The 50900-nt window shown below is 32.1% G+C and overlaps 2 protein-coding genes and 1 non-coding gene across 3 annotated transcripts; 2 read left to right on the forward strand and 1 right to left on the reverse strand.

Annotated features, from left to right (window-relative positions):
* Positions 1 to 5084: 5084 nt before the first annotated feature.
* Positions 5085 to 5191, forward strand: LOC148563545 (small nucleolar RNA R71). The gene has a single exon (XR_015884374.1). It is a non-coding gene; the product is annotated as a small nucleolar RNA R71 (small nucleolar RNA).
* A 20070-nt stretch (positions 5192 to 25261) lies between these two features.
* Positions 25262 to 30349, forward strand: KMS1 (SNARE associated Golgi protein family). Its single transcript, XM_016346847.3, has 8 exons — positions 25262 to 25704; positions 26886 to 27097; positions 27364 to 27442; positions 27707 to 28006; positions 28338 to 28474; positions 29051 to 29167; positions 29470 to 29649; positions 29823 to 30349. Exons 1-8 carry the CDS (start codon positions 25647 to 25649, stop codon positions 30000 to 30002), a joined length of 1263 nt encoding a protein of 420 aa, XP_016202333.1. The 5' UTR covers positions 25262 to 25646; the 3' UTR covers positions 30003 to 30349.
* An 8794-nt stretch (positions 30350 to 39143) lies between these two features.
* LOC107640316 (uncharacterized) lies at positions 39144 to 40803 on the reverse strand. Its single transcript, XM_016343848.2, has 4 exons — positions 40690 to 40803; positions 40267 to 40461; positions 39825 to 40054; positions 39144 to 39336 (listed from the first exon to the last, which is right to left on the reverse strand). Exons 1-4 carry the CDS (start codon positions 40801 to 40803, stop codon positions 39144 to 39146), a joined length of 732 nt encoding a protein of 243 aa, XP_016199334.2.
* Positions 40804 to 50900: the final 10097 nt, after the last annotated feature.

The following is a 50900-nucleotide window of genomic DNA, read 5'->3' on the forward strand; positions in this document are numbered from 1 at the left end:
TTGGGGAAGATTCTTCGATCTCAGAGAATTCACTTGCGGATGCAAGTTTATTACTAGGAGAACTTGACTTGAGATTATCATCATCAAGGAAACTTGCTTCTTGGATTATTCCGTCTAGTTCTTCATAAAAGACTTGCTTTGGGAGTTGTGCACTATCCTCCTTAGCATCAATTGTAACGTCCTTGACAGAATTTTCCACAATTCTGGATTCCCATGGAAGTTCAGCTTCTCCTAAGTCTTCAACCAACTCTTCTTTTTTTACAATGATAGCTTCCTCTACTTGTTCCAGTACGAAGGCATGCCCTGTTCTGTCCACTGGAGTTTCTAGTATCTCCTTCATACTACGCTCTTCATTAGATTGTCCACATGGGGCTGTGGAAGGTCCTTGAATGTTCGAACGTCTAGAAGATAATTGACTTACTGCTTGCTCCAGTTGATGAAGGGTTGTTTGAAGTTGATCTACTGTTTCCTTGAGGCGAACCTCTGATTCTCGGGGTGATGGATTTAGACGTGGTATATGGGGAAGTGGTGGTGTTTGGGAGTAATTGGATTGGAATTGGGGTAAATGAGGATCATATGGTAGTGAATGGTGAAAAAAAGCTTGTGAGTATGGTGGTTCGAAGTTATGTTAAGAGGATGGCCTATAAGCACAGGGTGGGGCTTGTTGGTAACTACAAGGTTGTCCACCATGTCTATTGGCTTGGTATGCATTGTAGAATGGTCTTTGTCCATGATATCTTGGAGGGTGTTGTTGCCTAAAAAGTTGATCAGATCCTCTTGGCTCCATCCATCTTTGATTGCTCTGACCTTGATGCATGTTCTTGTTATAACTTTCACTCCTTTCAACAATATTAGAACCTAACTCAAAGCGAGAGGGGTGAGAATTCATAGTAGCTAATAAAAAATAAAAATAAAAAAAGGGAAATAAAGACAAATAAACAAGCAAAAGAAAAGTATTTACAATAACCAATAATAAAGGCACATGATTGCAGTTCCCCGGCAACGGCGTCATTTTGAAGAACTGAAGATTGATGGTTTAGAAGTTATAGTAAACTCTCGTTGCAAGTATAGTTACTAAACCAAGCAATCAACCTTTCTTACAAACGTTTTGGTTGTCACAAGTAACAAACCCCTTAAAAATTGATAATCGAAGTATTTAAACCTCGGGTCGTCTTCTCAAGGAACTGCAAGGAAGTATGTTCTTATTATTGGTTATGAAGATTGTAAATTGGGGTTTTGAAGATGAGGAACAAGTAATTTAAATGGCAAGTAAAATAAATAAATAACTGTAAAATAAACTTTTGGCAAGGTATGAGAAATTGGAAGTCCTATCCTAGTTATCCTTATCAATGATGATGAAAATTGAATCTTAATTCCACTTAGTTAACCTTTACTTAAAGTAAAGGAAGGTCAAGCGACTAATTAGTTTGATCTTCAGATCCTAGTTACTTCCTAAGAAAAGATTAGGATTATTGAAGTTCAATTCAATTAGCAAAGGTAACAATTATCAATCATGTTGAGTTTGATAATGAGTTTCTGATTTCTTAACCAAGACCGAAAGGGAAAAAGTAGATCTATTCGAATAAAAATGTCTTCAGATTGGAAGCAACGGTAACATAAATAAAAGAGAGCAATAATAAACTGAAATACCTCAAATAACATTAATTAAAAGAATCATCTGTAACATAGAAAAGTTCATAAGTCAAATTGAGAAAATAAGTAATTAAAAAAGAATATTGAACCTGATAAAAAGGGGCAATCATGAAAGCAAGAAAAATCCTAAATCCTAATCCTAAGAGAGAGAGGAGAGAACCTCTCCCTAAAAACTACATCTAAATCATGAATAGTGAATAATTGGAGACTCTCCTCGAATGGATGCATTCCCCCACTTCATAACCTCTTATCTATGCCTTCTAGACTTGGATTTGGGCCAAAAAGGGCTTCAGAAATCGCTAGGAGCGTTTTCTGTAATTTCTGGTGCGTGGCCTCTGTCACGCGTCCACGTGGGTCACACGGTTGCGTCATCTGGAGTTTTCCTTATCACACGGTCGCTTCAGTCATGCGTCCGCGTCAATCACGCGGTCGCATCACTGCCAGTTTCTCCAAAAACTCCGTTTTGTGCTTTCCTTCCATTTTTGTATGTTTCCTTTCCATCCTTTAAGTCATTCCTGCCTTAGAAGATCTAAAACTACTCAACATACGAATCACGACATCGAATGGAAATAAAGGGTAATTAAAATAATTATTTTTAAAGCATAGGAAACATGTTTTTTTCACATACATCACATAATAAGGAAGGGAAAGTAAAACCATGAAATTTTCATGAATAAGTGAGTGAATGATTGAATAAATCACCTAAATTGAGCACAAAATATATCATAAAATATGGGTTTATCAACCATCCTGAGAATTATTATTAAAATTCTGTGGCCTTTGAGGTTGCTCTCTCCACCCAAAATTTGGGTGATTTCTCCACCCCTGATTGTAGGTCTGAGAATAGGGATCATTATTGGGGTTTCTAGGAGCACTCCCCATGTAATTGACCTGTTCAGAAGAGGATTGAGCATAACCATAATTATCATTTTGCACAAAATTACCTGTCATATCCAAGGTTCGGAAAACCGGACCGGTCATCAAACCGCTCTAGCTACTGGTTCACTGGTTTACTGGTTCAACCGGTCTAACCAGTGGTTCAACCGGAAAAACTATTTTAAAATAAAATAATAAATAAATTATAAATAAACATCCTAAAATATAATTATAGTATAATATTATAGTATAATATAAATATTAAAATAGTTTTCAAATTTAAAAAACTACATTTAATGTCATCAATCAAATTCATATAATCTTATTAATATACAAATTCAAGTTAAATATTATAAAGAAATATCAAATATTAAATGTCAACATAAAGAGTTATCAATCATCAAAACCTCAAGATGTCTTCTGAGGCATCAATGTCTCCTCATCTAGCCCCTCCAATTTTTTCAGCTAAAGCCATAACAAAAGGAATGGTACGAGAAAATGAGGTAGTTAATAGATCATCAAATGAGAATCTTTTTGTTATTGCAAAGTGAAGATGAACATGCCAATGTAGAAGAATAAGTAAACAGTTAAATTCCTATGCTGAATAAGAAGAATAAGTAGACAACCAAATTGATAGAATCATAAAACTAAAATGAATAATATATAAATTAATTAATGGTTTTTGATTCCTCTGACTCTGAGGATGCAATGTAGTTTCTCTTTCATTCCATGAAGTTAAGAAGGAATAACATTCTGATCACTAAACAACTAGACTAGAATATTCCATTAGCAAGAAAACATAGATAGAAACAGAATAAGATTACCCCAGATAACAAAATCAGTTTTTTTCATCAACTTTGTGTGGAATCAAAAGAGTATCATGCAGAAGTATACAAGTTACACACCAGAAATAGTGAAAAGCAGCATAAGCAGTTTGAAGTATGAGGAATTTTCAAATTCAAAAAGAATGAAAACCAGATAACCCCAATCATAAACACCATTATCAAATCAAATAAAAAATCAACCAAAAATAACCTTGCAAATGAATAAAACATATATAAAATTAAAAACAGCCACAGCAATGAATCCTAACAATTCTGCCTACACAATGAACATTAACAGAAATTTGAGCAGAAATTGAGCAACAAATTTTTGCCTACACAATTCTGCCTACACTATGAACAGCCACACAATTCTGCCTACACAATGAACATTACCAATTCTGCCTACACAATTCTACCTACACAATGAATATTAACAAATTTCAGCTTATTTAGCAAAGGAACGAACAGAAATTGAGCAACAAATTACAGCTTATTTACAAAACAGAGTAACAAATTTGAGCAGAGGAACGAACAGAAATTGAGCAACAAATTACAGCTTATTTACAAAACAGATTATTTATTTCTCATGCTATTGAGCAGAGGAACGAAGAAGGAAGAAGATGAGCAGAGGAAGTTCACAGAGGAAGTTCACAGATACTCGAAGTTCACATAGGAAGTTCACAGAAAATTAAACAGAAATCTAAGTTCAGTAGTTCACAGAGGAAGTTCAGAGTATCAATTTGATGTTTCTTATACTAGAGAAGATGAGCAGAGGCGAAGAACAAAGAAGATGAGCAGAGGACGAGTCACTCACCTGGCGTCGATGGAGGGCTACTGGTGTTGACTGTTGAGGACCGCGCGACGATGAAGACGATGCGAGCTACTGCCTGCTGGTGTTCAGAAGATGAAGACGATGGAGATGGAGGGCTACTGGGCAGGGAACCAGGCGACGATGGAAGGTTACTGGGGCTGAGAACCAGGCGACGGCGGTGGCTGACGACCCGAGACCGCGGCGACGAAGGAGGGCGACTGGGCGGCTAGGGTTCACGGCGGCTAGGGTTCACTGATTCACTCACTGTGAGATGAATCATGAATGAATGCGTGAATGGGGGAAGGGGGGATGGGGTGCTCCGTGCTCCACGAGCGGGTCGGGTCGGGTGAGTTTTTTATTTTTTTTAATTTTTACAATAAAACGGCGTCGTTTAGCAGAATCGGCCGGTCACTGGTTCGGTCCAACCGGCCGGTTTTTGGCCGGTTTGCCGGTTCTTCAGCGATTCTTTCTGGCGCAGTTTTAAGAGGGGGACTGGACCGTTTGCATTACCGGTTCGCGATTAAACCGGTCGAACCGGCCGATCCGGTCCGATTTTCAGAACCTTGGTCATATCATAAGAGACCTCTTGAGGTGGATTTTGGGTGTTGATAGCTGAGACTTGCATGCCACCCATCTGCTGAGTAAGTAAATTTATTTGCTGAGACATAAGCTTGTTCTGAGCAAGAATAGCATTAACAGCTTTCATTTCCAACACACCCTTCTTCTGAGGAGCCTCAGAGTTCACAGGATTCCTATTAGATGAGTATAAATATTGGTTGCTAGCAACCAATTCAATCAGCTCAATAGTCTCCTCCGGTGTCTTCTTCTTGTACAACGAACCACCTGCAAAATTATCTAAGCACATCTTGGACATTTCACCCAAGCCTTCATAAAAGATATCTAGTTGGGTCCATTTGGAGAACATGTCCAGAGGGCATTGCCTAGTCAGTAGCTTGTATCTCTCCCAAGCTTCATAAAGAGTTTCACCATCCTTCTGCCTAAAAGTCTGAACCTCCACCCTAAGCTTAGTCAGCTTCTTTGGTGGGAAAATTTTAGTAAGAAACTCAGTAACAACCTTGTCCCAAGTATCCAAACTCTCCTTGGGTTAGAAATCTAGCTATAGCTTTGCTCTATCCCTCAGAAAAAATGGGAAGAGCATAAGTTTGTACATCTCTGGGTTCACTCCATTCGTCTTTACAGTATCACAAATCTGTAGAAAGTTAGAAATAAATTGATTTGGGTCTTCGTGGGTAAGACCATGATACTGGCAGTTTTGTTGCACCAGGGTGACCAATTGTAGCTTCAACTCAAAGTTGTTCGCAGCTATAGGAGGCACCACAATGCTTTTTCCATAAAGATCTGCAGTAGGAGCAGAGTAAGAGCCAAGCACTCTCCTTTGTTGTTCATCCACATTCAGATTTGCCACATTGGCATTAACAGCATTATTAGGATCCATATTGGACTATGTAGCTTTGTAAAGTCTTGCTTGTTGCAAACGCCGCCTGAGAGTCTTTTCAGGTTCAAGATCAAAGTCTAAGAGAGGTTCCTTGTCTCTGTTCCTCGCATAAACAAACAAAAAAACAAGAAAAAATGGGAATCTCTACGTCATAGTGCAGATAATTCCCAATGAGGTAATCTGTGTAAAATAATAAAATAGAAATAATAAATAAATAAAAAAATTTCAAAAATAGACAGGGAAAATAAACAAGAAAATTAAAATGGAATTAACTAGGTGACACCAAACTTAATTTCAGAAATTAAGGAAAAAATATTAGTGCTATTTATTTATATTTTTTTTCCGAAAATACTAAAGCAAAATTTAAATAAAATTAAAACTAAAGCGCCTAATCTAAGCAATCAAACAACTGATAATTATTAATCACTATCAATCCCCGGCAACGACGCCAAAAACTTGGTGCAGAAATTCTAACCACAAACTAACCGGAAAGTGCACCGGGTCGTACCAAGTAATACCTCAGGTGAGTGAGGTTCGATCCCACGAGAATTGAAGGACTAAGCAACAATGGTTACTTGATTCACTTAGTTAGGCAAATAGAAAGTAATGTTTGAGAGTTCAAAGATGTTAAACAATATAAAGAATATTAAAGAAAGGCAAGTAAATAAGTTGGGAATAAAATATGGAGAAACAATTAAGGTTTCAGAGTTATCTATTTTTTGGATTGATTTTTCTTATTAATTTATTTTAATCATGCAAGATTTAATTCATGGCAAACTATATGTGACTAGACCCTAATTCCTTAGACCTTCCTAGTTTCCTCTAAAATTCATCAACCGCCAATTCCTTGGTCACTTAATTCCAATTAGAGGGTGAAGTTCAATTCTAGTTTATATGCCACATAAACTCTAATTATCCAAATATAAAAGGATTATATGTCACGTATCCCGTTAAATCCATATAATTAAAATTTAGGAGAATTTATTTTCAAGCTGTTGTTCAAGTAAAGAGCTTTTCCAAGTTATATAAGAACTCAATTAAAACATGGGTCATACTTCTGTTCCACCCAAGTTAATAGAATAAAGAACGAAAACAATTCTTGAAATATAAATCAATACATGAATTAAAATAGAAAAGCAATAAAATCAATCCATACAATAAACAAAGCTCCTAACCTTAACAGTGGGGGTTTAGTTGCTCATGGTTCAAAGAGAAAATAAGGATTCTGATAAAATATATTTTGGTAGTCTGGAATGGAATCCTCTCTTCTGGAATAATTCCAATCCCCTTTTATATATAATCCTAATTAATTTAAAAATCTATCTTCTAAAACTAAAATAATATCTTTTCCTATTTTAAAATAAAAATTAAAGTTTAAATTAGAATTAATTAAAGCAATCAGCATGTCTTCAATTGATGGATGGGGACCACTTGCTTCGTAGGGTCCATGCCTAACTTGGAGTGGGCATAACCATTCTTGTGTGAATCTCCATTGAGTCTCTGCTATGCCCTGGCTCTAGTCTGTGTTTCTGGGCTGAAAACTGGATCGAAACTCGGCCTGAAATCCCCCCAGCGTTTTCTGCAAATTCTGCACGTGGCGCATGTCACGCGTACGCGTCTGTCACGCGTACGCGTCTGTCACGCGTACGCATCGATGATCTTCTTCGCATGTCACGCGTACGCTTCAGGTACGCGCACGCGTCGCTCCTCGCTGGTCAGCTCCTTGGTTTCTTCTCTTTCTCTGCAGAAACTCCATCAAATCCAACCAAATTCTACCTAAAATAAATAGAATTGCACAAGACTCAAAGTAGCATCCATAGTGGCTAAAAGATAATTAATTCTTGATAAAACTTAACAAATTAAATGCAAATCCACTAGGAAAAGGTAAGAAAGATGCTCACGCATCAGTTATCTCTAGAACACATTTAAAGTTAAACGGTGGTAACTTAGAGATGAAGAAAGATAACTAATAGTTGGAGAAGATAGTATTTGATTTAATAAGATGAAGAAAGAGAGTAATGTAAGAAATTGAGAATTGATGATATTAATTAGTTAAGAATAATAAAAATGTATGATCAGTGAGTTGAGTGAAATGGAGAATGACGAGATTGAGACATGAATTAGTATTGAGAATGAAAATCATAAATTGTAAGATATGATTGAATAACCTGAGCTTGGGGCGTTGTCTTCCCCATGTCAACCGGGATTTTCCCTTGGTATTTATTGAGAAAGTGCAGTAATGTCGCGAGTATGCCAGAGTTGCATATGTATGCTAATGATTGAACATTATTGAGCTTGGGGTACTATCTTCCCCATGTCAGCTTGGGGTATTCTTTCCCCATGTCAGCTTGGGGTGTTGTCTCTTCTCCCCATGTCAGCTTGGGATTCGTCCCATGGATATTATTGAGCTTGGGGCATTCTTTTCCCCATGTCAGCTTGGGGGTCCTTCCCATGGTGTATTTTGAGCTTGAGAACATGTCGGGATGGCTACGTAACTGACAGTTGATTTCAACAGCCATAGGACAAGATGCATCATGCGCATTTGATTGTTTTGATTGCTATGTATTATCTGAGATTGCCTAACTGAATTTATATCATGCTACCTGCTATACTTGCTACTTGCTCTATTTGTTTCTTCTTGTGTGTGAATTTGTCTGGTTGATTGTCTCTGCATGATTTATGTATGATGGAGGAGCGAAGGAATGGTAAAATGGGTTGGCGTTGATGTTAGGTTTAAAAGTGAGTAAGTCTAGGAGTGTTTTAGATTACCTACCTCTTTTTATGGCTTCTGCTTAGAAATTAAGTTTTATAACTGTATGTTGGAGTTTTATGATTGCCTTTGGCATTTCCAGGACCTTATATATTACATGTGTGGCACCTTTACCATACTGAGAACCTCCGGTTCTCACCCCATACTGTGTTGGTGTTTTCAGATACAGGTCGAGTGGCTCCTCGGTAGGCGTCTGAAAGTTCCGCGGCGAAGTGGTTTACTTTGGGGTCTCCTTTTGTTATTTTGATGTATATATATGTATAGTTTCTCCTCTGTATGTAAGAATACTTTGTTTATGTACCTCTTAGAGGTTTTATGGAGAATTAGGATTTTGAACATATTCTTTTGGGTTATTATTATGTATATATATATGTACGTATATGTTCTCCGGCTAGCCTTGACTTCGCAGGCTGAGTCAGGAGCTAGTTATGCTGTGTTCTTGGCCCTCTACTCGTATCATCTGTACATATATATTATTGAACTTTAGTTTTCTTCTCACCCAAGTAACCACGTTTTCTGAGGGTTGCACTTTTGAATTTTGCGATTTTGTTTTACCCGTTTTTCAAGGCTCCTAGTTAAGTATCTCTTTCTATATATATATATATATTTAGAGGTCGTAATACCTTACTATCTCAGTCTTATGACTTAAGCATAAGATTAAGTATGGTAGGGTGTTACATTATGGTATCAGAGCAGTTTGTTCCTATAGAGCCTGAGGACGGACTGAATATGCCTTTGTGCATTTTCTGTGTATGTGTTTATGTGCTATTAGGATATCTAGCTGATATATGTGGCATAAACGTTCATGAGCACTAGACTTGCGATATTGAGACTGATCAACTTGATATCACTTGTTTGGTGTGTATAGGAACCAAATGTCGACTCGCGGACGTGAGTGAGGTAGAGGCAAACTAGGCAATGCTACGCCTGAAGTGACAGGGAATATTCCTAATCATGTAGATTTCATGGCTGCTCTAGGGAATATGGCCGTGACGATGCAAGCGACAGCCGAAGCCCTGGGAAACCAAATAAATAATGGTAACAATGGCAACAACGGCAATGATGGTCCTATGACGCATTCCTCCTTCCTAAAGGTTCATCCTCCGACCTTCAGAGGAACCTCGAACCCTACTGATGCGGATAACTGGATACAAGCCATTGAGCGAGCATTACAGGCTCAGCAGGTTTCTGAAGAACAGTGGGTTGAGTTTGGGACCTACCAGCTGCAAGGTAAAGCTTAGCATTGGTGGCAGGGCATGAGGCGCATTCTGCAGCCTAATGGGGTTGTGATCTCTTGGGAGTTGTTCCGAGAAGAATTCTATAAGAAATACTTTCCCAATTCAGCCAGAAATGCTAAGGAACTTGAACTGCTTCAGCTGAAACAAGGCCTGATGACCATCACTGAGTACACTAGCATGTTTGAGGAACTGTGCCGTTTCTCACGGATTTGTCAGGGAGCTCCTGAGGATTTTGCTGAGTGGAAGTATATCAAGTATGAGGGAGGCCTTAGAAGCGATATTCTGAGCTTCGTTGCACCGATGGAGATCCGAACCTTCTCTGAATTGGTAAACAAAACCAGAGTTGCTGAAGAATGTCTGAGAAAGGCGGCATTAGACAAGAGTGATCACCAAAGCTCTGTTAGGGAAGATCACGGAAGAAATTTAGCCCCTAGAGGTCAAGATTTCAAGGGAGGCGGCAATACTCCACAACAACATCAAGTCCAGAGTAGCTTCCGGAGGTTCAATAATAACAATAACCAGGGAAAAGGACGTGGAAAACATGCTTAGTTTATGCAGGATGACTTGACTTGCAGAAGGTGTGGAAGGTACCACCCAAACTCTCCGTGTAGGGTCGGTTGAGATGTCTGTTATTACTGTGGAGGAGCTGGGCATATGCCCTGGAATTGCCCAGAAAAGAAGAGTCAGGATGCTAAGAGAGCTCCGCAGGTGGGACGAGCGTACACTATGAGGACGGATGGTGCTGAGGGCACAGATGCTCCAATTAGAGGTAATGATGAACTGGTAATTAAAATTTGGACTGCTTTACATGATGATGATCTGTAACACTTATTATAATCCTCCACCCAGTTGTGAGAATTGTGACTTCCAAGATATTGATCGAAAGATGACTTTTAGTTACTGAAACAAAATGGCATTTGGTTGACTTTGAGGGAGTGACTAGGTTCTTAAAGAATAATAACTAGAGTTATGTAGTAAAAGAGGATTGGGAGAGTAAACATACAACTTGAGTTATAGGTTAGGGATCGAGAGTGTTGAGAATGGTATGATGACACTATTGGAATCGAAGGAACTCAGAAGCTTGAGGGATTATAAAATAGAGGACGAGATCCGTTCAATTAAGTGTTTCCGGTATGAAATACCAATTGGACTGGAGAGCGTATTAATGAATCCTTCCAAGTCGACCTGACCTTCTTTTGTAGCTTACAATAGAATTCTACCCCAAACTTCTTCTTAAATAATAATAAATGGATCAACTCCTAATTCTATCCCTGACTTGCACGAATCTTGCTCCTTCCAAATGAATCCGACTTTGTCTTGTCATAATAATGTAAATTCGTGAATCTTAGGAACTTGCCGCGAATGGAATTGCCCTCTTTCGTAAAATAGGTAATCTGTTGACATCAGCTAAGATTTATTTAATTTGGTGTGCTATATCTTCTCCTCAACCAGCTCGAATCTCAATTATTCTCTGAGAGTGCACCTTAACTCCTTCCTGTATATCTTGTTAATCTCTAGAACTTGTTGTACCCACCATATAGGGCATCTCTATACTCTACAATAAACACCGTTCCAGTAATTCAATTACCTCTGGATTTATTATCTTTACAAGCTTGAATTAGCATCACGTATAACGCCTAACCATAACAATAAAGAAATGGCAGTCCCTTAATATTCTTCTACACATTAGAAAACATTACCGTTTAGACGCTTGAGAGCGAAAATGGTTTTGAACTTCTTCAAGAGAAACTAGTTACGTATTCTTAAATGTTACTTTAACAAAATAAAAATCGGTGCGCAATTAAGGTTAAAGAATTAAACCAGGATGTATTGAACTGTTTATGATATTAGTATGGATTAAGAATCAGAATGAGAAAACACACCTGAGAACTTGAACCCAAGAAGAGAAACGACCAATGTGCCTATCTCAAATTACTAAACTTGAATTTTGGGGGCAAAATTCCTAATTATGTGGGTAGGATGTAAACCCCGCTAAATTAGCAAATAATTAGTCAATAAATTAATTTTAATAAAAGAAAATTAAAAATGCGAGTTTAATAGTAAAATAGTATAGAGCTAATTAAAACGAGAATTTTGACACCAATTTTAAAGGATTTGGCCCAAGATTGGGCCGAAAGGGCTGAACCGATCAAACTGGACCTAGAATGGGCCCAAGCCCAACCCAATGGCCCAAATTCACTTTAGAAGAAGCATTCTTCTTCCTTCCATTCAGCATAAACGCTGAAGTAACACCAAGGAAGGGGAAGAACACATGCAAACTCACAAACCCTCACCACAAATTCATATCCACATAACTTTTGATCCGGAGCTCCGATCACCGCACCATTTGCGGCCACGCGACCGCAGTGACGAACTCTACAAAGTCCAGTACCATTCAAGGTGAGAAAATTAAAATCCTAGCTTTTATTCTCTCTTCTTCAATTCGGGAATAGTAAGATTTTTGGGTGTTAAGATTTTGAATAAATTGATGTTATAGGATCAAATTGAGTTGAGGAATAAGTGGGCTTTGGTTCAATTGAGATACATACAAGGTAAGATTCATAAACCTCAGCTAATTTCAGTTCTAGTATGTTAAATGTGAATTTTGAGTATGTATGGTGATATATATGAAATTAGGTGTATAAGTGTATATGTTGGAGGCTTGGTGGTGATTGGAGCTAAGATTTTGGTGGGTTTCTCTAAGCTTGAGGGGCTGTGTGGTGACTGAGGGGCTGCCTTGGACTAGATATAGTAATCGGCCAAGGTATGATTTAGGTTTCGCGTGTTTAATATGTAAGGCTTTGTGAAAACTTGGGCTAGAGCACTATAGGATAAGTTGAAATGATTAATTGTGTTAAATTATTAGTCTTTATGGTATTGATGGAAAAGTTGATGTGGACATGTGTTGAGTAATTGATAATATGGGTTGAATGCAAATATATATATGTATGTTAGTATAATGATGATGGATGAAGGATTGATGATTATGGCAATTTAATGATATGGTTGAGATTGAGTGGTGTTTATGTGAAATTGTTGGTATGGTTATTTTGATTAATGTTGTGGTGATGAGTTAATAAGATTGTTGTTGTTGCTGAAATTCTGTTAATTGGTTGGTTTATTATTGTTAAAAGAAGTGCAGAATTTTAATGCTTTAAAGTGAGCTTGTGTGATATAAATCATGCTGATTCCTGATAGGCACATGGAACTGAGGTTTCGGGGTAGGGTTGTGATATAATTTAAGTAGATAAGGTGATGAATAAGAGGAATGGTGGATTAGTATAAGTTGGAAACCTAGAGGACTAAATTTGGTTACTGAAATTGAGAAGTCTTGCTGCAGAAATTTCTAAACTGTTTGGACAGCAACTTAAAATGAAAATTGGGAATAATCTGGGCATGATTTTCGAACTAATTCATTTTCCTAACAAATTCCTATAAGTCAAGATTACCCCATAAGAATTTCATGGAATTTGGCCAAATGGTTTGGAAGATAGGAAGTTTTGAAGTTTAGTGGTTGCTGCAGAATTTTTTGATTTTTTGGTTCTGCAGTACCAACTTCCAGACGCTATAACTTTTGATTTAAATGAAATTTTGAGTTTCTTTCAAATGGATTTTGAATATCTGTGAGTCTACGTTAATTGAGTACCAATTTCATGTCCATAGCTACTTTGTAGAGTTAGTTATGTCTCTTGGAAGCTGGGCTGTTCGCAGAAAATTCAAAACCAATTACTAGAAACAGGGCAGCAATTCCAATTGACATTTAATTAACCAAACGAAGTGCTATAAATCTGAAACTTGTTTTTCCTAAAACTTAGGGGTGTAAAGTGTATCCTCACCAAAATCTAGGAGTAACGGATTAGATTTGAATTTGTTATAGATTTTGCAAAAACAGAGCTGCCTGTTGTATTTTTCTGAATCTTCTTAAGTGTAGCAACATAATTTTATTGAATTTGTTATAAAATTCAATTCTAATTCAAAGGCAGTAAAACTTTGATTTAGATCCAAAGGGTATGTCCAAATTTGACTGTATGCATGAACGTAGGTAAATAAAAGTGTGTAAGTTATCTCTAGGACACATTTAAAGTTAAATGGTGGTAACTTAGAGATGAAGAAAGATAACTAATAGTTGGAAAAGATAGTATTTGATTTGATAAGATGAAGGAAGAGAGTAATGTAAGAAATTGAGACTTGATGATATTAATTAGTCAAGAATAATAAAAATGTATGATCAGTGAGTTGAGTGAAATGGAGAATGACGAGATTGAGACATGAATTAGTATTGAGAATGAACATGATAAATTGTAAGATATGATTGAATAACCTGAGTTTGGGGCGTTGTCTTCCCCATGTCAGTCGGGATTTTCCCGTGGTATTTATTGAGAAAGTGCAGTAATGTTGCGAGTATGCCGGAGTTGCATATGTACGCTAATGATTGAACATTATTGAGCTTGGGTTACTATCTTCCACATGTCAGCTTGGGATTCGTCCCATGGATATTATTGAGCTTGGAGCATTTTTTTCCCATGTCAGCTTGGGGGTCCTCCCCATAGTGTATTTTGAGCTTGAGAACATGTCGGGATGGCTATGTAACCGACAGTTGATATCAACAGCCATAGGACAGGCATGCATCATGCGCATTTGATTGTTTTGATTGCTATGTATTATCTGAGATTGTCTAACTGAATATATATCCTGCTACTTGCTATACTTGCTACTTACTCTATCTGCTTCTTCTTGTGTGTGAATTTATCTGGTTGCTTGTCTCTGCATGATTTATGGATGACGGAGGAGCAGATGAAGGATAAAATGGGTTGGCGTTGATGTTAGGTTTAAAAGTGAGTAAGTCTAGGAGTGTTTTAGATTACCTACCTCTTTTTATGGCTTCTGCTTAGAAATTAAGTTTTATAACTGTATGTTGGAGTTCTAGGATTGCCTTTGGCATTTCCAGGACCTTATATATTACATGTGTGGCACCTTTACCATGCTGAGAACCTCCGGTTCTCACTCCATACTGTGTTGTTATTTTCAGATGCAGGTCAAGTGGCTCCTCGGTAGGCGTCTGAAGGTTCCGCGGCGAAGTAGTTTACTTTGGGGTCTCCTTTTATTATTTTGATGTATAAATATGTATAGTTTCTCCTCTTGTATGTAAGAATACTTTGTTTATGTACCTCTTAGAGGTTTTATGGAGAACTAGGGTTTTGAACATGTTCTTTTGGGTTATTATTATGTATATATATGTACGTATATGTTTTCCGGCCTGCCTTGACTTCGCAGGCTGAGTCAGGAGCTAGTTATGTTGTGTTCTTGGTCCTCTACTCGTATCATCTGTACATATATGTTATTGAACTTTAGTTTTCTTCTCACGCAAGTAACCACGTTTTCTGAGGGTTGCGCTTTTGAATTTTGCGATTTTGTTTTACCCGTTTTTTAAGGCTCCTAATTAAGTATCTCTTTCTCTATTATTATTATTATTATATATGTATTTTTTATTTTTAGAGGTCGTAATACCTTACTATCTCAGTCTTATGACTTAAGCATAAGATTAAGTATGGTAGGGTGTTACTCCAATCGATTGAATACACAAAAAACTTTAATCACGTACAAATTTTAATCGATTGTATTATCATACCAATCGATTGGATATGAAAATACCATTAATCACGTACAAAATTCAATCGATTGAATTTTGAGAAAACATGCGATATTCAATCGATAGGGTAACACTAACAATCGATTGAATTTTAAAAAAACATGCGATATTCAATCGATTGAATTACCAAGAAACACGATTTTTCCTGGGTGTAATGGATCAAGGACAAGAAAAACTCGTTGATTCGCATTGTCAAATTATTTATGAAGGTCACTATTAATGGAAGATCTATTTTGTTGTTGTTTTTGTTTCTAATTGTTAATAAACATGATAGATAAATCATAAAATAATAATTTATAATTAAATAAAATTAAATAATTAAATAATATATAAAGGATTAAGTTGTAGTTAAAATTAAATAAGGACTATTTAATAATTATTAAAAAGTTAAAAAAATATGTTTTGTTATTTAATGGTCTAAACGTCTGTGACCGTCAAATCCTATGCCAAAGATTGGGATGGAGAAGATGAAAAAAAAGGGATTAAATTTTTAATGAAATTAATTTTAAATTTAACGATTGGATATTTTTGTCAAATCATACTCATTTCTTATGGGTATAATGTTAGTTTAATTTTTTTTTTTTTTTGTTAGTTTTGTCGGTGCTTAAATTTTTTATAGTAAAAAATGACAATTTACTCATTAATCAAGTATAATATGTAATCATTTCAAATTTTATAAACACATTAATAAACAAAATATAAAATTATTTAAATTAAAATTAAAAATAATAAAATTCATGTTTATTACAAATAACAAAATAACATAATTATTGGTTTATTTCAAGCAAGATTTATATATGAAAAAATAAATGTACTATAATAACAATTAAAATGATTGTCTTAGTGATTCTATAAATTTTTAAAAAAGAGAGTTCAACTTATATTTACTTATATATATATATATATATATATATATATATATATATATATATATATATATATATATATATATGGTAAAGTATTATTTTAATCTCTAACATTTGAGTCGAAATCTGATTTAGCCCCTAACGTTTCAAATATCTTATTTCAGTCCCAAAAATTTTTAAATGTCCTATTTTAATTCCAAAAAAATTTTAAGTGATCACATACATATTAGAGAAAAGATTTTTTTTATTTTTTGACGAAAGAAATGCATTTCATTCATGAAAAAGTCCTTCTGGCACTTACATATGATAAGTTACATATGATAAGAAAAGACAATATCTAAGTCTAAGAAAGAAAGAAAAAAAGCTTTATATTGAACTAAAAATTGAGATATGATAAGTTACATATGATAAGAAAAGACAATATCTAAGTCTAAGAAAGAAAGAAAAAAAGCTTTATGTTGAACTAAAAATTGAGAGTAAGTTCAAAATTCAATTAGAAAGAATCTTAACTCATAGAAATTAAGATAAAACTGAGAATTTTTTTGTTTCTAGATCTACTCATAAAGAGCTGCAATACTGTGAGATACATATTCTTTTTCTTTAAATAAATTTGATCTATTTCTTGATCTAAAAACATATTCATGAACAAAAAATTATCCCCAAAATATTTTTCTTCCGCATTTGAGAGGATATCTAAACTTGCACCAATAAATCAACACCACCTATAAAAATAGAAAATAAATACACCACAAAAGAGAGAAATGACACCACAAAAGAAATTATTTGAAGTCTTAAAACAAAAGTAACAACAAAACAATAAAAATCAGAGGCAGATTGATGAAAAGAAGGAGGCGGTGGAGAAGGAGTCATAGGTAGCAAAGTGTAAAAGAAAGAAAAAAAGACTAACAAATGAAAAGAGAAAGAAGGAGCCATAGGTGGCAGAATGTAGAAGAAAGGAAAAAAGACTAACAAATGAGAAGAAAAAAAGATAGAAGACAAACATAAAAAGAGAAAACAGTAGAAGGTAGGGGAGGAAAAATAGGAGGAAGAGAAGAAGAGAAGGAAAATGAGAGGTTGGAAGGCTACCGCCTTGCAAGGTTAATGGCGGCGCGCGACCCTCTCAACAGCAGCAGCTAAGTTAGGGAACATACGACCATATGATTCAACATCAATGTTGACACTCAATTCTAACCTCCTAGATTTACAATAAATTATTCATCGCATTTATAATTTTTTTTCTTTTATATTTTAGCAATAAATAAGAATAAATGGTCAAATTCGTCCCTAAAAGATCATTCGTTTTTCAAATTAGTTCCCAAAGATTTTTTTAATCATATTCATTCGTCAAAGATTTTAAATTAATATTATTAGTCTTTTTGACATTTTTTTTGTTAATAGTGCCAAAATTTGTTAATGTAACATGTTAAATGATACTATAACACATATATAGGAGTCTTAATTGAATATTAGCATGATAAGTTTATGAAATTAGATCAAATCAAAACCTAATTGAGGAAAAAACTTGAGGCATTGGAATCCCTCAATTTGGGGTTGATTTGATCTAATTTCATAAACTTATCATGTCAACCGTCTATTAAGATTACTAGGTATATGTTGTGGTGTAATTTAACGTGTTACATTAACAAATTTTGTCGCCGATAGCAATGGAAGCAACAGAAAGACTAAAATGACTAATTTAAAATTTTTAAAAGACAAATTTAATTAAGAATAAATTACCATTTCTACCCATAAAAATTGAAAACGCTAACATATCTACTCATAAAAGATTGGCTTTCGCAAGCAAAATTACCCAAACTCTAAATAATTACATAAAATTTCCAAACTACCTTTGGTGAGTGTCATCCTCTTCAATTCTTCGTCTATAGCTCTCTCCCTATGTCATAACTCCCCCTTCTCCCTTCTCTTCTCTCACGCACCCATCCTTTAACTCATTCATTCACTATCTGCAGTACCTCTTTCAGCTGTGATCGTAGCATCATCTCTCTCTCTCTCTCTCTCTCTCTCTCTCTCTATCTCTCTCTCTCTCTCTCTCTCTCTCTCTCTCTCTCCTCTTGAACATCAACATAGTCCAGCCACTATTCCCTTCAAAATCACAAAAAAGAACAAACTCAGATCAAATCGAAGAATAGAACATGTGTAGATTTAAAATAAAACCCTAATTTCTTAGAACCTTCACAAAAAATTGTCAATTTCTTAGATTTCAGATCACCATTTTCGTTGCAAATAACACAGAATACTAATTCGATTTTGACGACAATGGGAGGAGAAGATGACGAAGATGCATTGCTAGGAGGAGAAAAGAGCAGTGACGCCGAGAGAAGGAGAAGACAAAGATACGACGTTTAGAAAAGGAAGGAACTCAACGTTAAAGAAGTTATGGTTGCAGAAAATAGAGGACTTCAAATTGCTACTTCCTGAAGTCAGAAACCTCCCAAAGAAAAAGAAAAAGAAGAGGAGGGGAGGAGAAGATGGAGCTCGCAACGGCAAAAAGAGGAACCACCATTAATGCACAGAAGAGAGAGAAGAACAACAGAGAAAAGAGAAATATCAATAGGGAGAGAAAAAGAAGGAGAAAAGTGTGAAGATGGGGAGAGAGAAAGAGAGAGAGGACGATTGAAGAAGATGAAGGAGAAAGAACATGACTGGTGAGTGAGTGAGAGAAAGAGAGAGTTGAAAGGGGGATGGTGCTGTGGCAGTGGTGGTTCACGGCTATATATGAAGAATTGAAGAGGATGAGACTCACCAAGGATAGTTTGGGAATTTTATGTAATTATTTAGGATTTGGGTAATTTTGCTTGCGAAAGTCAATCTTTTATGGGTATAAATGGTAATTTTTATCTTCTATGAATAGATATGTCAGCGTTTTCAACTTTTATGGGTAGAAATAATAGGTTACTCTTTAAATAAAAAAATCATTCGAGTACTAATTTAAAAAATAAATAATTTTTTGGAGACTAATTTAACTATTTACTCCAATAAATAATTATCTTCAACAACTTCATTTTTTTATATTATTTTATTTAATTTTTTTTTTGTCATACAAATACATTCACACATTCATCCACTCACACACACTAATTTAGTCACGGCTAAGACTCGAATCCAATGGATCCTCTCAATTGTTAAAAAAAATTGAGGGAATAAAGTGTGATCGCTTTTTTTTTATTTACCCAAACGGTATCCTCCAACCCGACAGGTTAAGGACTAATCCGTCGCGGATCTGAACTCCATTTAAGGGTCTGCCGCTGGCCAATGAGTTGCTGCATGCATAAGGCGAGGTTCGAACTCCTAACACTTGCTTAAGCGGACGAGTGAGCTGACCAAAATTAATGATAAAAAATTACACTTTTTTTTATATTTAAACGGGACTAAAGCCCAAAATTACAAGACACTAATCAATCGGGATAAAGAAGCTCTCTACAATCATTAAATAAAATTTATCTCAAAAGTACTGGTGACACATCAATAAAATTAAAGTTTGGGTTATACTTTAGAAAACATTTCAAGTGCACCGGGGAGTATCTATGCACCAATTATTTTAACCGTTGATTTTAATTAATATATATATTATATATTTTTTATAATTCAGATCAACGGTTAAAACAATTGGAACACCAATATTCTCGATGCACTTGAAATATTTCCTATACTTTAATTCTTCTCTAGCTAAAAAATCAATAACTTTATTTTCTTCTCTATAAGTATAACTTATTTTAACTTAAATTAAAATAAAAATTATTTTATTTTTTTTTAATTGTTAAAAAAAATTAAAAGAATTCATGGGCGCGAGAAGCAAACAACTTTGTCATTACATCACAAGCCTCAGTCACTTCCTTTCTTTTCTTTTCTTTTCTTTTTGTTGTTTGGTCAAAACTACGTTTCTTTTCTTAGGAGTGGTATTTGATTTATTGGGCTTGTTGGGTTTACTTAATCTAGACGCTGGTAACAGTGTCTTTTGTTACTTGGCTTTATTGATTAATATTGGCCCAATAACGATTCAATGGATAAACTACTAGGTAATAGCCGAAACTCAGTCAAAAAGAAAAAGTCAAAATAAGGTCAACAAAAGCACACTGCACCAAATTAAGAGAGCATAACAAGTTATTTTATAGGTACCAAAAAAAAGTTTATTCCATGGAGGATCAATGTGAAACAAAATTATTTAAAATTGATAATAGCACGCAACCAAGTTGGGTTGGTCTAGTGGTTAGCTCACTAGTCCGCTTAAGCAAGTGTCGGGGGTTCGAATCCCGCCTTGTGCATGCAGCAACCCATTGGCCAGCGGCAAACCCTTAAATGGAGCTCAGTACCGCGACGGATTAGTCCTTGACCTGCCGGGTTGGGGGATACCGTGGGAAACGTCTGGGCCTCTGGGGCAATGCTTCATGGAGGGGAGTGATGTTGAGTTTATTTTGGTTGAGTATACCAGTGATACCATATAAAACGTGTGAAATAAAATGACGATATAAAAAGAATGCAGACATATTAGAGGATAATTAAAATTTATTATTTTTGATTCGTAATTAGTTATTAATATTTAAAAATATAGATTAAAATATATTATTAGATTATTAAACTAAAACAATTAGATTAATAGTTTAAAGTAATAGTAAAAAATAATAAATTATAATAATTTTGTAATATTTAAAAAAAAAATACGGGTGAAATGTCGAGTTATTGTCTTATTGACAGGACAAGGGTCTCACTCAAGATTCAACAACAACAGTATTCTATCTTGTTGGTTTTACCTGCATAGTGCATTGCACGCCATAGCCCATAAAAGTCATAAAACATTACATTGCATAATGTCTATCTAAAATGAATGGGATTCACATGACTCACCAAAACGCATATTAAAATATTATAACGCCAGTGGTTTTCTTTTGATGAACACAAAACAAAAGAAACACACAAAAGACAATAGATATATTTACAAGAAAAGCAACTTATAAATATCGAAAATTGTTATTTGATAAATGTAACAACGACGGGCAGTGGCATTACTATACTTCCAAATTATAATTAGGGTGGAAACTTGCGTACAACGTTGAATAATTTCATAAATTTAACTAAATTAATTTATATTAAATAATTGTATGTAAATTTTTATTTATAATTAGTGAAATCTGAAAATTGGTGACTGTTAGTTGACACATTTGCCCAATAAACAAAGCGATAAGAGCGACCGAAAAGAATGCTCTTGGTGTCAAAAGACTTGCTTGCAAGGCAAATTATGCTAACCGTTGCTGTGTATCTCTTAATTGATGCCTTGTACGATGCATATGCTTTAGTTAAGGTCTTCGGAAGCATATTCCTCATATTGTTTGGGATCACGAAAGCATATCTTTCTTCTTGCTTGTTCTCTTAACGGACTTGGTTTAATTTTAATAACACGAAATTAAAACCATGGTTAGCAATTATATAGAAACAACTTCAACGTATTCTTTCAATTAACACGTTTAATTTGTATCTATATACGTGCTTTTCGTGTTTACATATGCTTTTGCATTTGTCATTGTTTGCATTTTGGCAAGAAAAATTACTTACTATATTCCATATCTATGGTGGAGGGAAAAAATTGCAATCATCATCGTTACGAAAGTAAACTATTGCATAGAAAAGCTTTGACCGTGAAAGGAGGAAAGTGGAGATAGTGAATAGCTACTTTTTAAAAAGAATCCGGTTAGGAAGTTAATGGAATATTTGTAATACCATGTCATGTCATGAAATTATTCATTCCAAAAATTTAAGTTGATAAAAAAAGATAATACTAATGAATATCCCTAAACCTCTATTGTACACATTATACAGATATTCTATTGGCTCCCTATACTTTCTTTTTTAAAAATATCTTTGTAATACTTAAATTTAAAATTAATAGATAAACATAAATTTACGGTTAAATAAATTAAAATGCATAATTAATTATTATTTCATTATTCCAATTAAATCTTTAATGTACAATTATATTTATATATATTTTTATAAATTTAATTTTAGTATACTGTTAATATAAAATAATTTATACAAATATTTAATTATATCTTATTATATCAATAAAAATAATTATTTTTTTATTAATCATATGAATGATTGTCTAAAAAAATATAATTAAATAATTATATAAAATATTTTATATTATCAATATAACAAAATTAAATTCAATCTTTATTAATAAATTTTTCTTGTAATATATATATACTTCACAAGCATGATATATTAAAAAAAATATTTCATCATCATGTCTTCTTTTTATTTTTATATTAATTATTAACTAATAATTAGTCAATTTTTTTGATAATATTCGTAATTTTATTTTTTTATTTTTATTCAATATCTTAAGTTACATTATTATTAATTTAAATATTTTTGCTATTTTCGTAAAATTTAAATACAACGTATTGTTAGAAATTTTTTCATGGTTTTTTAAATCAAAATTTTAATTTAATTTAATTTGTTAAGTTAAATTATTATATAAATCACCATAAATTTATTTTCAGCGATTGTAAAATTTAAATTCAAAATTTTATTAGAAATTTTATCATGATGTTTAAATCAAAATTTAATTTATTAAGTTAAATTATTAGTTAAATCACCATAAATTTATTATCAGCGTTTCTTAATTTTTTTATTACAAATTTATAAAGTGTTAATATATATATTTCTCTCTCTTTTACGATTTTAAATTATATGTTTTACATGTTAGTTCATAATACAAAACCTATCTACTACATTTTACATACCACATGTAATTTGTTCATTGAATAGTCAATTTTTAGCATGTTTGGCTACTATTCTTTTGACCACCAGAGTCTCACCCTTATTAAAATGTCTCCTCTCCATTCCATGTTCATACATATTAGTGCAGGTGTATTCATGATATTACTAAATTTTAAAATTAAAAAAAATAATACAATCATAATAAATTTTAGAGTAAAGTATTATTTTTGTCCTCAATATTTGGGATAAGTCTTATTTGTGTCTCTAACGTTTAAATTGTCTTATTTATATCCCTAATATTTATAAAAGTGATTTAATATTATCCTGCTGTTAATTATACTATCAGGTCAGATTGTATTTTTCAATTATTCTCACTTGGATATATTTATTCTCAATTATGTCTCACTTAGCTTGGATGTGTTCGATTTTAATATTGTATCCACTATTTGTGTTCAGTTTCAATTATATCCCTAAAAAAAGTAAATTATGTAAATATTGTAGGATTAATTTCAACTTTTGATGAATCTATTAACCGGAGTGGATCGTCGATTCTGTTCCAAATATTTGTATTCTAACTTCAAGAAGAGATTTCAGAACTCCAACTAATACTCATGATTTGTAATTGACGGTAGGATAACATTGAATCACTTTTATAAACGTTAAGAATACAAATAAGACGATTTAAACATTAAGGATACAAATAAAACTTATTCCAAACGTTGAGGATAGAAACGATATTTTACTCTAAATTTTAAGTGTGCTTCAGGAAGATAAATGGAATTGAACTCTGAATGTTATTTTTCTATCTTAATTAATTTTCTTATTCTTTGCCTGTTTAGTAGTTTTTGGGAGAACCTCGTTTCTCATTTTAATTCTTAATTGAATGACATTTGTTATTTCTCTTATAATTAATGAATAACAATTATTTAAAAAAATAATCATAATAAAATTTTATATAATTTAATTAAATATATCAAATCAAACAAGTTAAATATAAATTTAATGTAATAAAAATTTTAATAGATAAATTAAAATAAAATAAACTAGAATTACCTACACAACTTTTACATATATATATATATATATATATATATATATATATATATTCTTTTGCAGGGATTTCACGGATTTTGTGGGACAAGTATCTCAATCTTCGCCTCCATTCTCATTTATTTGCGGAAATGCGTCCCTGTTAACTTCTTCGTCGCAGATAAATTTTATGTTTAATTTTGATGTACTTACCAAACACATTCGTGCAATCACATTTGTTTTTTTTTTTATGACTATTCACGTGGTTAATATGAAAGGTAGTTACTTTTACTATGTAGCAATACACAAATAATGCATCAAAATTAAATTCTTTTAGTACGTGATTGTTTGAGTGCTATTAAATTAATAGTAAAAAGATTTTCATTTTTTTTATGTGTTAATGTGTTTGGTAAGATTTTAATAATAAAAATAAAAGTACTAGAAAAATAAAAAATATTTTTTTTTTGAAATCTACAATTTACATCTTTTTTTTAAAGATATTTTTAAAAAAATATTTTTCACATAATATATAAATAAAAAAGTATTTTTATTTTGTTATAATCCAAACATAATTAATAAATAAAAATTTTTTTATATGAAATATCCAAACATACATTTTTTTTATCTTTTCAAAAAAAAAAAGATAACTAAATTTTTTTTTTATTAAAAGTTCACCCAAACAAACTCTAATTCTTTTTAAATTCAATTTAAAGTTTAAACTACAATGAATCATATAACGTATAAGTCAAGTTAACTTAAATACTATTTTAATTAATAAAAGTCATTCAAATTAGTAAAATCAATAAATAAAATCATTAAAAGTGACTAATTTAATATGTACAAAATATTATTTAAATAAGATAATAAGTGCAAATAAAACAATTTATATAATAAGTTAAATTAAGCTATCTGGATTGGTCTAGTAATAAATAATTTGAATAGTATGCATGAAATTATAGATTTAATTTTACTATATTTATGTAACAAAAAACTCTCATTATAACAAAAGTATAAAATTAATCATATCATAAAAATGTTATATTGTACACATTACTGTATGATTAGAATTGGACTAAGATAATTTTGAAAATTAGATTTAAAATTTGATTCAATATATGCTATCTTTTAGAAATAAAATCTAAACAAATTAATGTTGTTGAGATTTTGCTCTCTTGTTAGTTTGGATTGGAATTTTAATTTAATTTAAACACACAGATTGCACTGTAGGTATGAATTTAAAGGTGAAGATTGAAGGAGCATGCATGCAACTCATCATTTTATGTTCACCCTAGAGATTCACTTTCGTATCGATTTATTTATTTATTTATAATTAAAAGTATTAATTGTAGAAAATTGAGGTGAAGGAAGACATAAAAAGTGTTGCGGAAGAAGAAGGAGGACTTCCATGAGAGAGGAGAGCGAGTGCAACAACAAATTACGGCTCAGTCCCGATCTTCACGCAAAGCTACGATTTTGGCTTCATAGATCTCCAAAATTCATCTTCAAGCATTCCCAATCGGTACAGCGAATTTTGTCATCGTCTTTTTCTCTTCGTGGGTCCTTCTAATCGAAGAGGAAATTTTATCTATGTTGATCTGTGAAATCTTCGCTTTGTTGGCCTAATTGTGATTCCTGAAGCTGGAAAGGGTTCGGTATTAGTGAGAGGGTATTGAGGCTTTGGTCTTTTCGTTCCCCTAACTCCAAAGTTTTGTTTTTTAGTATGTGACAAGTAATGGGGTCTGAAACTACTGCAGCTTCTTCTTCTGAGCACTCCGACATGTCCATCTCAGGCAAGTCTTCTGATTTGTTTCTAAGCCTGTTAGTCTCTCATGGAGCTATCCATGATCTGTTTTATTGAGAACTTTGTTATTTTTTTTTCTTTTTTTATTTTTGGGGTAACTGGTTTATCTTTAATTATCTAATCTAATATATCATATTAAATATTTGATCGTTTTTTTTTTTTGGTTTAGAATAGATATTTGATAGATTTAGTTGTTCTCTTTCGGCGTAGATTTTTGTTGGGGGATTTTGCTTTGGAGTCTCGGGCATTGGGTTTTGGATCTGTGGTGGTGTTTTCTTTGTAGTTTAGGTCCTGATGATGTCCTGGTGATGATTGATGATGTAATGTATGGTGGAAGAGGATTTTTAATGTTATTATCATAAATATTATTGCTGCTGTTGTTGTTCAACAGTTCTTAGAAAGCATCGACTTTTTGGAGTCTCAGTTTCTCTCGGATGGGCTGGGAGACACGTTTTATCTTTTTAAGGGGGCTGCTGGGGAAAGCAAGCTGATACCATACCAAAAATAGTGTTTGAGAACATGATAATTTGATTTAATTGATGAACTACCTAAAACCAAAAATGTTTTATGTTTAGCTTGATGGATGGGAGATTCTATTTGGAGTGGTGGCAAAGGAATGGAGTTACATTGTTCTATCTATGTGATGGAAAACCTTGTTCATTTTCTTTCACATGTGATGGTGACTGGTTTTAGGCAGGCTTAGCGTAAATCAATAGTTTAATATGCTTTTGAAGGGTTAGATTCCTGGATAGGGGTTTTGAAACTATATATTTCACTTGTAACAGTTTCTTTTTGGTTGAATTCCTCAATTAGAGCTATGAAATTGTTATTCAAGTTTATTTCAAAAACTGTTGACTTTGGATAGGTGGGGAAGGAAGAGGATCCATACCCCATAGAAGCTGAAAACAGATATAATGTCATGCACATAGAGCATAAAGGTTTCTAGTTACAATGCTAGTGTTGGACCTTTTTCTACAGTACTGACGTGTTTTTATGTGATTACGTTTTGAAATCCTTTTTAAAATAAATTTAATCTTTTCTTTAAGGATTACTTGTAATTCAAAACAATATGCATGCTATTCTGTCTTAATCATTAGGAAAACCCAGCAGGTTTTAATCCTAAGTTTTTTACATATTCCATATGCTGATTGGAAATTCTTTATTCTTCAGGACTTCACGATAAGCACCGTCTAGAGCTAGAAAATTTGACACTAACCTCACAACCTTTCAAAACACTGAAACTCTTCATATTGGCTGTTATTCAATACATGAAGAAAACAACATTATATTTGTTGGCAAAAGGTGGGTGGCTCATGCTATTCAGTGTTGCGGTAGGGACTCTTAGCATATTGCTGATGGCCTTGGATGGTCCTCACGGGAAGGTATATCCATTCCTTGTAATTCATGCTTGAAAGTTTTAGATCAAACATTTTTTTATGGGAAATAGTTTATTTCTTTGTCTTTTGGGCTACTATATGCAATATACCCTTGATAACATTCAGCTCTCTCAAGTATTCACAGTGTGGAGACTTATTTCAACCTTAGTGTTACCAGTGATATAGTGGAATTTCATTGATCTGTGAACTCTCTCTCTCTCTCTCGCACACATACACACATTCTCTTTATATAAATACTTGTTTTTTTGCAGCATCGTGAGGAGGTTCTTGAATATTTCCGCTTTGGACTGTGGTGGATTGCCCTTGGGGTTGCATCTTCAATTGGCCTAGGTAAGAAAAAATAGGCATGTACCAATATAACCCAGAAAAGGATTACGAACAGTCTGTAACTGAGGGATACTAAGTCAATTAGTGTTTAGGCAGCTTTTGTGATTTGAACTTAAATTAAAAAAGATGCTTGCAATATGTAGTTTATATATTTCTGAACATCCTGATCATTCAACTTGTAGTCCATGGCTCTGTGTATTTTCCTGCACTTTTTTTATTATTTTAAATTTTTCTATTAAACTGTTCTCTTGCCATTATTTTCTTCAGGCTCTGGTTTGCACACATTTGTTCTATATTTGGGTCCACACATAGCACTGTTTACAATTAAAGCAACTCAATGTGGCAGAGTGGATTTGAAAAGTGCTCCATATGATACCATACAATTAAAAAGAGGTCCTTCTTGGCTTGATAAAGACTGTTCTGAATTTGGGCCACCATTGTTCCAGTCAGTGTATGGTTCAAGGGTTCCACTTAGCAGGATTTTGACTCAAGTTCAGTTGGAGGCCATTCTATGGGGTCTCGGAACTGCTATAGGGGAGCTTCCACCTTACTTTATCTCCAGGGCAGGTACATTGTGTCCTTTTTTGTCACTTTGCCATTTTCAATGCACTTGTATTTGTGCAATCCAAATATCCAACAAGACACAAATTTCCTTAAAATCAATTTTTGAGATAACAAATCCAACTATATATATATATATAGTTAGAAAAAAAACTTATTGTTAATCCATACTTATACTTCATGTAATTATCTTTAGTTTGCATAAACTTTCATTTTAAAGCAAATACTTTGAATCACAGTCTTTAGTTTGTCCATAAATTTCTAAACTCTGTCTTCTGATTTTAATAAGTAGTTTAGTTTGCAATACTTCATTGCCTCTCTTCATGTATATATATAGCACGCTTGTCTGGGAGTAGAGTGGATGCAATGGAAGAGTTGGATAACGAAGATAAAGGAATCCTGAATCAAGCCAAACGCTGGTTTCTTTCGCATGCTCAACATTTGAATTTCGTTACCATTCTTGTGCTTGCATCGGTTAGTATGGACTACATGTTTCATGTCCAACAATATTTTCTTCTCCATTAAATAGTATCAAGAGATTATTTTTTTCAAGGAGTATTTGGATTTATATTACTTGAATGTTTTTTATATGGTCATTCTAGTGTACCTATGCTAGGTGCCTATGGTATTTCAAAAAATGTTGCTAAAATTAAAGTAATGCTTTTTGATTATTTAGCAACGCTTTTTAATGAGTGTTGCTAAAAAAAGTGATATCAAAATGTTAAAAAAAAGTGACTTTAATTTTAACAACACTTGTATAGCTGCCGTAGCCACCATAATCATAGACATACTAGAATCCACCTTTTTATATTAGAGGCCTTGTTCTTCATTGTTAATTTCGCTGTTAGGCCTGATTTCACTACACAAGACCTTATTCTTGCCTAAGATTAAAATTTTGAAGCAATTTTTGGTGTAGTTGCTATCACTATTCTCAATGTAAAACATGGCTTTAAAAAATAGAAACTTATACCTCTTTTGCTTATCTAAAATGGCATTTATTTATGTACTTCATCACCATGCAAACAGCTATTAACTGAATTTATACTTCAGGTGCCAAATCCTCTATTTGACCTTGCTGGCATCATGTGTGGACAATTTGGCATTCCGTTTTGGGAATTTTTTCTTGCGACCATGATTGGAAAGGCAATTATTAAAACTCACATACAGGTTTGTGAGAATCTTAGACTTATCTCAACTTCCTAATTTTGCCCTTTTTTTTAAGCCTTTTGTTTTGCATTGTGAGGACTCTACTCCATATTTAGACTTGTAGCTTGGTCACTGCATTAGAGTGGTCATTCAACATTTTGTACATCAAGGTTTACGACCCTGCATATAGCAAAGTTGTAAATTAGAGTGAGGAAGAGTATCTATTGTTATTTAAAAACAAGAAATCAAATCAAGCTGTTGCCTTAGGGACAAGCTTTTTTATTTTTCTAATTCACCTTGTATGATATATTCTTTTTTTGCAGACAATATTTATCATCTCAGTTTGCAATAATCAACTTCTTGACTGGATAGAGAATGAATTTATATGGGTTCTCAGTCATATACCCGGTTTTGCTTCAGTCCTGCCTAGCGTGGTGGCTAATCTCCATGCAATGAAAGATAAGTATCTGAAAGCACCCCAGCCAGTTTCCCCAAAAATTCAGGTACTGCAATGTTTCATGTTTATGAATGATTCTATACTGAATTGAATGCTGAATTTCTCAAATATTGAACAGCAGCCTAAAAAATCTGGTTGATTTTTAGTTATGTATATAAATTTTTTATTGTATTTTTATCTTTATTCAGTTTGCTGAAAATTTTCATATATGATCTTCAGGGGAAAAAGTGGGATTTGTCTTTTACATCAATCTGGAACACAGTGGTGTGGCTCATGCTCATGAACTTCTTTGTCAAGATTGTGAATGCAACAGCACAGAGGTATCTGAAGAAACAACAAGACAGAGAGCTCGCTGCATTAACGGAAAAGTCAGTCTCAACAGATTCAGATGCACAATGAAATGATGTTGTTCTGCTTGTGTTGACTCTTTTTAGTTGGTTCCTCTTGCAAGCAGAAAATTCGAATATGAATTACAGCTGTTCCTGAATGCCCCATCAAAGTTACTGCAGCAGAGCCCTATTAATCTGTTAGAAAGTTCTATAGGAAGGAATATACAATGAAGTTAGGAAAAAGTAGTTGCAGGTTGCAACATTTATTGTTTCAAGTTTCAACAATGTGACATTTGGGGGAAAGCATTGGTTGGATATTTAGACTTAAACACTACATTAGATACTGCTTGGAATGAATTATGGGAATCCTATTATTCTTTGGAAATGAATGGCAAGACAAATTATTTGTTCCCTTTATATCTGACTCATTGAAAAATGGTTTATTCTGTCTCTATGCAACACTAACCACTACAGTAATTTACACTTCACAAAGTTACAGCTTACATTTCTTGTCATTTGTCTTCTGAAGAGGGAGTTCTTTTGTTGAATTGAACCTTAACGATTGCATTTTCTTTTTGTACACACTTTTATTTACGAGGGCGGCCCGGAAACCCAACCCAACCCGGAAATAACCCGCACCCAAACCTAGAATTCAAACAGTACTCTCTCATCTCTCTCCCTCCCAGAGCAGCGAACCCGCTGGGATTTCATTTTGTACACTTTTTTTTATAGTTGTAAGAACCGGACCGGTGATCGAATCGGTCAGGTTATTGGTTTACTGGTTTATTGGTTCAACCGATAAATCGCTAGTTGAACTGGTAAAACCGGTTTCACATGAATAAAAAATATAAAATAGTAAAAAATTTAGTAAAGTGATAATTAGGTTCTTGAAATTTTTTACTTCGGATTAATTAGTCCTTGAAAAAAATAAAGTATCAATTTGGTCCTTCACGACAGTAAACCATGGATACGTTATGTCCTCTGTCAATTTATTATGTGAAATTTAATAGTGATGCTTATATATCTCTACTAATTAATCCTAAGTCAAAATCTTCGAAGACATACTGCTTAACTTAATATTTTAAAAAATTTAAAATAAATATATTAACTAACATTTTAATAATAGTATAAATCCTAAAGAATTATATATTAGAAAAAAGGTGAGTATAAAACTAAAATTAAATTAAATAAATATAAAACAATTCAATTATATATATATATTAACAAGCACATAAAGTATAAAAGTGATAAAACAGCTTGGTGGCATACCTTGTTGAGTGCAACAAGAGAGACATGAGTTCGAGTCCTATAGCATGAATTTTTGAATATTGAAATCAATATTCAACTGCTGGAGCACCGAAGATCTGCGAGGGAAAGGCTGGGAGCACCATAGGACTGGCCGGTTCGCGCATTTGTATCGTACCGGCCGGTTTTAGCCGGTTTCTGACGAATCGTCCGGTTCTTGCCGGTTTAAAAGTGACAAAACAGCTTGGTGGCATACCTTGTTGAGTGCAACAAGAGAGACATGAGTTCGAGTCATGAATTTTTGAATATTGAAATCAATATTCAACTGCTGGAGCACCGAAGATCTGCGAGGGAAAGGAGCATAGGAGTAATGTTCGAGCCTACCATGAGGCGCTGGACGGCTGGAGCACCGTAGACCTGTGAAATGTTGGGAGCACCATAGGACCGGCCGGTTCGCGCATTTGTATCGAACCGGCCGGTTTTAGCCGGTTTCTAACGAATCGTCCGGTTCTTGCCGGTTTAAAAGTGACAAAACAGCTTGGTGGCATACCTTGTTGAATGCAACAAGAGAGACATGAGTTCGAGTCATGAATTTTTGAATATTGAAATCAATATTCAATTGCTGGAGCACCGAAGATCTGCGAGGGAAAGGAGCATAGGAGTAATGTTCGAGCCTACCATGAGGCGCTGGACGGCTGGAGCACCGTAGACCTGTGAAATGCTGGGAGCACCATAGGACCGGCCGGTTCGCGCATTTGTATCGAACCGGCCGGTTTTAGCCGGTTTCTGACGAATCGTCCGGTTCTTGTCAGTTTAATTGCGTGTTCGGTCCAAACTATAAATCGAATACCGGTCGAACCGGCCGGTCCAGTCCGGTTCTTACAACTATGCTTTTTTTTGTTACCCACGGTATTGAAGCTCTATTAACGGTTTGCCACGGGCCAATGAGTTGCTGTATGCACAACGTAGGATTTAAAATCCGACACTTGCTTAAGCGAATTAGTGAGTTAACCACTAGACCAACCTAACTTGGGTTTTTGTACACACTTCATGTATTGGCATTAGGCCATGTTTTTGGTGCCAAGATTTTTTGTTTGTTTTTAATGTTTTTGCAAATCGAACGGGCCAAAGGCCAAGATTAATCAAGATTTTGGTTGAACCCAAATTAAACATTTGAGTTGCAAGAAACTTTGTACTTATATAAGGGTCCATAAGAGCTGAGAGTGTTATAAAGCTCATCTTCTCCTGACCAAGAAAAAAAAAAAGCTCATCTTCTCTGGAGCAACATAGTCTTGGGTTGCTGGTTTTTGCTGGGTCGGGTTTCCCGAGGTCTATGACAAAAAAACCATTTTCTCTTCAAAAATATATACCGTACATCTTATATACCCCACCAAAAAAAAAAAAAAACTTATAAACCCTTTTGTTTTTCCTTTTTTTTTTTTTTATTATTAATGTAGGAACCTAGAACTAATATTGACAAAGAAATTTCTTGTGATTGATCCAAGATTCGCATATACACGACTACACCTAACCCCAACCCTATTCATTATCTATTGTTAGACACACCATCTCAATTAGTTACTTCTAATTATGATTTATTAAGGGAGGGAAGGGTACATGTTTACTACATTCAATCAAGTTTGAAAAAATAAGTGTTGTTGCTTACATATTTACATTACATCACGTCAAGAAAAAGAGAATGGATAGTGACATAATAAAGACTTGCGTGATGGTCAGCTAAAAAGTGAACATAGGTTAATATATCTTATTGCAATCCGCAGTAGTGATTGTATAAATTTGAAGCTTATCCGAATCTACTCAAGATTTTTAGATGGAGCAAGAATAATATGTGGATGAAGAAGGATTAGCATGAGAGTGAAAGCAAGTACGATCGCCACTACTTTTTATTATTAGGGTACAAATTACATACATTAATGAAAGCATAGGGAAGATGGTGGCCAAAGTAAACTTTATGAGGTGGATCCAAGGATTCACACATTTATAATCCGTGTTCTCTGTTTGATCACTTTAATTTTCATGCTTGTTCAGAGAAAAATCCTCGTTTTCTCGTGAACGCTACAATTAATGCATGTGTTGACCACCTTGCATTTGCATTAGAATTGTCATTATTGTATCCTTATCCGATGTAGCACAAGTGAATCTGTAAGTCCTCTTGGAAATTCAAGAAATTAGCACTACCATTGTTTTGGACAACAGGACAAGGAATTATAAATGGTCAATTTTGAGGACTCCAACTCGGACAACACTTCTGGTTACACCCATTTTGTTTAGTTTGTTTCTTGAATTTTCGCCATAGTAGTTAATTATAGTGGCATCCACGTCGTTAATTGCTAGGATTATTGATGACGTAAATTATGATGGTATCATCATCGATCGTATCTGGTAAGTAATTAACTCAAAACTCAAAAGGTCAAACTACGTACCCCTGCCGCCTGTGGTGTGAAACCCCATCATACAGTTCACACTTCCTCTGTTTTCAAATTTCAATTAAGAACGACAAAATAATGTTTAATATATCTGGATAATGTTTATATATTTGGTGCTTTATTATCTTTCTGAATTATTATATATTTCCCACTTCATGAGAAGGGCTAGTAGCTATAGTTATCAATTTTAACAAAAAACAATCGGACAATTGAAAAAGAGACGTAATATACGAATGAAAGCCACACAATATGGATATAATAATAGAAAACAGAAGATATCAAGATAATGTGTGAGTGCTTCTAGATGGATTATACCCATTTTATTTTCATGTGACAGATGTCAATTTACCACCACATGTGAAACTCGAAGCAATAACAATTCTTTTCACTTTCATGGGGGCAATCTGCCACGTGATATCGTAATATCAGCCATTTTTCGTTGCTCCCTTTTCCGCTAACTTCTTCCAACTTTTTTGCTCGTATAATTAGCGTCATATCGTTAGTTAATTTTTAAGTAGAAATTCAAGATGATGATTGAGAGGTGTTAATTTTTAGCATTATATTTATCAAATTATTTAATAATTTTTAATTATTAACTTTACATAAAATTAATTATATTTAAATTTTTACATAATTTTTAATGTAAGTTTAATTCTTAAAAATAGTAGTGCTTTTTTCTAATGCCACTTTTTCATCTCTTTTTTATGACTTGATGCTGACAATAATAGAGCTAAACACAAATAATTTCTGAAATTGAAATGGTGTATTAAAATTATTTTTGTGATTTTAATTATACTAATTATATTTTAAAATTAATAAAAATGTATTGCGTTAATCTTTGATCTCTTTTGTTAACAAATTGTTGATATAATTTTTTTTGTTACGAAAGATAGGAGACTCGAACCCGCAATCTCTTAATTGAGTATGGAAAGACTATGTCATTTGAGCTATAACTCATTGGCAATTGTTGATATAATTTGATGATATAGATTATTAGTAACATTATTTTATGGTTTGCTCACGTGTAATAATATAATATTGGCTGATAAAAAAATAGTCTGAACTTATCTTATTTATCATTAATTAATTATCGCAATAATTAATGAATACTAAATAAGACATGTGGTTGTTTTTGACTGATTTTCTTTAGTTACTAAACATTTCCGTATAATATTATAAGGAAAAAGTTTGGTAACCAAAATTTTTCAGCCATAATCAGCCAAAACTGTTCATATTTTACTTCATTTATATCACTTAATAACAGTTTTATTTTTTACTTCACTCTCTTATCATTCTACTTATTACCGTTCATTATACTTATCACCGTTCTTATCAAATCTGCTAATTAATGATATTAATTAGAAAATTATATCCCTTTTTATTAGGCACTATTGTAATCAATACTTAATATTTATTTTTATAATTTGATTTTTATATATAAAAATACGATAAAGATTAATAATAATTATATTTAAGATTAATATTATTCAATTTTAAACTATATTTTATTATGTAGTTCAAATTATTTTACATATATACTAATAAATCATGATTCAAAATATTTTAATATTTTATTTTTGAAGAAATTATACATTTAAATCAACGTATAATTTTTTAAATCATCGTCTTTGATAATTTAAAAATTTATTTCATGTTTTTCAAAGTGAAAATGATTTATTTTAATTCACATATATTTCTAAATTTTACTATAATTAGATTTGAAAAAAAATGTCAAATACCTAAATTAATTTATTTAATTGACAAATTTATTCATAACATCCACAAGTTCATACACATAACATCCATAATTAAATAAGATACACATAACATCCAAAATTTTATATTAATAACATCCATAATTTCATACTCATAACATTCATAATTTCATACATATAATATTTATAATTAACAAATTTTTACAATTAATATTACCAAATTTTAAATTATGTGTCTTGTTATATATTTCAAATTATCTTACATGTACACCAAAGAGTCATAATTTTAATATTTTTTATTTACTATTCATATGTATACTTATTTATTGATTTTAATACGACGAGTTAATAATTATTTTTTAAATTTTATTTTTTAATTTTAATTTTTTTATTTTATAATAGTCTATATGTAAAATATGAGTTGTATACCAGAAGTTGTTAAATTCTCTAATTTAACATCCATATTTTTATACGTATAATATTTATAATTTTATATATATAATATCCATAATCAATAAATTGGTGCTAATTTATTATTATTTATTATTTTATTTTGCAGGTCATGAACTAACAATTTTAGATAATTTTAATTTTCAATAAATAAAAATTGATCAAATTTAAAATATTTTATTTTTTATAAAATGTGTTGAGGTGGTTTGAGTTTTTTTTTTTTTAATTAAAAATATAAGAATTTGAAATTTTTATTTGGAAGAAAAAATTTATACAATTATAAATGCATGTAATAATAATGAAGGAGAAATTTTCGCAATCTGATCCACATTAAATTTGGAATTAACTTTTAGTATAATTAAATAAGGAAAAATAATTAATGATAGAAAAAAATTAATTGCATCAATTAAATTAGGAGAGTGATTCACACTCTCTTATAAACACAAATATTATTAGTCATATACCTTTATTTATTATCTATAATATTTTGGTTACGTAGCATGATAGATCGATTAGTGACACGTAACATGTTAGTGTAAACGGATATGTCATGTGTCATGATACTATTTAATCATGTGTCAGTTTGAACTACGTGTTACAATATTATTTATTCATATTACATCTACTATCTCATCATTATAAATGCATTCAATTGGTTTCGAATTTTGTATTAAAGAACTCATCTTAACTTTTGAAATTAGATGTGGTGCATCAAATTAATCATTTTATTAATTTTTTCTCTTTTTTTTATCAATTTAAAATTCTCAATATCTTTGAGTGCACTAATTTTAATATATTTTTTTATATATTTTTAAACAGAAATACTTTTAATAAATATTTTTAAAATTTTAATTTTAATTATATAATTTTTTCATAATAATTTAACACTAATAACTACGTCACATGAGATAACTTTCTATGCAATTAGAAAAGAAACCATATACTCGCTTTAGAGAAAATCATAAATTTTTGAGTGGGATATCGTAACGTCCAGCCATAACATATTTAAACAACTGATTATCATCTTTTTTCCACAAAATTTGCTTTTGGTGCTTCAATATTATTTAGAATAATCACTCCACCCACGTTTTCATTGATTAATAATTTAATTGTATGAAGAAAATTAAAACATTTTTAATCCTTGGGCCACATCCTACAAATTAAAGGGCCACATCCTACAAATTAAACAAGTCACCAAAAAAAAAAAAAACAATTTTCTCTGCACTATTTGCGGCAACGTCTTTTAAAACCTGGGACAAGATAAGATGTTGCTGCTTTGCCGGTATTATAAAATATTGGAAGCTCATTAATAATCTGTGTATGTGATTTATGATACAAATAAATAATAAATTACTCCCTATTCAATGAACAGATATTTATTATTATTTAATAATATTAATAATGTGTACACATTACCAGATGTAGTATAGTAGTTGATCGAATGGTGGTGATTGCATGTTATGGTATGGTGCTCAATTTTTGAAAATAAAGTCCTTCAAATTAACTAAAGTAGCTTGACGTTATTGAAAATAATTAAGAAGCATGGCTTGTTGTTGTACTAAGGACACGGCGAAATGAAATGGTGTGGTGGATATTCGTTTTTCACAAGAGCACAAAATGAAGCCACAGGTTTGGCATATGCTATGAATTTTATTTTTGATGATTTGATGGGTGACAAGGAACACAGATTCGAGCATGCATAGTTAGTTGCATACCCAAAAACAAGAAAAGTCCACTTGGACCACGCCGACTCAACATATAGTAGTGGGTCAAATTTAAATTGATTTGCAGCTTTTTTGCTAATTTACATGAACTTTGGAACAACATGGCTAATTTAATTTGTACTCTTCTACCTTTGTCCTTTTTATCTTGTTCTTGTTTACACCATATTGGCCAAATTAAAAGTGTCTTCACTTTTCTTTAGGTCAATATGCGATACTTCTTCTTGAATGTAGTACCAAATAATCGGTTAATTGGAAGCTGCAACATCTCCCTCTTTCTCTTGCTTTTGTTTCCTAATTGCCCATCCTAATTCATCAAACCACCAACTCTCTCTCTCTGATAAGAAGCATTTTAATTTTGTTACAATTCATTTTACAGCCATATATAATAATGTTCAATTGGACAAGTTAAAGGTTACAACTACAATCTACATACAACGATTTTTTCGGCATAGTATATATTATCATCAAGAAAATAAAATTCTAGTCGAGCGCTATTTTTGACTTATACATTTTTCCACATATTTTTTCTTTCTGGTTTGACCATCATGTGTTTTTTCCACTAAACAATAATAAATGTTGTTTTTGAATTTTGATAACCTCTCTCTTCAATAGTTTATTTTTTTAAGGAATACTTTACTGTACAAATTGAAATGGTATAGAGAAAATATAATTTTTTTATAGTTATTTTTTATTATTTTATTATTATTCAAAATATAAGTTTTATTTTTATTAATTTTTCTTTCATTTTATTAAAAAAAATCTGTAAACTTATATCTTTATCATATAATTTACTTTTTTTAATCAATAAAATAAAAGAGAAGGAGAATTTAACACCATTTTAAATTCAAATGAGATGAGCAAAACGAAACCATTAAATTATGAATTCAATATTTCATATTTCGTTTGTTACTAAATAATTGTCTATTATTAAACCGCAATACCCTGTAAGTCTGTATGTAAGTCTTTATACACAGTCGTAGTTGTTTCAGGAGTGACGTGTATACCCGAATTTTCTATTCATCCCGAAGATAAATATCCATAATAATAATATTACGAATTACTCGTTGACTTTAACGCGTATATATATATATATATATATATATATATATATATATATATATATATATATATATATACTAGTGTTAAACCCGTACAATGCACAGACTTATATTTATATTTGACATGTTAAATTAAAAATAATATTTTATAATTATAAATTTTTTGTGTTTAGTATAACACGATTATTGTCATTATATAATAAATGTACTAAATATGCTATTTTATCTTTATTCAAAGTAAAAAGCAAATAGAAGATTTTGAAGTCTATAATATTCTTGAATCATAAGGAGGAAGACATAAAAAAAAATAAGAACATATATAACTGTAATAATAGCATGTCAATTTTACACTAAATTTTATATCAAAAGGCTAATAAAAATTTATTGACAACCTAGTATCTTACTAACTTCATTAAAAAAGCAATTAGCATATGATGTTGTGCTCCTTGTTACACATTTCATCTCAAATCTGAAAACAGAGTCATAGATAAATTAGTTATATTTACAGTAAATATTTATACAAAAGTGTAAATCATAACAGGCTATTAAAATGAAAATAATATTATTCTTATCTAAATATTATTAAAAACTTCTTTGAACACGACATTTGTTGTTGATGACTTTGGATTGCCGTCTTCGTCTAGAATTAAAACCCTGAGGCCACTGCGACTCTTAACTCTTGACAAAGTAACATAAAGTTGTCCATGAGTGAACACTGATTTTGGCAAGTAAGGTCCTACATGTGATAATAATTGACCCTGATTCCTGTTAATGGTTATTGCAAAGCATACTGTTAATGAAAATGGTCTCCATTAGAACTTAAATGGCAATTCTGAATCTGAAGGGATCAAGTTCATTCTTGGAATGTACACTTTATCTCCAATATTTCTACCGGTTACTACCGTCACTCCAATTACGTTGCTGCCAAATTCGTTAACTATTCATCTTGTCCCGTTGCATAAACTTGAAGTCTGGTCTATGTTTCGTAATAGCATTACAGTGACTCCTGGCTTCAAAGTCAACTTGTGATTGGATAGTCCTGAACATTTAATGTCACTTAGGAACTCTGGTGTGAACCACTCTTATTTGTATATCTTTATTCTCATCAGCTTGACATGTTGTGTCAGAACTCAAATATTCTTTTTTCATCCCTGAAAAGATTGTCAAGGCAAAATCATTTACCTTCTTGACACTCTCAAGCGTGGGTGTAAGAATTGCCCTACTCTGAAAATACCTATAAGCTGTAATCTGACATGTTTTGTAACAAATTTGGATATGCAAAGTCTACCAAATGAGAGAGAGGGTCATCAGTAGTTGTAATCAATAGATCATCTGAAATTTCAATTTCTGATTCATCACTAACAACAGAACCAATATTTCCATTTCCAACATCAAGTATCCAATTAGCAAATCTCTTCATTTCACCCTCATCTTGATCTAAAGAAGACATTAGAAGCCTCATGTTCGTATGCAGTTTCAGAACCTTACAAAACGACCACAGATGGGATGAGTTAATAGATTATGTCAATATATCGTGTCTACTCCCTTTCAGAATCACCGGAAGTATCTGTCTGAAATCACCTCCTAGAACAACAACCTTACCACCAAATGTTGATGTATCTTATGTTGATCAGTAACTGACATAAGATTTTTGAGAGTCGGATCAAGTGCTTCAAAAAACATTTTATTGAGTACTGGAGCTTCATCCCAAATTATTAAGCTACTTTGGATGAGCAGCTCAGCCTTCAAACTGCCATGCTTGATGTTGCAAGTAGATTCATCCGTGATTGTAATGGTTATTGAAAATCTAGAATGAGCCATTCTGCCACCAGGTAGGAGTAAAGACGCAATTTCACTGGATGCGACATTTAAAACAATCTTTCCTCTAGACTGAATAGCAGAAGAAAGTCCATTTCAAATAAATGTCTTACCACACCCACCATGCTCATAAACGAAGTAAAAACCACCAGAGTCTGTAATAACAGCATTGAGTATCTCATCGAATACTAACCTTTACTCATGAGTCATCTTTTGTTCCGTATATAAGTTTGTATGAGTCAAATCATTTGTGTCATATACTAACTCCTCCTCTATTAGTTTATTCTGAAAAAGGCGAACATCAGACATCTCAGGATATGGCATTGATTGATAGTCTCTTAAAGATTTCGCATTGCTATTGAGTATCTTCTCAATCTCAATAAGAAAGAGGTTTTTCAATTCGTCATTAGTCATGTTTAGTCCTAGCAAAAGCACATGGTGGTTTTATGAAATATTTAATAAGTAATTCCAAAATAAAACTATTAATATTATTAATAAAAATAAAAATAATAAAAAAATACAATCTTGATATATAAAAAAAAAGACATAGTAAAATACCTTGAGTTTTTATAGCTTTTTAATTTAAATCTAAAAATCGAAATGGTTAAGAAGTCACTTAATTAGAAATTAGTATTAAAATTTTAAATTTTAAATTTTTAAATAGAATTTCCTAATTAGCTAATACAAATTTTAAATTTTTAAATAAAATTTTCTAATTAAACGTTCGTTGTTCATTAGGAATATAGGAATTTGTTAATTTAAAAATAATTTTTATTAGTTTCGTCATAAATTGTATCAATCCTATTATTTGTCGATAAAAATAAATAAAATTAAATATAATCTAAAAATTAATAACCTTATAAATTATGTAAATTTTAAAAAATATTTAAAAAAGAGAAAAAATGAAAGTACTTCTATTGTGTAGAAACAATCTAAAAGATAACAAATTTTTAAATAGAGTTTCCTAATTAGTTAGTACAAATTTTAAATTTTTAAATAAATTTTCTTAAATTAATTCAAGTTTACCGAAACAACATTTGAAACAGAATTAAATATAAAAGAATGTCAAATTAAAATTTTCTTTTAAATAGTATAAATTTCCTCACATTTTAATAAGACTGGTAATTCTATTTACTTTAATATAATCTTCTGTAATTAGCATAGTAACTTATAAATTATATAAAATTTTAAAAAATATTCTCAAACCCAATTGCTTACTTAAAAATTCAAAAAAAAAAGTATATTTGAATTAAATTCAAAATTTTAAACATAATACTTTAATTAAAAATTATAATTAGATTTTCTTAAAATAAGTACGCATTAAAAATTAATAACTAACTTAATTATATCAACAATAATTCATATGAAAAATTTATAACTTTATGACCTTAAATACTAAATTAGAAATTAACAAAATATCAACAGTGTGAATCGAATTAAAAATAAAACCACAAGTAATAATCAAATAACTTCAATTTATATTTAAAAAAATTCTAAATTCCAAACATAAAAATCGAAATGAACCAAAAAAAAAAAAATAACAACTCAAGAAAAGACAATATATATTTTCACCAAAACAAACATATGTTTGGCATTATTCTATTAAATAAATTCTAAAATGGATTCCAAAACATGTGCATCCAAATTCTCAAGTTTTATTCTCAATCTTGATCTTCTTGCAAGTTGAGGTATCTCCTTACACCTTCGAATCTTTCAACTCCGAGGATAGTTGCTTGGTTGGTGTAATAGCATTTTTCAACACTTCGGATTCATCATTTTCCGCAATTTCATTAGAGAATTCAAGCAACAAATTCTGTATAAAATACTACGTTAAATTAAAGACTTCTTTTTCACCTTTGATTTTATCTCAATAATATTTTTTGAATAAAATAAAGATCTAACTTTGAGAAAACAAACAAACAAAAAATTTATTTTTGAACAAATACCTTAGCACCTTCTACTTTCTCCCCTTCAATGATTGAGGATACCTTTGAAGTTGGAAGTAAACCACCGATGTAGTCAACATCCTAAAATTATAATTAGTTATTAATTATTATTTATAAATTAGATACTACTAATGATTAGACTTTAAATTAAAAAAAATAAATATAGACTTATTCAATATATAATCCATCGTGATTAGACTTTAAATTAAAAAAATAAATACATAACCTGGAGTTATGGATAAAAGGAGACCGCCACAACTTAAACATTTGAAAATTTTTATTAAAGCATATGTGAGCCTGTTGCATTCACATTGGCCGTATCACCAGTCTGGAGTATCTATAATATGACTTATAGTAGCCAAGACAACACAAAAAACATTCTGAAAAAAAAAAACTTAATGATTTAAATTTCCTAAATTTGGTGAGTTCCGTATTTAATTCTTTTAACTGATCAATGGTTTTGCCTTGATAAATTTTTAATAATGCAGCCTCATTTAGAATTCCACCGATATTACCCTTAGATTCTTCAAATCTTACAAAGCTAGACAAATAAAGCAAAAAAAAACTACGTTAGATAACACACATAATATTAAACTAAAGAATTAAAAAAATATACACCCATAAATTAAATGACATTTGCTTCTTCAAGATTGAAGAATATTTTTGTGCCATACATGAAATTCCGTAAAATAATTTTTTTTGAAAATTTTAATTTAATACAAATGAGTAAAAACTCACATATAAAAATTCACATAATTATGGATAAATATTACTGTTATATAACTTCACTCTAACAAATTGTAAGACGACAACATTTCCATCTTTATTGTCTGATCCCAAAAAAACATTTAATTTATGTGCATAATTGTCAAAAAGTACACACTCTATTATTTTCTATATCAAATAGAATGTTTAATGTTAAATATATTTTTTATAATAAAATAAACAAAAAATAATTACAACTAAAAAAATAATTACCAATAAAATAATATCAAATTATATATATATTTTATATTTAAAATTTAAAAATTAATAATAAAATTAAAACTTCAAACACAATTTAAAAAAATTAATAATTAGTTAATTAATTATTTCAAACTCATAAAAAACTAATTACAGAAAGAATGCTTTCTATTAAAATTATTTTTAAAAAAATTAAATACTTTTTTCAAAATCAATCCGAACTGATTTTTCAAAAAATTTAAATACTGTTAATAAAAAAACATTGCTTTTTTTTTTGGTGACTAAAAAAAAAATTATGGGTGTATATTTATGAAGATATGAAGGTTTGCTCTTAGTAAGTTAGTAGAACTAATCTATTTCAGTAGTGTTACAATAAAAAAAAATTAAAAAACCAAATATTTAAAAATAAAAAAATAAATCAATATTGCTGTATGTACAAATATTTTTAAAAATTAAGTCTTAATTTAAATTTAGTAATCACTGTAAATTAGGCACTCCTTTGTATATTTTTTCTTTTTTTTTTTAACTTTTTTTTATCAAAAACATGGTATTTTATTGCATTGAAAAAAAATATATATAAATCAATACATATAAATAAGAATTTTTTTTAAAAGTAAATAATGAATAGTAAACTAAGAGGAAGTTTTCAGAAACTTGAAGTAAGGAAAATAGAATTAAAAAGAAATGAGAAGCAAAAACAGAAGACGTATGCTGTTTTTTTCTTTAACTTGTTCCATTGAGACGAACTCTCTGAAACCTTTTGAATTTTTTTGTTGCTTGAGAAGTTTGAGACATAATTTTTTCAATGCATATTCTCCTTTTTTTCAAAAATAAAGGCATTTTTAACTAGCTATGATTGCCACAATAGGTAAGCCATTTTTGACCACTTTTCTTTAAAATTCGGTTGTTCTTCAACATACCCACAGCTTGTTTCTACTAGGGGTGGCAAAGCGGGTCGGTCCGTTCCAACTCGTCCCGCCCCGCCTAGGTCCGTCCTATAAACGGGGCGGATCGGTTCGCCCCGCCAACTAAAATGGGTTCAAAATATTAGTCCGCCCCACTTTATGGCGGATTAGCGGGTTGGTGGGTTAGCCCGCTTCTTTTTTTTTTTTTTTAAATAAAATTCATTAAAATTAACTAAAAAATAATAATTAAAAAATCAAATACAAATAAAAAATAGTCAAATTATAATATAATTTTTTACTATTTTTTTTTAATTTTTAACTTCAATAAAATTGTTCAAAATAATATTTGTCAATAGAATCATCTTTATTTTAAAAAATAAGTCACATAATTTGAGCATATATACAAAATTGTAAAATAAAATAAATAAAGTTAATAACTAAAAGAAGAATAAAAACAAAAAATGAAAAAAATGTTTAAAAATTCTATAATTATTAATTTTATAATAATAATCACACTTTTATTTAATAAAAAAAAAGAAAAAAAAAATTTCGGCCCGGCGGACCGGCCCGCCCCGCCCCGCCAATTTGGCGGTGCAGGTTTGGCGGGCTCCAAATCCTAGCCCGACCCGTCTTTTTTAGCGGGTTTAGCGGATCGGCCTGACGGGCTCGACCTGTTTTGCCACCCCTAGTTTCTACCAATTCCATGTTACCATTGTTGGATCTCTAAGTATTATACTTGCTAAATCGGAGCTGTTCCATGTGTTCATCACTGCAAAGCAGAACACTGTAGCGTGGAGAGGAATAGAGGACTTTGACAGATCGGACAAGTCTTGTCAATGTGAGGTATTCTTTTATTCAAATTATGCATTATCGGTAACCCATCATGTATTAGCTTCCAAACAAATGTTTTGATCTTTGGTTGACACTAAAGTTTTCAAATACTCTGCCATAAGGTCTTGTCTTAAAGGTGTTCATGGAGGTTATCCACAGAGGATAAAAAAATTGGTATGCCACATTGTATCCAGAGTTGACTGAGTAAGCACCAAAAGTGTGAAGTGTTCATTTAATTAATTCCGGTTCTTGTATGATAGGAATTTGTTGGATTTGCTGAGCTATTTCAGTATTAAAGTTGTGGCTAAGCAATTGGGGGATTCCAGTCTCTATTCTCTATAATGAGTTATCGCACCCAGGTAATATTATCATCATTGCATTCACCATTTGGGATTCTGAATGGAGCCTGGTCTCCAAACCAGGGGTCTTGCTTAATCTTAATTGAACTTTGTGCCGTTATGCTCCATTTTACTTTTTTTTTAGTATTTTTATATCTTCTAAGAGGCTTTGCCAAGCCCATGAGGGTCTGTTACCTGCTCTTGCTTCCAAGAATGATGAGTACCTGAAGTACTTATTTTTATAAATTTTGTAAAAGAGTGTGTGAGTGTTTGTGAGAAGCCGCCAGCCTTGTTTGCCTAGCATGTGAAAGCCTTGAGATCTTTGAAGGTTAATCCTCCATGATTCTTGTCTCGGCTCATGATATCCCAGTTGACCCAGTGCATTCTCTTTTCATTAGTTTTCTGTCCCCACCAAAATTACAATATCATTCTATGTAATTCCTCCAGTAATGAGTCGGGTAATTTAAAGCAGCTTAAATTTTATACTGAAATTGCTCATCCTATTGCCTTTATAAGTATTTTCCTTCCACTAGTGGGTAAGAATGTTCTTTTCCAATGCGCCAATTTCTTTCCTACCTTATCTTTAATAAAAGAAAAGGTTTCTTTCTTAGACCTATTGACTATAGATGGCAGCCTTAAATATTTATCTTGAGTGCCATTATTTTAAACTCCTAATGTATTAGCCAAAACAGTCCGAATTTATTGGGGGAGTTCTTGCTGAAAAATACGGCATATTTGCTTAAATTTATTTTCTGTCCACTCATGTTGCCATATTGTTCTAAGATTCGCAACAAATTGTCACAGTTTAGCTTTGTGGCCTTACAAAAAAGTAATGAATCATTTGCAAAGAGTAGGTGTGAGATGGAGGGGAATCTATTGTTCAATCTAAGTTTTTGCACTACATTATTCTGTTTTTCTTTGTGGAGCAAATAGGACAAGCCTTCTGCACAAATAAGAAATAGGTATGGTGAAAGAGGATCTCCTTGTCGGAGTCCTCTACTTGATTTAAAAAAATCAGTTGGTGATCCATCCAAAATAATAGAATAAGAGATTGAAGAAACACATTCCTTCATCCACCGAATCCACTTTAAATAAAAATCCAATTTTTCAATAATGTACCATAAAAAATTTCACTCCACTCTATCGTAAGCCTTATTCATGTCAACTTTGAATGCCATTTTCTCTCTTAGTTTTAAGGTGGTCAATTAAGATATTATCACTTATTAATCTTTCTTTAATAAAAGCACTCTGATTTTTACTAATAAGTAAATTTATGAAAGGTTGAAAATGATGAACCAAAATTTTTGAAATAATTTTGTAGAAGACATTGCTAAGGCTAATCGGCCTCACTTGATTCATTGATGTAGCATTAGGTATCTTTGAAATTAAGCAAATTTGTGTATGATTAAATCCTTTAAGGATTTTACCTCCCCTAAAAAAAATTTCACTGCTTGAATCACATCAGACTTGATAATTTGCCAGTAAAATTGGTAGAATTTCACGGCAAACCCATCATCCCCCCGGAGCTGCTTCTGGGTTTATAGAGAAAACTGCCCTTTTAATCTCTTCTTCCATAACAAGTTTGATAAGGGACTGATTCATATTTGCCGTCAGTTTTCGTCCTATGCCTCCCAGTAGTTCATTAGGATCTTGAGTATGGTTTGCCAAGAACAATTCTTCATAGTATTTCTGTGCACATGCTCCAATTATATTGGGAGTAGTACACCAATTGCCCTTTTCATTTTCTAACTTTAAGATTTTATTCCTCCTATTTCGAGTTTGGCTTTGTACATGAAAATACCTTGTATTCTGATCACCCCATTTGAGCCAATTAGTTTTGGATTTTTCTTTCTAAAACCTTTCTTCACTTATGATGGCAGCCGCCAGTTCGCCTTCAATCTTCAATATTTGAGCCTTTTCTATTGCTGCCGACTGATCCTTAACTATTGACAATTTAGCCTCAGGTCTTTCAATTACTTTTTTTGAATTATTCGCATCCGAAACTTGCCATTTGACTAAGTCGTGTCTACACTATTTTAACTTTTGATAAAGCTTTTACATTGAAGATCCAGAGACATTTGTCTTCCAAACCTTCCTTTATTATTTCATCCACCCTTTTCATTCCATACCGCCTTTCTTAGAAGTGAAATCTACGTTTGGCTTTTTGAAAAATTGGCCTGGTACACATTAAGATAGGCTTGTGATATGATCCTGTGTCCTCTTAATGAGTGATAGTTGCAGCTGGATATTCTTCTCTTAGAGTCATCGAGATCAGCCTCCTGTCTAGTCTTTCTCTTATTACTCTGTTTTGGCAACTTTTATTCCACATGTGTACTTTCTACCTATGAATCCCATATCCACAAGTTGTCCACTGTTTATAAATTCTTGAAATTGTCTAATTGATTGGGATGATTTTTCAATGCCTCCTTCCTTTTCATGTGCAGCTGTAATTGCGTTAAAATCTCCAATAACTAGATATTTGTCATTTAAAGAATAAATAATTTCCAGCAGTTTTTCATATTGGTTCACCCGAATGTGGTCAGCACTATGCAAGTGGACTCCAATCACATTCCACCTTATATTTCTCTCGAAATCGGTAGCAGCAAACATCATGCAAAATCCTTCTTCCCTTATAACCTCCACATTAAATTCTTCTATCCATGCCAATGTTAGACCTTTCGCTAAGCCATTTGGTGCTACATGATAGAATTTTGTAAACCCACATTTTTGCAACTGTCGTTCCACAAACGAGGGCTGTTGTTTTGTTTCACAGAGGAACAATACCTCGAGGGAATGGGATGTTCTCATCCCTTTAATGTTGTGAATTGTTAGGGGTTTTCCCAAACCCCGACAGTTCCACATGATTATCTTCATGGCATACGGGGTGCCAGTTTGGGATGGCACCCTTCACCCTTTCTGCAACATTCATCTCCATCAAGTCTGCCCTCTCCTCTTTCTCCTTTTGATCCTTTTGCTTTAAGGTTCGTTTAAAGCCAGCAATTCTATCCACATTCCCTTCATTCTCCATATTCCTAGCTAGGTGTTTAAGTTTCAGTCTTTTATGTGGTTTGATAGAGATTTTATGGTTAATTTCTGAGCAAAAATTTTCTGGTTGTTTCATGTGTTGGGGTTTATTAGGTGGGTCAACAAGGGGTTCGGGTTGGCTTATGGTTATTGTGTGATATTCAGTGTTGTTGTTGATTTGAAGGTTTTGTGTGTTTGATTGATTTGAGATTATTAGGTTGGTTTTTATTGGTGATCTTGAGAGGTGTTGGGTGCTTTTTGGTTGTACAATTGTTGCAATTGTGTGGGTATAAAAATGTATTGTGGTGATTGATTGGGTGAATGGTCAGGTGGTTGGGTTCTTTGTGTGTCTGAAAATGAAAGGTTTGCAAAGTTCCTTAGCAAATTGACTGGTGTGGATTTTTTATCTGGCGGTTCAGGTTAGGTTTCTCTTCTATTATTTAGGTTATTGTTCTCCTTCTGCTCTGTTATCTTCCACCCAAATTGGTCTGCTTTCAAATCTAGCCTCCATTTTTCATTCACTGTTTGCTATTCTGCTAATGCTTTCATATAGCTGCTGCAATTTCTGGTTTCGTGGCCTATAAAACTATAGAAACAACAGTAGATTCCTATTCTCTCATATCTCAAGGCAATGTTAAAAATAGTTTGATCAGGACTGGCAATTTTGATGTTTTGTTTCAGAGTTTTAGTGACATCAATATGAACTCTAACCTTCATAATTCTGTCTTCCTTATCTCGCATCATATATATTTCAGCTTCCATGACCTCACCGATCTTTCCTCCTATCTTTCTAGCTGCTTCCTTTTTTTGCAATATTCTGGCATGCCCCAGAATTGTATCCAGATCGGGATACGTGTATAATCCTCTTCCTCAATTCTCATTGTCGTATGCCATTTCCTTAGATGAATGATAAAATGTTTGAAAAGCCAAGGTAAACCACTTTCAGCTCTAAGCATATCCGTCTCCTTATTAAAAAAGAACTGAAAAATATTATATCCATGAGCCTTGCCCTCATACCCTCCAGTTGATTCCATATGAAGTTGAAAGCTCCTTCCATTGTCCCCGAGCTAAAACCCTTATCTGCTATCAGCCTTCCTATTAGGCTCCGGAAACAATTCTCGATTCCTGTTCTCACGTCTTCCTATCCTAAATTTACCACTTCCTCCTCATTTAATCCCAAAAAGATGGAGTTCTGAGTCCTCCGAGTCTCCTCTGACGCATTCAAAATTCACAAGGTGTGTTTAGGATTAGTAAGTTGATCTCTCACTCTTAGGTCCCTCAAAGACACACTCACGAATTAGAAACTCTCAAACTCTAGTTGGCACACAAACCCTAGCAAAAACTCTCAAACCCTAGAAGCGCACAGTTATATAGAACGGTTTATAATTCTTTTCTAAGAATCCTTCTTCTTCTTTAATTGCTATTGTTGTTATTATGTTTTTTTTTTGTGTTATTATAATATTTTTTTGTTGTTTTTTTTTTGTTTTTGTTCTTTTTAAGCGGGTCAAATTAAAATAGTTATAAGAGGATGTAACTAAAAGAGGAAAAAAGAAAGACGAGGATAAATTTTTTTAACCTATTAGAAATTATTAAAAATAATTTTTTTATCAAACATTTTTAATCGTGACATAAAAAATTTTTAATTGTAACATAATATCTATAACAAAAATACATATATATATATATATATATATATATATATTAATTTATATATCTATCTTTTATTCTATTGAACATCTGAATTGATAGTGGATATTTTGTCTATAATAAAGTTTGAATATTACTATATCATTGATTTTTTTCTCATTGTTATTGTTCTTTATTAAAAGAGAACAAAAAATAAATAAAGAAAAAGAAGATATATGATGATGATATAGAATAAAAAGAAGGAGGAAACGAAGAAAACATAAAAAAAGAAGAGAAAAAAAAGTAGATATATTGAAAAAGGAAAATTAAAAACAGTACATATAAAAGTCACGTATAAAAAAAATACAGAAAAAAAGCATACGTAAGCATACAACTTCATTAGAGTTAATTTAAAAAAAATTTGGCTGCCTAATATTTTCTGATAATCAAAATCATCTAAGTAGAGATACACGTAAGCCAATGAGTTATAGCTTAAATGACATAGTCTTCCCATACTTAATTAAGAGGTTACAGGTTCGAGTCTCCTAATTTTGGTAGAAAAAAAAAAAGTAGAGATACACGTAATGGATCGTTTACTTACTTTATAACCTATTATCAACAAAACTGAGATTACAATAATAAATAGATTAATTGTTTTATCTATGTATTTAGAACTTAGAAGTCAATAAAAACTAATTATGGTGTGTAATGAGTAAAAATAGATTCCTCTCTTGTAGAAATTTTTTTTTAAAATTTTCTCTGATCTAGTAAATTCTTTTCTTATTTCTATCTAATTTTATTCATTCCTTTCTATTTTATTTTTTACCCTTTTAATGGTGTTTTTGTTGACCATTTTATCAATTTTTTTTGAATGATTT

This window comes from Arachis ipaensis, chromosome B5 (genome assembly GCF_059453495.1).
Source record: "Arachis ipaensis isolate K30076 ecotype BB chromosome B5, ASM5945349v1, whole genome shotgun sequence".
NCBI classification, from domain to species: domain Eukaryota; kingdom Viridiplantae; phylum Streptophyta; class Magnoliopsida; order Fabales; family Fabaceae; genus Arachis; species Arachis ipaensis.

Excerpts from the sequence above, each read along its gene's own strand:
- KMS1 (XM_016346847.3), top strand. The coding sequence starts at position 25,647 with ATGGGGTCTGAAACTACTGCAGCTTCTTCTTCTGAGCACTCCGACATG. Across the intron at positions 27,098-27,363 it reads TGGATGGTCCTCACGGGAAG|CATCGTGAGGAGGTTCTTGA; the intron begins GTATATCCATTC and ends GTTTTTTTGCAG. Across the intron at positions 29,650-29,822 it reads CAGTTTCCCCAAAAATTCAG|GGGAAAAAGTGGGATTTGTC; the intron begins GTACTGCAATGT and ends TATGATCTTCAG.
- LOC107640316 (XM_016343848.2), bottom strand. The coding sequence starts at position 40,803 with ATGACTAATGACGAATTGAAAAACCTCTTTCTTATTGAGATTGAGAAG. Across the intron at positions 40,462-40,689 it reads CATATCCTGAGATGTCTGAT|TCTAGAGGAAAGATTGTTTT; the intron begins GTTCGCCTTTTT and ends TCTGCTATTCAG. Across the intron at positions 40,055-40,266 it reads TAATTTGGGATGAAGCTCCA|GTTCTGAAACTGCATACGAA; the intron begins GTACTCAATAAA and ends TCGTTTTGTAAG.